The 70,491-nt window shown below is 48.1% G+C and overlaps 1 protein-coding gene, 2 long non-coding RNA genes and 1 pseudogene across 4 annotated transcripts in view; 3 read left to right on the plus strand and 1 right to left on the minus strand.

Moving 5' to 3' along the window:
- Positions 1-22,530: 22,530 nt before the first annotated feature.
- LOC115286707 lies at positions 22,531-22,907 on the plus strand (annotated as a pseudogene).
- Positions 22,908-28,374: 5,467 nt separating this feature from the next.
- Positions 28,375-39,970, plus strand: NEK2 (NIMA related kinase 2). The gene is made up of 8 exons (XM_029933110.1): positions 28,375-28,576; positions 29,472-29,689; positions 29,984-30,224; positions 31,973-32,055; positions 32,774-32,900; positions 33,743-33,959; positions 35,319-35,444; positions 39,140-39,970. Exons 1-8 carry the CDS (start codon positions 28,481-28,483, stop codon positions 39,361-39,363), a joined length of 1,332 nt encoding a protein of 443 aa, XP_029788970.1. The 5' UTR covers positions 28,375-28,480; the 3' UTR covers positions 39,364-39,970.
- A 2,773-nt stretch (positions 39,971-42,743) lies between these two features.
- LOC115286710 lies at positions 42,744-48,857 on the minus strand. 2 transcript variants are annotated; one of them, XR_003906228.1, is made up of 4 exons: positions 48,812-48,857; positions 45,332-45,564; positions 43,225-43,437; positions 42,744-43,094 (listed from the first exon to the last, which is right to left on the minus strand). It is a non-coding gene; the product is annotated as an uncharacterized LOC115286710 (long non-coding RNA). The 2 variants fall into 2 exon arrangements; XR_003906227.1 differs by lacking the exon at positions 48,812-48,857 and adding an exon at positions 46,383-46,440 and having other exon boundaries at positions 45,332-45,568.
- Positions 48,858-69,106: 20,249 nt separating this feature from the next.
- The window catches only part of LOC115288217, a 6,092-nt gene continuing 4,707 nt past the window's right edge, over positions 69,107-70,491 (plus strand). The window contains exon 1 of the long non-coding RNA XR_003906881.1: positions 69,107-69,186. This is a non-coding gene — a long non-coding RNA (uncharacterized LOC115288217). The remainder of the gene's footprint in view (positions 69,187-70,491) is intronic.

A 70,491-nucleotide genomic window follows, 5' to 3' on the forward strand; every position in this document is an offset into this window, starting at 1 on the left:
AGGACAGGCTCCGTCTGAGAAGCTTTCCAGAGAAGGTGAGTTCTGCACAGAGAAAGGGGCCAAAGAGGGCGCCTGGGTGGCTCTGACTTTGGCTCAGGTCATGATCTCACAGTTGGTAAGTTCAAGCCCCACATCCAGTGACCCTGAGCCCTGTTTCAGGTGGACACCAGCCCAATTTGGGTGAACACAAGCCCTGCTTCTCTCTCTCTTTCTCTCTCTCTCTCAAAAAAAAAAAAAAAGCCAAAGAGCCCTTGGGGGGACTAGGAAGGGCTGCTGTGTGTGCTTCCTGGACACTGGTGTGTGCTGGCTTGTGGGCCCTTAGCTGGCAGGGGGGGGGGGTGGACACCGAGCAGCCCTTCCTTATCGTTCAACCCTCAATAAAGAGATCCCAGGGGTAAACTCAGACTCTTCACATGACCAAATGTGAAATGTGTTGCAAGAAGTGATACGTATCACAAAGTACCAAAGTATAGATTTTATTTACTTAAAAAAAAATTAAAGCAGGTAACAAAAAGCATTTTATGCACATGTGCACACACACATACACACACACACACACACACACAGAGTGCAGATTTCAGTCCCATATCATGGATGGCTGGACAAGGTAAGGACCTAGATTTGGAGAGGGAAACTGAAGAGAGAGATTGCAAGGATAGAGGAAGATGCCCTTGTTTCAGAGGGCTTCACCAAGACATTAGAACTTCTTTTTCAAGTTGTCGGTGTGTGTATAGTTGCCTGTGTTAATGGCAGGAGGTGAGCTCCATTTATTCCTTTGTGTTTTCATTAATCAACAACATTTACCCAGTATCTAAGTGTATTAGACCCTCTTGTGCAGCCAGGGTTAGAATTGAAACACAGGACTCCTGTTTTGAGGCATCTGCAGAGCATGTGTGCATGGCAGGGGGTCGGAGCCAGATGGCACACAGGTACAGTGCAGTGGGATGATGGTGAGGAGAGGGGCGAGTGCCATGGAAAGAGAGAGAACCATGTCTAGCAGAGCCTGCGTGGGGGCATAGAAGCCTCCCTCCTTGGTCTACATTAGCAGGACCCCCTCCCCCATAGCGTTCCTAGCTAGAACAGACCCAGGACTGAATTAAGGCAGAGTCACAGAAAGGAAAAAATTGGCCAATGGGGAGAGGGTCCAGAAAGCACTTGGCTGAGGGAGATGACCCCAAGTTGCCCCAGATTTCTAGCTCATGAAATGGAGGTGTCATTGACTGATATAAGGAAAAGGGGAAAGAACAGGTCTATGGACAAAAGGGTTTTTTCTTTTCAAACACAAAAATCTAGTCATACAAATATCTGACATAACATTTTCCAAAGATTCTGCCTAGCTTTTAGGATAATATTTAAACTCTGTTGTTTAACACATATGGCCCTCCCAATTCTTCTTCTCTAGGCTTCTTTCTTGTCACTCCCCTAAGTCCTTCCTTGGAAACAGCTATATAAAACTCCTAATTATTCCAAGACACATTCCATGGCTGTTGTATAGTTTTGTACATGTGATTCTCTCTGGCTAGAAAATACTCTGTGATGAACATCTGTTGTTTGTGTTCTCAGTACTCTCTCCTTTGGGTTACCTCTCCTGACTCATTCCATATGGCCCTGACGGAGCTGCCAATCACAGCGTCCCGCCCCCTGGTCCCAAGTGTGGGTAGGGGAGCCAGGCTTGGTCAAGCAGAGTATCTCACACCTCTGTGATTGGCCCAGGATTGGCACATGACCCAAGCTAGGCCAATTAGAGCCCTCCTCTGGGATATATATGTGTGCTGGGGCTAACCAATGGAGGTGATATAAGCCAGAAACTTGTTGTGACCAACTGACCTCTGAAACATGAAAGATGCCGAACAGATTAGGAGAGAATGAGTTCAGCGCAGAGGAAGAAATAACAGACCCGATGTGGGGATAGCAGGAAGTCTGAATGCCATGTGAGTTCTGAGGCCAGCTTCACCCTGCTGTCCCTGGTTTGCTTAAATCCATCCTGTCACTTAAAAGTGAAAGACTCCTATAGCCCAAATCCCAATTTCTGCTAATCACTTCCCACACATCCTTCAAAACTCAGTTGCATCCCAATTCCTCCAGAAAGTCTCCCCTGACCAGTTGCTCCTCTCCTCCTGGTTTGATGCACTTCCCCTGGGTTCCCATAACATTCGGGGCATATTTCAGTTGTATCCCTTAGCAATTAGATCTGTTATGCTTGGTTCATATTTCTGCTTACTGTCAAATCATAAACTCCTTGGCCCTTATTGTATTCACATCATTCCTCAGTTGTTGGCGCAGAGAAGTATTTTTAAAACTTTTGATGAACAAATAACAAGTTCAGAACTTGCATGTGGAACATTTGGGTGCCGGGGAGTGTTTGTGGGTATATTAGTCATGGCTGGGGCGGAGGGGGTAACACTTCAGTGGAACAGGTATTGGAGGCCAGTGGGCTGTGGGCAGTGAACAGCGAGGAAAGCCCTCGGTCTATCTCCAGTGGCTTGTCCAAGGAGGGAAGGAGGGAAGTAGGGTGACTGGAGGGGACAAGGGGGGATTTATTTGAAGGTTCCAAAGTTCTAAGTGTGTTTATATGTTGAGGGAGTGGGGCCAGGGAAGGTGGAGGGGTGAGGATGCAGGGGAGCCAGGACACGGAACAGGGGGAAGATGGGTATGAGCCCAGGTAGAAGGACAAGGAAAAAGAATGCCCAGCAGACACTTGGTTTACATTCAGGAGCCCCACAGGCTAGTGAGACTCCCAGAGCATTCGGCTGCCTTTTTCTCCATGACCCTCCACCTCCCAGCTAGTAGAAGGCCACTGCTGAGCCTGAGGGGCCCTATCAGGTCACCGGCCTCCAGCTGGGTCCAGATCTCCCAGGTGCTGCCCGGAGTTCAGAGTAATCCTCGTCATTGTTCCCTTTGTTGTTGTTACTGGACCCAGGAGATCAGATTCCCGGGATAGTGTTCACTGACTTGGTCTGGGTTCATGTGATCCCGTCAAGGGAGGAGCATGGATATAAATTATTGAGGAAACCTCAGGTTCTCAACAACTCCCTAGTGAGTCAAATATGCCAAGAAACCCAAGAGGACTCTGCCCTTGGGAGTTCACAGCTGGGATTACTCAGGTGATCACTTTCCTGGCCTGTGGCCTCTGAACCTGCCAGAGATTGAAACTCGAAGTCTGGAGGCTGATTAGGGCCCCATATTAAAAACCCTCTGCAGCAAGGATTTCTCAAATGATCTGGAAGGAAGAGGGTGCAACAGCCCACTGATAGAAACCCAACTGAGAGACCACATTCATCTGGGGCCTTCGGGGGATATGCAGGTGAGGAGAAAGCAGTGTCTGTTGCCCCTGGAGGAGCCCAGGGAGCCATGGTCTCCGCTCAAGAGAGAGAAGCCCAGCCTCACTGTGGAAGGAAGGATCCCTGCCCTGGGGAGCTCCTGACCAGATAAAAGTCACCCAGGGGTGTGCGCTCTCTCTCTCTCGCTCTCTCTCGCTCTCTCACACACACACACTCACACACACACACACACACACACACACACACACACACTGTGACTGTAATGACAGCAACTGGAACAAGATACAGTCAGGCTGTAAGCCTGGTGCTGGAGGCTGGAACTAGCCAGATCCTTGCAGGGGGTGGCCCAGAGGAGAGGACTAGCTGGTGTTGCCCCCTTCCCAGAGGCCCCCCTGCCATCTGGTGCAGAACTGCACAGGGCAGGGTCCAAGCTAGTTGGACGCTTGATGGTTCCGGCTGCTGAGTATCAGATGTTGTGTTGTTCACAGGGGGGCAATGCTGGAAGGATCTTGCTGGCTTGTTGCTTTAAGGCCCAGACTCCTCTCTGGAGAAGAGGAAGGGAAGGTGGGGAGGAGACCAATGTTCAGTCTTTCCAAGGTTCCCTTGGCTTTGGTTATCAACAGACAGCCCATCTGTTTGCTCAGGGCTCTCGCTTCCCCACCCTTGACTACCTGTTATCACACTTGCTGTGTTTCTGGGCTCTCAGAGATTGCTGAGCCTGTGTGTGTGTGTGTGTGTGTGTGTGTGTGTGTGTGTGTGTGTGTGTATGTATGAGTTCTTGTACACCTCATGCAACTCTTTGCCCGACCATGCGTGTCTCCATGTAGATGTGACCACATGTGATAATTCCTGTATTTGCCTGTGTACACATGAGTATGTCCAGTTGTGTGTGCTAGGGCGGTCCTCAATGAGGACACCGAATGTTCATCTACTAGGTTTTAATGTCCAGCAACATGATGATATCAGCACAGCAGGCTAGATGTTGAGCTGAGTCTCACCACTTCCCTGGCTTTGTCCAGAACCGATACATGTGACTTAATGTCTCAGACTTCTCTCCTTCCTTCTCAGCTTGCCCCGAGTCCCTTCCTTCTCAGCTTGCCCCTTGCCACACCCAAGACTTACCCACACCGGCTGAAGATGGCTGATCTTTAGAGCTTCCCATAACTCTCTGCTTATTTATTCACTTGCCCCTCGAACAATCCAGGAACTTCTGCCAGGCCAGGCCTTGGATACAGGGATACAGAAATGAATAAGACAGAGTCACTGTTTTCACGAAATGCACACTCTTGTCAGCAAGGAAAGCCCGGACACAACTAATCATATTCAAAGGCAGACTCTGATAAGACTATGAGAGTACAGAGAAAGAAGACACTAATATCCCCTGAGGAACCTGGGATGCTTTCAGTGAGGTGGCATTTAGCTAGGACTAGAGGAGAATTTCGACAAGAGAATGTACAGAAGAGCATTACACACTAAGCAACAGTATGATCAGAGATCTGGAAGTGAGAAAGCCCACAGAATGTCTACTTTCAATCCCTTCTGTAGGGCTAGCCTAGGGAATGCCCACCACATAGAATTCAGTGTGAAGGGTGCCCCCTAAAGTTTGGTCCTGCCCTTCTCTGCGTTCTTATAAGTCTGTGCCCCCAGACTTTGCTCATGTTACATTAAACCAATTCCAAATAGAAGCAAATGACTAAAGTGAGGTTCAAAGAACACAGGATGGGGGGTGGGGCACTGACCATGCTGTGAGCTAGTCCCATGGAAAGCCAGCCTGATCTGTAAAGATAAAGTGAGAATGAGCTGTTGAGAGTGATTGTAAAGTCTTTCTTTGAATCATTTGCTCAACAAACATTCATCTGATGTGGTCTCTAGGAGGAGATGGGCCCAGAAGAGAAGACTCTCTCATTTGTTCATGAGTTAGGTTAGTGTTTCTTTAAGGATGTTCCTAAGAACAGTAAATAATCCAGAGAGATTCTGAGATCAAATGAGAATTACTGGAATCAAACACATTTAGAAAATATGTGTAAACCAAGCAAACAAGTCTCTCTAATATTTATCAGGGCCTTTAAAATCTTAATATGCTCTGTAAATCTCCATGAGTGGGATGGGGCCAGCAATATTTCCCAACATTGTTAAAACTATAAACTCCATATGTTCTCACAGAATTAGTAAGGTTGATTCAAACCTTCCTGGAGAAACCCTAGATTGGCAAAAGTTGTTCTAGGAGTCCGTGGGATAATGCAAACCAGAGGGGAAAGGAGTCATAAACTCATGGGCAAATAGTGTGGCAAGTATACACATCTCATTCCACCCAGGATGACTTCCTAGAGGATGTGTGGTCTCAGGAACCATTGAAAGAAGAAATGGCAACCCCAAGGGACTGCAGCTTAATCTCTGTCATATAGAAGCAAGCGTACTCAGGGGTGAGTCCTGATAATAATCATGCAGTGAAATGCCATGGACTTAAGTATCTGTTATAACATGCTTTGAGGAAGGGATAAGGAAGATAGTGGAGACTCAGGTCTTACCTGCTCACAAGTCATGCCCAGCCTGATGGAGTGAGCATAGTACCTGCCTTCTGGGAGCTGTAGCCTAATGGAGGGATGTAGGAAATGGTTTCCAAGACACTGGACATCAGGCAGCACTGGTCACTGACACCTGAGAGGTGGGAAACAAACAAAGCAAGCCCTACAGCTGTCTCCCTTTACTGCCTTAAGGGAATTTCTAAGCCATGATGCAGGGACAAACCCAAGGCAGAGCTCAGCAGATTTTGTGAGTGAGGAGAAGGAGCTGCAGGTCTGGGGAGATGCAGGCGGCTACAGTACACACAAGAGAGTACACAGGAGGAGAGAGCTGCATGGAGAGAGGACCCTGGGAATCGCTAAGTGTTAAGCAGAGCTCTGACCCACCAACTTTCCTGTTGGGAGAAAGAACCGCCCAACAGACTTAGGGAAGAGTACCCAGAGCTCACACAAAGTGGGGAATACTCCCTATTTCCCCCAGTAAGACTGGAAAAATTCACAATTTATGGATAGAGTACTCAGGAGGATCTTACTTCAGTAGTGGAAAATAATTAGCCTTACACAAAATACCACTCTCATCTCACCTAACAAACCTTAGAGCCATGAAAGGATAAAATTGCTGCATCCCAAAACAAATCCAACAATATTTATCAGAATACAAAAATATTTAGTACCCAGCAAAGTAAAATTCACAATGTCTAGCATCCAATAAAAAATTACCAGGCATGCAAAGAAGCAGGAAAACACAGCCTATCACAAGGAGAAAAAATAATCACTGAAACTGGCGCAGAACCTACAATTAAGGTGGCAAGTATCCTGGTTTTCCTGGGACTATTTTACTTTTAGGAATGAAAGTGGTTCAGCCCAGGAGACCCTTCAGTCCCAGGAAAACTGGGACGATTGGTCACTCTATGTACAATTAACATCATATTTAATGGTGAAAGACTGAATGTCTTCTCCCTAAGGTCAGGTGCGCATCCAAATGTCCACTCTCAACATGTTTATTGTGCTGGAGATTTCAGCCAATGCATAAAGCAAGGTAAAGTAATCCCTGTTGGAAAGAAAAAAGTAAAATTGTCTTTATTCCCAGATAATATGAAGAAAATCTAATTACTCTACAAAAAAAAGCCATGAAACTAATGACCAAATTTAGTAAGATTGCAAAATACAGGTAAATATCCTCAAATCAATTGTTTTTCTATATTCTAGCAACTTACAATCAGAATTGAAATTAAAATAACAGTATCCACTTCAACAGCATCAAAAAATATGAAAAAAGGATAAACATGACAATAGATGTGAAAGATATGTATGTTGAATACTACAAAACACTGATGAGAAACACTAAAGAAGGTCTAAATAAATGGAGAAACAGAACTTGTTTACAGGTTGGAAGACACAATATTTGTTAAGATGTTAATTCTCCTCAGATACATTCAATACAATCCAAAAAAATCCCAGTAGTCATTTTGGTAGAAATTGACATGCTGATTCTAAAATTCATGTGGAAATACAAAGGAACTAGAATAGCCAAAACAATTTTGATAAAGAACAAAGTTGGAAGACTAACGCTATTTGATTTCACCACTTATTGCAAAGCTGTAGTAACCAAATAGACCCACACACAGATGCATGTAGTAGGTTGACTTGTGTCCCCACAACTCCCCCAAAGTAGATGCCCAACAGGAACCTATGAATGATTTTATTTGTAAAAATAGTCTGGGCGAATGTAATTAAGTTAAAAATCTTCAGATGAGAACATTCTGGATTTAGGATAGGCCCTAAATCCAATGACATGTATCCTTATAAGAAGTGGGGAAGACCCTGAGGTGCCTGGGTGCCTCAGCTAATGAAGCATCTAACTTGATCTCAGCTGAGGTCTTGATCTCATGGTCGTGAGTTTGAGCCCTGCACGGGGCTCTGCACTGAGTGTGAAACCTACTTTGAAAAAAAAAAAGAGGGTAAGTTGCTAAGAGATCCTCAGGGTGAAGGCCAGATAAAGACAGAGGCAGAGACTGTAGTAATGCTGCCACCAACCAAGGAATGTGTGAGCCACCAGAAGCTGGAAGAGATAAGACAGAATTCTTGACTTACAGCCTCTGGAGGGAATGCTGGCTGTCAACCCTTTGATTTCAGACTTCAGGCCTCCAGAACTGTGAGAGAATAAATTTATGTTGTTTCAGGCCATGAAGTTTATGGTATTTTGTTAGGCAGTCCCAGGAAATAAAGTGTAACTGATTTTCTACAAAGGTGCAAAGGTAATTCAATGAAAAAAAAATACTTTTCAACAAATGGTGCTGGAATAGTTGGATATACGTATGCAAATAAATCAACTTGAATTCGTGCCTTTCAGCATATGTAAAAATTAACTCAAAATGGGTTATAAACCTAAATGTAAGACCTTATCTGTAAACTATCTGGAAGAACTCATAAGACAAAACTGTTGTGACCTTCTGTTGAGTAAAGATTTCTTTTTTTTTTTAATGTTTATTTATCTTTGAGAGAGAGAGGGCTTAAGCAGGGGAGGGACAGAGAGAGGGAGACACAGAATCTGAAACTAGCTCTAGACTCCAAGCTGTCAGAACAGAGTCTGACATGTACCTTGAACCCATGAACCTCAAGATCCTAATCTGAGCTGAAGTCAGACGCTCAACCCACTGGGCCACCTAGGCGCCCCTAAGCAAATGTTTCTTAGACATGATGCCAACACATGACCCATAAAAACTGATAAATTAGACTTCGTAGAAATCTTGTGCTCTTCGTAAGACCCTATTCAGAGAATGAAAAGGCAAGTCACAGTCCGTGGTACGTGTATCTAATTAAGGACTTGTGCACAGTCCTATTTTTTTTAAACTCTTAAAACTCAATAATAAAAACAACCCAATTATAAAAGGGGCAACGATTCCAAGTAGACATGCCACCAGAGAAGGTACACAGAGGGCAAATAAGCACATGAAGAGGTGCTCCACCTGATTAGTTAGGGAAATGCAGATGAAACCCACAGGATACTACTAAACATGTATAAGGATGGATGAAATGAAAGGCCTTCAGTATCAAATACTGGCAAGAATGCAGAGCAACAGAAACGCCCCTGAACAGCCAGTGGGAAGGTCAAATGGAACAACCATTCTGGCAAACAATGAGGCCATTTCTTAAATAAACAGGCATTCATCATGACCCAGCTAGTCCACACCTAGCTATTTATCCAGAAGAAGTGAAAGCATATGTCCACACAAAGACTTGTACACAAATGCCCGTGAATCTCAAAATAATTATGCTGAGTGAAAGAATCTGGAACCCTTCCATCTGTATTAGATTCCATAAAATGAAATGAATGCATAGTGCCAAAAAGCAGAAGAGTGATTGGCTGGGAGGGGTATAGGGGTGCGGAAGGGTGGGAGGATGGGTATTTCCTGGTAATGGTTTCATGGGGATTTACGTAAGGCAAAACGTCTCAGAGTGCACACTTGAAATATGCGCGGCGTGTTATATGTCAGTTAAGCCTCGGTAAAACTAGAGGACAGAAACGAAGACAAACCAGTATCTCCAGCATTCCCAGCATTAGTGCTGCAGCCAGTGATGGAGGGCGGAGGGAAGGGGAGAGAGAGGCTGAGGCCTCACTCCCAGGGGCCATGCTGGCCCACCCCCATCCACACACCCCCTGAGGACAGGATGCAATGCCCTGGAGGCCTCTTGTTCTGACGCAGCAGCCCCCCCATCAGGGGACTGCCCACGCAGGCCTGGAGTCTCGCCTGAGGGCAAAGTTAGGGGGAGAATGAGGTCATTAGAGTCCTTGGAGCGAGATCCCAAGGGAGTGAGTACAAACGTCAGAAAACATTTGGTCCGACAGATTCTGTCAAGCGCCTTGGAGTAATCTTTTTTTGCTTCGTTAGTCTTTGCTTCCCATCTGCAGCTGGGTCTTTCCACAGGACTGGGGGTCTCTGCTCAACTGCTGTCTGTAGTCGTGGAGGGCTTCCATGAGGAAGAGAGAGTCCAGAACCCAGGCTTTCCTGTGGGGACACCCCAGTAACAGAGGACGCTTCTTCCCAGTGGGGTTCTTTTCCTTTAAAAACAGTTGCTTATTACATGTGACTACACTTACAGTTTCATAAGCCTTTTTTCTTCATGAATACATTTTTAAAAATTGCTCAGAGGGTCTCCTCAACTGGACGGTAAGACAATTTGCAACCAGATCCCTGGAAATCCTGCTGAAGGACTTGGAGGTGGTTTCTTCTGTGAAGACATTCAGAAATCTCCCCTGCCCTCAACCAACCTGGTTTGTGCCCAAACTGAGTTCCGCTCACCCTTCTGCTAAGTCAAAGACTCAGAAATTCTAGCCTGCTATATATAAATGACCACAAATTCAAAATGATCAGAGTCTACTTAATTGGCAGACTTCGGGAGTTCCGCTGGGACCCAGTGTTCATGTCGGCAAGCCTTAAGGAATTCCTCCATCTCGGAGTGCAGATTCGCAAGGTTCTGGAATAGACGCCCCTACCCCCGCAGTCCCCCACCGTTGTCCTAACGTCCCTGTCCCCTTTCTCTGAAAAATAGGTCTACTAATCTACGCCTCCCCACCCTGCTCAGCATGAAACACTAGTAATAGTAATAGCTGACACAGGGTACCCAGGTGGCCAGTCACTGATGCGAACCTTTTGCACACACCACCCAGCAAATCCTTACACGACCCTCTGAGAGGGGTAGTATGATAATTCCTATTTTACAAATGAGTAAATGGAGGCAAATAGAGGTGAGGGTACAGAGTTTCAGTTTTTTTTTATTTTTAAAAGTTTAAATTGTAAATTACGTATGACACGGAATTTACCTCCTTGGCCATTTTTAAGTGTACAGTTCATTAGTGTCCAATATATTCTCTGCATCCAACTTCCAAAACTCTCTTCATCTTACAAAACTGAAACTCTGCTCACTCCCCCTCTGCCCAGCCCCAGGAACTAGCATTCCACTTTCGGCCTCTATGAATTTGAATACTGTAGGTACTTCACAGAAGTGGAATGAGGGAGCATTTGTCCTTCTGTGACAGACTTCTTTCACTTAGTATAATGTCTTCACATTATACCACATTATACCATGTTGTCAGAATTTTCATTTCCTTTCAGTTTTGCAAGATTAGTCCTGGGGCTGGGTGGTGGTGATTTGCATGACAATATGAATGTATTTAATGCCACTGAACTGTATACTTTAAAATGGTTAAAATGAGAGCCTGGGGGGCTCAGTTGGTTAAGCATCTGACTTCAACTCAGGTCCTGATCCACGGTTCAGGAGTTCAAGGCCTGAGGAGGGAATCTGTGGGGGGGGGGGAGGGGTTGGAGGAAGGGGGGGAATCTGTGCCGACAGCTCAGAGCCTGGAGCCTGCTTCAGATTCCGTCTCTCTCTCTCTCTCTCTCTGCCCCTCCCCCGCTCCTGTTCTGTCTCTCATTTTCTCTCAGAACTAAAAATAAACATTAAAAATTAATATTAAAAAATGATTTGCTTAAAATGATAAATGTGTATTTTACCACAGTGAAAACAACAACAAAAACAGGTGAGATTTGTCAAGCTTGGCACACAGTGAATGGCAATCCAAACCCAGGTGGGCGAGCTCCTGCGCCCAGGATCCTTCACACCTTTCTCTAAGAAGAGAAATCACACGAAGCCTGAGGCCCCAAGTCTTTCCTGGACAACACAAGATGCGCGCAACACTGTGGGTTCAGGTTCAGGGTTTATCAGCAGCAGCAATGGGCAGTCCGCACGTGGCTCTCGGGAGAGACAGAGTTAGATGCTGGAGGCTTAGGGGCCACTGAATGACCTGAGACTGGGACAGGCTGCGGGGAGAGGGTGTCAGAGGGTGCGTGTAGGTGGATGGGCCAAGAAGCCACATTCGGTGAGGGGCCTGGGTGGGACTCACAGGAGGAGGCACTCTGAGGAGCAAAGGAGCAGTGGGGGAGAAATGTCCCTCCTCAAGTGGCCATTGATCCTCTCCCTTGGGAAGGGAACAGGAAGTGTGAATAGGGACAGGGAAGGGAGGGGGTCAAGAGACTGAGTGAGCACAATGGTCAACTCAGTGCAGACCCCTCCATCCCTTTTCATGTGTCTTAGCCATGACTGTGCCCGACTTGGTGGTTAATTTTCCTTCCTACATTTCATCCCTCTTAGAAATAGGCAGTAGATTACCACTAAAAATCTCTTTTTCATAAACAATTTTAGATGGTTTTTGATTATTTTCTTAATTTTTAAGAATCCAGGTAATAAAAGAGACATGCAAATAATAAAAATAAGGATGATTAGAGGATAATTCATATCTGAATGTAAGGTTGCCAGGAATACATAACCTTTTATTTTCTCTCTCCAATTTGTCCCTGGCCCGGTAGGCCTTGTCCTGGAGTGTTGGTGATCTCACCCCACACTGGGAGCCCCAGAGGGGAAGCCAAGAGAGCCAGCCAGGGGAGGATTACTGGTTATCTAGCAGCTCTGGGGGGCGGGGGGGGGGGGGGGGGGGGGGGGGGACGGGGCAGATCATAGAGCCCATCGCAGAGGAAAACCTAAGTCAAGAGCAGTGCAAGAAGTCGGCACTTGTGCAGACATGGCCAAGGCCCTCTGACCTCTGGGGACACCACTGCTTCCCGGCCTCCACAGGGTCTCATCTTAGCAACCACGGGCTTCAAGCTGGGCTATGTATGTTTCCTCTTCTGGGACAGGATGACCCTGATGTGTTGGCCCCACAACTAAATTATCTCCCGGGGAATCTTTGGAAAGAGCTGAGGCCTCTGATAAGGTGTGTGGTCCCCACCTTGGCTCCTGGGCAAGAAGAGGCTGGCCTGTCTCCAGCCTGGTTGTACCATGTGACCAGGCCTGGGGGTCTTAATGCCATGCTCCCCACCTTCCGCTCCCCTACCAGTATCACCCAGTTAAAATCTCCTGGTGGAGGAGTGGGGCAGGGCAGGAAATGCACTTTCTGGGCCTGAGCTCGGGGTATGTGTGTGTATGTGTGTGTACGCGAGTTTCCCTTGGCCTTCCTGAACTGCTTAGGGCAGTGGTCGCTGGCAGTGGCAAAGTTGTTACAAGCACTGAGATTTTTTACAGTTTTGGACAACCTCCTACTCCTTGGGTCTCAAACAGAGGTGCTCAACGGGATGACCTAATCCAGAAGTCAACGAGGTCACAGGAACACTAAGATCTTTCCGGCTCCATCCCCTTCATACACAGACCTATTTATCACTCTGCTCCCCCTCTCAGAACCCTCTCCCACTCAAAATGCCATGGGCCTTCCCTCTTGAGATCTTGCAGAGACACCTGGTGTACCTTGTCTAGTGGTGTAATGACGGTGTGCATGCGTAACCTTATCTTAAGCCATATTTCCTGGAGCAAGTTGAGGCCCAGATTCCAGGCAACTCTTGGCCTATTAACCCTCAGAGCCCTGAGTGAGGCAGCCCCACCAGTTCTGCTGGGCAGCAGAGAGCGCCCGGCCAGCCAGGCTGCCACTTTGAGAGAGAGCTTGGGTCACACTGAGGTTTTCTAACAATCTTGCATTTATCCAAAGCTGGGCGTAGGAAGGCCTGTTTCCATTAGCAGATAGGAGAATAGTACTTATAATAAAAGAGTAACTAGCTAGCATTTACTGTATTTGTACTGAATCCCAGGCACTCATGTGCATTATCTAATATACTATTCACAACTCTAGAAGTCCGTGGAAGCAGTTGGGTGCTTTTTTATGCCCTTATTAAACATAAGAGAACACAGCCTCCGTAAGCGGAAGGCCGGTTCTCAAACTGGATCATGTTTGTCCCCAAAGCCATGCTTGTACCCAATACCCGTGTTTCTCAACTTCCGGAAGCATGAGCACCTGCGGGGGAGCCCCACCCCACAGTTCCTGGTTCAGTATATCTGTTGGGGAGCCTGAATTTGCATCTCTCAAGAGGTCCCACGTGGCCCCTCTTCCGTTGCACCGTCCTGTGCTACCCTTGTGACTGCCTCCTGCCCCCGACTCCTTGCAGGGACCACTTGAGTCTCTCACAACCCTCTGGTGTTGTCACCTGGTGGTATTTATCTAGAGAATCCAGACCCTGTGGATGTCACTTGTCCATGCCCCCTGAGCCAGACAGTCCCCCAGTCCCCAAAAAGGGGGCTGCAGAGGGGTCAGGCACAAACTAAGGTCCTCCTCTGTGCTCAGGATGGCCACGTTTTTGTGTCCAGCCAAACATTTACCAGCATGACATGTCTGTTTGTACATATCTCAGCCATCTCTGTCCCCACATGGCAGCAGGCAGGGTCAGGAGATCAGGACCCCCAGCTAATCACCGTCAGACACCTTGTTTCTGTCACTGCAGCACCTAGCACGTCACATCACCAATACTGTCTTTATGGGTGTGTGATTAATGTCTTAGCTTCACACTGTGACAAAAGTGCCCTGTGGACAGCCCTCTCTCTCTTTTTTTAAATTTTAAGATTTTTGCATGCCTCATTTTTTTCTTTTAATGTTTGTTTTTGAGGGGGGGAAGCAAGAAGGGGGACAGAGAATGAGCAAGGGAAGGGCAGAGAGAGAAGAGGACAGAGGATCCAAAGTGCTGTCAGCACAGAGCCGGTTGCAGGGCTCAAACCCACCAACTGTGAGATCATGATTGACCCAGCCCGCCTGCTTGCTCACTCGCTGGTCAGTCGATCGTCTCGGGTTCCTGAGAGAGGGAGAGAGAATAGGGCAGGGAGCACAGAGAATGCGAGGCAAGACAAGCGTTTCTGATCAAGCCTCTGTTTATTGAGAAAATACTCACACCTTATAAAGAGTTCAAGGCGGGAAACAAGGCAACTGACCTAGGTCGGTTGCTAGGAAACAGGGTCAAGAGATTAAGGCTAGGGTAAAAGGAGGAACCAAACTAAAGTTTTTAGCACAGCACCTGAGGGGCCGACACTACCCTGCCTGCAGGCGGTTGATCTTTGTTCTTCTGGCTTCTCCTGACAGGGAGTGGCACTTCCCTGCCTATAGGCGGCTGATCTCCGTTCTTCTGGCTCCCCACACATGATGTGAGCTGAAGTAGTTTCTCACCCGACTGAGCCACCCAGGCGTCCTGGACAGGCCTCTTGTCTGCCTCATTTCCCACAGTGTGCCCAGTATCTAGAACCACTAGTGGCTGGCTCACAGAACTCAGACCAAAAAATGAATTGAATGGCCAAATAAACAGGCAGCGGATGAGTAAATGCGAAAGTGAACGAACAGATGCAGAGAAGAGTCACGGTCAGGCTGTGGAGTGGGAATGAGCACACTGTGACTTGCACAGAAGCTGGAATGTTAACTGGCCAAATAGATAAATCAGACAAAAAGAAAAATGTTGCAGGACTCTTGGCTTCCTCCTCTCCCTTCTCGAAAGAGGTCACCTTTTCCCAGGTACAAAAGGTGTAGCCCGATGTGTTCCTGCCCCCATGGTACTCCGAACAGAAGTGTATTAATCTGCTGGAGCTGCCGTTACAGATTCTACAAACCGGGTGGCTTCATCAGGAAACTGTCCCACAGCTCTGGGCGCCAGAAGTCCAAGATCCGGGCGTCAGTGGGGTTGGCTGCTCCTTTATGACTATGAGAAAAACAGGCTCAGAGTGAAAGGCCTGTGAGAAGACTTGCTGAGGAGCTCAAAGGTGCCCGGCCCTGGGCGGTGGACGCAACGTCACACCTGGGGATTCTTTTGCAGCTGCACCTGTTCCCTGGGCATGGAAGATAAGGGCTGAGGGCTGAGCGCCTGACGGGACCCGAGGCCACATCCTGAGCCCAACCCCGCCACAGCCTGCCCTGGCAAGAGCCAAAGTGGGCAAGAGCCACAGTGGCCACAGGGTTCATGTAGGATTGCCGACTTCCCTTTCTGGTTCTTCCGTTCCTGGGTGTGAATTACAACATTGTCCCTCCCCCGCCACCTCTTTTGTGTGTCGTAAGAAAAAAGGACCCCATGGGGTCAGCGGAGCAGCAGTTTCTGGGCCTTTCTTCCTGCCTCAGGTGCCCTCATTCCAGCCTCTTCCTGTCTGTGGAGGCCCATCACTGCCCAAGGAGCCGGCACACCTCTAACTCCTCCTGTGTTCTAATTTCCTTTTTCATGCGAGCAGCCTCAGTAAGTGAGACTTTGACCAAGAGCTCCTAATGAAGGCAGCCACCAACAATCGCATAAAACGAACCATTTAGTGGTGACCTCCTTTTGACCCCAGGCACCACTCCTAATTTAGTCACTATAGGCAGAATTGAGCCAGTTTGGGATTCAACAGAATCCAAAACCATGAAAATAGACAGCCCCCTTCCCACTCGCCCTCTGTAGCTGGTGTCTGCCTGGCTGTGACGCTCTGCTCACCTCACCCTGCCCGGGACACCCTCTCCATGCCACCCTCCTGAGCCTCCCGTCTTTTCCCCGCTGCTTTCTCAGATCTCAGTGTCTCTCCTCCCCACATGGTCTGTCCACTGCACAAAGAAATCTCCAGGGAGAGGGCCTGACCTCCTCCTGCACAGCACCCCCTCCCCCCACCCCCTCCCTCCTGCTGACCTCCACCCCAGTGATCATTCTCCAGGCCCAGCACATCCAGGAACCTAAGTGTCTGCCTCAACTCTTCCCTCCCATTTATTTTTTTAAAAAAATTCTTAGTATTTATTTTTGAGAGAGAGAGAGACAGAGCAGGAGCAGGGAAGGGGCAGAGAGAGAGGGAGACACAGAATCGGAAGCAGGCTCCAGGCTCTGAGCTGTCAGCACAGAGCCCAACGCGGGGCTCAAACCCACAAACTGCGAGATCATGACCTGAGCCGAAGTCTGACGCTTAACCACCTGAGCCATCCAGGCGCCCCTCTTCCCTCCCATTTATTGTTCACATTCCAGTCACCGTGTCCCAGTCATTCTACCCTCTAAATGTGACGGGATGGTGCCCTTTCCTCTCTGTTGCTATTGTCTTGGTTTAGAGTCCTTCGAATGCCCTGGGCCCCACAGTAACCTCTTGTCTGGATGTTCTGCCTCCGGGCTTAAAAATCTTTCTCCAACTCTGAGGTGATCTATGTCCATGCACATCTGTAGACGCTCCCCATCCTTCTGCTGAGCACCCTCCAGTGGCTTCCCGTCACCGTCAGGATGCAGCACCACCTCCCAAGATTCAAGAACTTTTAAGGCCTGATTGAGCCTCTTGCTACATTGACATCATTACACTCACCCAGGGCTGCCCCTCTGTTCTCCATGCCTAGAACACTGACGCCCACCCAGGCCTCGGCTCCTTGGCTAACTCCTACTTGACCTTCAAACCCCAACTCAAGGGTAAATCAGGCCCTGAGGCATGTTCAGGGACATGTCTGTCCCCAGAAAGCAAAAGTTTTGCCGTTACTTTTTCAGTCATGGGGTCAAAGTTTCTATATTCTGACACTGGTACCTAAGCATCCCAAGGGTCTCTCACCATCCCCTCCTTCTCTGCTACCTCCACCCCCCAAAATAGAGCATGCTGGCCCATGTACGTGAGGGGCCAGGCGTCCCTGTTAGCCTTCAGTGCCTTCTAGAGGGAAGGATGGTGACAGGATGGCAGCAAAGGCCAGGGCTGAGTGGGGTGCAGACTCTGGTCTTAGTGGTTCTGGTCCCTGAATGTCCCTCAGAAACCCCCGGGGGACTTCCTGGGTCACATACACCTGGTCACAGAACACCAGAGACCCCGATGCAGGATGTCTGAGGTGTGGCCTTGGCATTTTTGTTTTGAAAAATCAAGCCCCATGAGGGTTTCTGATCAACACTCAAGTTGAGAACCAGAGGATATGGCGATCAGATAAGAGGCATCACAAATACCTCCTCGCTATTCACACATAGTGAAGGCGTCAATATTTTGACTCATTTATCTTCTTACATATTTAAGTCAGAGCCCATGTGAGGCCGGTGATCTTAACCATCGCTCTGCCCTGTGTTCTCAGGGAGAAAAGGCTGGTGGTGCTGCCCCGCAGGCCTCCTGGCCCCACTGGAACCTTCCCTGAGAGACTGTCACTGACCGCCGGCTTGCCACTGGGGTGGTTTCAGACTGGCCGAGTGCTTTTCTGGCCTCCCCAAAGCCTGGGCTCAGTTCTAATCGGAGCTCCCACAGAGCTGTGCTTCAAAAGCGGATGTCATCTGTGTTGTGCTTGTGAGCAAAGCGAGGCTGGAAGTCGCTCTTCTCTAGCAGCTATTCTGGACTGTAATCCGGACTGTAATCTGTGGGGTGCAGCCTGGGAGAATGCCCTTCTAACAGGCTCCCGGAGGCTACCGTGGTCGCTGGCCACAGACCGCGCTCCGGGGCTATACCACTTCCCAGCAACACTGCTCTAGCTCTGAACAGGTCGGTACTTGCAAAGAGGAGGCTGCATAGCCACAGTGCCCAACCGTCCCAGTTTTCCTGGGACCCAGGGGTTTCCCAGGACGTGAGACTCTTGTGCTGACACGTGGGACAGACGCAGGCAAGCCAGGATACCCACAGCCCGTGTGCCAGGGCCGTTCGCTTTGGTGAGGCCTTGAGGCTCAAGAATGCTTACAAAGTAGGGCGCCTGGGTGGCTTGGTTAAGTGTCAGACTTTGGCTCACGTTATGACCTTGAAGTCTGTGAGTTCGAGCCCCGAGCCGGCTCTGCACTGACAGCTTAGAGCCTGGGGCCTGCTTCAGATTCTGTGTCTTCCTCTCTCTGCTCCTCCCCTACTTTCTCTCTCAAAAATAAATAAACATTAAAAAGCTAAAAAAAAAAAGTAATGAACAAGATGTTACACATTGATTTCAGTGCAGAAAAAACACTGGTAAGGCACTGAGGGAACATAGATTAAACACATGGTCGCCATGAGCGGGAAAGGCTGAGCTCTGAGTCAGAGAGGGAAGGGACAGGGATGAGAGGGTGGTCTGAGGCCGGGGTGCAGGGAGGGGCTCCTGTCCCTGCACCGGCTTCGGTTGGCACTGATTTCACATGATGTCAATTCATCTCCGTCCATCTCAGACCATCAAAAATCACGTTCAGGTGTGAGCTGGTGTATTTGTATGAAATGCCTGTGTCTAATTCTTACAGGCACTCCCCCTCGCACCAATGTCAGGTGACGTGGCCCTGCACATAAGTTGTCCTGGATTCCCAGCCCAGGGGCTTCTGGAGAATGTCACAGGGGTCTATTGGCTACAGCCATTCCTGGCTGATTTGGTCCTGTCTCCACCTTGCCATGTGCCCTGTGGTATGGGCAGGAAGGGGGGGGTCACTGTCTACCTGTCCATGCTTATCCCCTTCTCCTCACAGGGACAGTTGAGGCGCGAGGGTCCTGAAGGCTCTCTGGAGACCTAGGACCTCGCCAATATTTAACAGAGGCTGGGAAGGCTTTGGGGCTGTTCCACAAAATCCCTTACTACAAAGAGTGCAGACAGAATTTTTGAGAAGGCAGTCATACTCTGGCCTATGAATTTTGATTCCTAGAACTCAGAGTATGTGGGTTTTACCCTTTAGGCTGGAGTACAGAAAGGCGTCTTTATTACCAAATATGTAAAATTAATGCAGCTTTATTTTCTTTTAATGTTTATTTATTTTGAGAGAGAGAGAGAGAGAGAGAGAGAAGGAGAGAGAGTGGGGGAAGGGCAGAGAAAGAGAGAGAGAGAGAGAGAGAGAGAGAGAGAGAGAGAGAGAGAGAGAGAGAGAGAATCCCAAGCAAGCTCCACAATGTCAGCACAGAGCCTGATACGGGGCTTGAACTCACGAACCCTGAGATTGTGACCTGAGCCGAAATTAAGAGTTGGACCTTTAACCAACTGAGCTTTCCAGGTGCCCCAATGTAGCTTTATTTCTTAAGCAGAGCTTAGAACATGAACTTTGGAGTTGGGCAGAACCGAGGGCAAGGCCAGCTCTGGCATTCTCTAGTGGTCTGACGTTGGCAAATTACTTAACCTCGAGAGCCTTGGTTCCCTCTAAGAGCGGAGACGTCTCTCTAAGTGGAGATCATCATAGTGCCTGGTCTTCAGGGTCGTGGGCCTTGTGGGGCGTCTAGAAGAGCAGTTACATTCCGGTCCCTGTGTCATGGGCACATTTGCACCGGCTGCTGGAGAAAGGGGCCTGCAGGACCCCTGCTGGCTCTCAGTTAAGGAGACATTGATATGAGCACATTATTGGTGATTGAAAGCATCAAGACGCTGCCAAATGAGATGAGCTAGAAATCCACGTTTGGTTAAAGAGAACAATTCTCAGTTCACAGACCTTAGCGATCAGATTATTTTTATTTTTATTTTTTATTTACTTTTGAGAGACAGAGAGAGACAGTGCGAGCAGGGGAGGGTCAGAGAGAGAGGGAGACACAGAATCTGAAGACAGGCTCCAGGCTCTGAGCTAGCTGTCAGCACAGAGCCCGACGCAAGGCTCAAACCCACGAACTGTGAGATCATGACCTGAGCCGAAGCCGGATGCTTAACCGACTGAGCCAGCCAGGCACCCCAACTTTTTATTTTTAAATAAATGTTTTATTTTTGAAGAATTTTTAATTTATAGAAATTGAATTCCCGTGTACCCTACACCTGGTTTCCCCCACTGTTAACCTCTTACACTAGGGCGGTTTGTCTGTCACAACGAATGGATGAATTTTGTTACATTATTAACTGCAGTCCATACTTAATACTGATTCCTGTAGGGTTTTTCCCCCACATTAATGTTCTTTTTCTGTTTCAGGATCTTATCTGGTATGACACATGACATTTAGTTGTCATTGTCATGGCTTCATAGGGTCCTCTAACCTGGCAGTTTCTTAGATATGCCTTGTTTTTGATGACCTTGACCAGACACTTTTTTTCACAAAAGAAGAAACAGGCCTAGGAGGTTGCAGAGCCACCGAGGGGGATTCTAGAACCCTCTTTTCCATAATCTTCTTGCTCCGATGATGTGCAGCAACCCCGTCCCTTGCCGTTAGCACAGAGGTAAATTCCGCTAAGCGCTGAAACGGTCCAGGTTCTTCAGTAACGTGTCGCTGTGGCGGGTCACTGGGTCTCACTCCACCCCTGGGATTCTGCAGACGTCCTAGGTTCCCTGGCGTATTCTGGAAGCTGCCCTTTCCCCACTGGCTACATGCCCCTGTCAACCTCCAGCGCAGGACAGGGCCCCCCAGGCACACGGCCAGACCCCACATATCATGGATGGCTGGGGGCTGGGAGCAGAGAGGACATTGCAGAAGAGGGGGGCTGCCTTCAGCTGGGGGCCCTGGGCGATCAGGCGATGCTGAATTGTCTGGTCCCTGCCCCGGCCTCACGGGCCTGGGGCGGCCTTTCTCATCTCTCACAGAGAGTCCCGTGCTGGCTCCCTGCTGGGACAGGGTTTGCTGCGGTCCAGTTGTTCAGGTTTCATCTGGCTTCCCTTTTTCTGCGGTGAGGCTGTGAGGAGGCCACAGCTTCTGCATCTGTAGAACGGCCCTCGTGCCCAGCTGCACCCTGGCCTCTGTGTGCACAAACACACGCACACAAATGCGTGCGGGTGTTGTGTGGCCATCCAGCGTGGCAGCACACCCCCTGAGCTCGGCTCATGCTGACCCTGACCTGGTCCCTCTGGAGGCCCTTGTTCAGACCAGACTCCACCCAGGAATCATACTGAGTGGTTGGGGGAGGCCTGTGGGGCTCGATTAGTGAGCCAGTCCTCCAAGAATCTGTAGGGTGAGTGGATGCATTTCTGCTTTCTCTTCTGTGGATGAGAACTGGCGTGGTGGTCTGGGGTCTGAGGCTTAATCACTCTGAGCCTCGGTTTCCTTTCCTAAAAAATGGGAATAAACCAACATTTCAGTTATGAGGTGAAGAATGAAGAGTGAGTAGCCCAGTGCGTGGGTTGGATGAGTGGCCTTTATCATCCCTGGCTCCACAGGCCACATCATCGGTCATGCCAGGTGTAACTGTGGCCTCAGTTTACCAGATACTCCAGGACCACCCTTCATGGCTGCCCAGGGTGGAGGGTAGTATGATGGTGGCAACGTGATGATGCGCCAACCTGGCACAGGCCGAAGAGTCATACGCTGATGGGCACCAAAACGTCCCCAGATGAGGCCTTCTCTCTGTGGCCACAATACTGCTCCAGAAAAACAAAGTGTAAGGATTACCTTTCAAATTAAACCATGTCTTAAGAACACTCTAGAAGCCTGGCACTTAAAATAATCAGTAGCAAGTACTTTTACCCAGTGGTGAGTGCTTTGTGTCACAAATAATCCTCTTCCGTAAATTACTTGTGTGGTAAATTCGGACTTCATGTGTTGGGTTCTCTAAAAGCAGGGATTTAATGAAGAACATCGTGCTTTGGGTTCAGAGCGTGATTTGGGAGAAAGATGTGTATGTCATTTCTCATAATGTCCAACAAAGGAAGAACTCTGGAAGAATATACAGGAGTCTGAAGTTCACTAGAGGCCAGGCAACAGATCTCCCTGGAGGATGGGGAGGCTCCAGATGTTTCCTGAAAAGTAAGTGAGGAAGAGTGAGGTCTCTGCAACATGTCTCAGACTGAAGGGAGGCCAGTTCTGGAAACGTGAGGCCTGTCAGGGAGGGAATTAGCTCTGAAGGGCCATGGACTAGGGCCTCTCCTCTCCTCAGCTCCCCTCAGCTGCCTCTCTGCACTAGACTGTAAGGGGGAAAGAAAAGAAACAAGAAAGAGAGAAGGTAAGCACAGTGAAAGAAGGGGGGCAGGCACCTGGGAGCCGTTTGCATCTGCTCATCATTGGGGAAGTGGGTTTAAAACCACCTTGGAAAGGCACAGAGCCGTTTAGGATCACAACTCTCATGAAGAGAGGACATTGGAGTTCAGTTAAGTTCTTTATGTCCTCCCCTGAAATTGCTTCCCTACCATGGGGGCAAATGAAAGTACAAGGCTCTACTAAAACCTATAAGGACTGCAAATTGTGGCCGGGGGAAGTCGGGCTTGGGATCGGAAAGAAACAGGAACTGAGCCTTGGCGTGCAGCCTGCAGATGTGGAGGAAGTTGTCAAGAAGGGTGTGCGGACTCTTGTGATTGGCCAAGGGATGAGTGAGGCCTTGAAGGTGCCCGCATCAACTGTGGAGTACCTCGTGAAATAGGAATTGATGTGCGGGTCCTCCAGACAGAGCAGGCAATGAAGGAGTATATGGGTGGGAGGAATCAGGGTGGGAGGGGTCTTCCATTCCACCTGCTGATGGAGCCTTAAGGAGGATAAATCACTAAGCCACAAAAACAAAAACAAAAACAAAACCCACCCCAGCTGCACCTCGCCCTTGCTTCCCTTCTCTTGAATGCCCTTGAATGCTACCTTGAGAACCCTCCCAGGACAGGATGCTACCCGGGGTGGGCAAAGCAGAAGCCAGGGGAAGGAGCCAGGCCATCTGGGGCAGCGTTTGCTGTCTGAAATGCTGTCCAAGGCAGGAGGTTGTATTAATGTCTGTCATGGAGCCTTGGCAGTCGGCAGAAAGGCTGATGCTGTGTTTCCCTCCAAGGCTTCACGCAGCAAGAGAATTATACTATAAACCTAACAGCTATCATGGTGGGCAGCTACAGCAGGTCAGACACTACAACCATGATTTCATCCAACCTTCAGTGAAAGCCCGCAAGGGAAGCATTAATGTCCCCCTTTCTGCAGGGGAGATATTTGGGGCTTGGGAGCCATGGGTAACTGTCCATGGTCTTGTCCAACGTGTGTGCGTGGGGCCATGCGCCAGCCTCAGGTCCTGGTGATTCAGGAGCAGACCGGCAAGGGCCCTGCTTTTCCCTCACAGACTCTCGCCATGCCACACTGTTGTGGTGCGTGAGCTCTCTGCGGCCCAGCGCTCCCGCTGGGCCTATCATCCAGTAGGTGTTGCTGGTAAAAGTAAAGAATGAAGAGGAGGGATGCTGAGGAAACTAATGCAGATACAGCTACTTAATAAACACTGTCACCTGGGGTCAAACCAAGAGTTGAACAGGCCAGTGTTCTGGCTCTGACAGCAGTACCAGTGAGTTTTCCGGAAACAGAGATAGAAGCTGGAAAGGTTATTTAAGGTCATTAAGGTCACTCTCCATTTATAGGGCTCAGAGAGATGGAGCAGATCCCTAGGTCACACAGCTCAGCAAAACAGAATAGGGCTGCTAGACATCAAAACCTACTGCGTTTGTACTTTCACTCTGCTGCCCCCTAAGGGGAAACTTGGGAATGTTCTCCAGAAGCTACGCTGGTCCCTTAGAAACACAATACGACTTCAGCATCTGTGGTAAGTTTTAACATTCTTCTTTTTTTATTTAAAAAAAATTTTTTAATGTTTTTAATTTATTTTTGAGAGACAGAGACAGTGCGAGCAGGGGAGGGTCAGAGAGAGAGGGAGACACAGAAGCCGAAACAGGCTTCAGGATCTGAGCTAGCTGTCAGCACAGAGACTGATGCGGGGCTCGAACCCACGAACCGTGAGATCATGACCTGAGTCGAAGCTAGATGCCCAACCGACTGAGTCACTCAGGTGCCCCTTAACATTCTTCTTTACCAATTTATATTCTCAGTATTCTTAGAGACAACAAATATCCTGGGTTGACAGCTATCATGAAAAATCATGTAAAATTTGTGAATGTCCCTCTGTCTGAAAGTGTATCCTTATATTGAACACAAGTCAGCCTTGGATATACTGTCTCTCTTTAGAATGTGGTAGAGGGGATGCCTGGGGGGCTCAGTCGGTTAAGTGTCCGGCTTCGGCTCAGGTCACGGTTCGTGGGTTCGAGCCCCACATTGGGCTCTGTGCTGAGCGCTAGCTCAGAGCCTGGAACCTGCTTCAGATTCTGTGTCTCCCTCTGTCTATGGCTCTCCCCTGCTCACACTCTCTCTCTCTGGCTCTCAAAAAATAAATAATAAACAAACAAAATAAAATAAAATGTGGTAGAGATCAGAATTCAACACTATTTGGTTTCAAAGATAAATTTCTTTCATCATAGTCTTCCATCAGCCGCCTCACATCAAATCCAAGGCTCTTAGGACCAGTCTCCGTAGCATCTCACTCTCTCTTAGAACATGGTCATCTACTCAGCACATACTGTGCACATTTGTTAAGAAACATATTTTAGCTTCTATTATAAACAAAGAATCTCTCCCTTCTTTTTCTTTCTAGAAATCATTATTGAGCACTTTAAAGAACCTCCATAATCCCTAGCTTTGAATCGCTTCTAGGAATTGTGGAAATGAAACACACAAAACATTTTGTCTGAGATTTGAAATGTTCAATATGTAAATCTCAGAGTTTCCTGTAAGGACAGGCCTCTGCAGGTGGACTGGCGTGGAGGTATTAACTACTCAATTTATTATGCAGTGATTTATAGCCCTCTAGTGGGTCTATAATATAAAAATTAAAGGGAAGCTGAGGGCTTTGAGGTATGGCTTTGTTCTTTTGTTTGTTCCTCAGTTCATTCATTCATTCAGGCACTCATTCATTCATTCGTTCAGGGTACAAATGCCAACTGAGTGTCTACTTATGTTCTGGGCACGTTTTAGAGATACCACAGTGAACCAAATAAACAACAACAAAATCATATGCCTTCGTCACTTAAGACAAAGAAGACAGTGAGTAGAACAAATTTGGGGCAAAGATCAGGAGCTTGATTTTGAACACGTTAAGTTGGAGATACCCATTATTCTTCCAACTAGATTCTTTTCGACATTTGTTGGTGCCTTTAGGAACATTGTAGAGCACTGGTGAGGAGAAAACACAGACATAAGGCAGATAATCTCTTTATTTGGGATTCACCATGTTTGAATTAAAACAATATAAAAAAGTCTGTGAGGACAGTGAATTAAACCCTGGGTATGAGAGAGAAGTTCAAGCCTTGGCCCCATTCTCATGGAACTGCTCAGCTCTTAGTTCTCTGTTTAACTGTAATCTCAGTTTCTGTCTCAATTCTTTGTTTTCTTCATTCTGACCACAGATTCTAATGGTTGAATTTCTCAGTATATGATGTCCACAGTGTATCTCCCTCCTTCACCTCCAGGACTTCAGTCCTACCCACTGGGCTATCTTCAGCACCTAGCAGCCTCTCAATTAATATTTGCTGAAGGATGCGTTTTGTTGTAATAGGTCAGATTAGATAGATATACGTGAGAAGCTAGTGATATAGGCTAGTATATGGCATATTCTAAATGAGTAAAAAGCATAGTTAATTCCTCTTTTAGGAGACCATAGTGGGTTGGAGGCAGTCAGGGCAATTTTCAGGGAAGAAACTGGAAGTGGGCTCTTTATAAATTGGTGGAAAATGAAGGAAGGAGAGAGGAAGTGATGGGGGAAGGGATGTGTCTTGTGAAGGCTCCTGAATGACCTCCATATGCTCCTCTGCCTCCACTGTCTCTGCTCTAGTGTCTAGCAGGCACTGCCGGAGTGTCCTGCCCCTAACTCGATTACCTGGGTGATATCCAGGGGAGGAGTAGTGCTGCAGAGACGTGTCCACACCCGAGTTCCACCTGTTCACCCTCCCCTGTCTCTTCTTTAATGAACACTTAGCATATCGATGCCCATCATTATGCCTGGTACACATTAAGTGCTCAACAAATATAAATATTTGTTGAATGAACATATGTGTCTAGAAGTCCCTCTCCATAGTCCTGGAATGGACTTTCCCCAATATTCTCTGCCATAGGCCTGGAGCATTTGAAACATGAGTGTTTCAGGGCTCACTCCAAATCCTTGCATGACTATTAATAAGCTATTTTCTCATACTTTCACTTAACAAAGATTTATTGCATGTCTCCAGGATTTATGTTGGCTACAAGGAGCTTAGAGCTGAGCTACCCTGAGACCCATGTAAACAAATAATGAGGTAAATGTTGATTTATGTACAAAGTGGTCTGTGAACATGGTAGATGGAGAAATTGCTTGTTTTAGCACGCTGGGAGAGGCTTCCTAGAAAATAGGGAAGAAAGTTGGCATTGAATATTGAGAGACAAGTTGTGGCTTCTGGACAGACAAAGGGGGTGGCAGAGTGGTTAAGGGAGTAGGTTGGACGGTATTCTAGGCAAATGGCATAACAGGTACAAAGGTGATGGTGGTGGTGGTGGTTGAGAAAGTATGTCAGGTTTAGGGAATTGGGGAAAAGCATGAGAGCAGAATTGTGGCCAGAGAGAAGGTGCAGGACGGATTTGGGGCAGGCCAGCCAAAGAGCCCCACAGATGTCGATCTTTAAGAGGTACTAATTTAAAAATTCAATGCCAATTAACCCAGACACTTGTAACTCCTTACGTAACCTCTGAAACTTAAATTGGCCTTATTCCCTTGAGGTAAGACAGTGTTCTTGAATGTTACTTTAAAAATTCTTCTGGCTGGCAATTCCAATTGTGCTATATTCAGTGCATGTAATAAATTCCTTATTTTTAACAAAGAGGTTTGTAATTCTTATTAATAGAAAAGCAAGTTCCTTTCAGTTCCATGCTGAACAGATATTTAAAGAACGCTGACCTATTTAGGCACCGCCAAATTATTAGCCTTCTGGTAATGGGCCCCATCCAGGGCTAGTCCCCTCTCCCAGGTAAAAATGGGACTATTCCATCAGACTGGGTGAGCTGAGTGTCCAGAAGAGGCTGTGTCTAACGAAGTATTGTCAATTAATTATGTCTTTGGTACCCCAGCATGTCTAATAAAAAAAACTTTTTTTCATAGGAGTCTTTTTAAAAATTACTTTTTATTTTTGAAAGAGTGTGTGCGCATGAGGGAGGGGAATCATAGAATCCAAAGCAGGCTCCAGGCTGTCAGAAGAAAGCCTGACGCTGGGGTTTTAACCCACAAACCCTGAGATCAAGACCTGAGCCAAAGTCAGATGCTTAACCCACTGAGCCACCCATGGGCCCCTTTAGTAGGAGTCTTAAAGGTAACTCAACTAGCTCTGCCTTAGAGCCACCATATTCTCCTGGGTATAGCCTATGATGGTTACACCCTAAAGTCACGTGTAAGCTTTAAAGCATTTCTGTAAGTATCCACTATTTTAAAATGGATTCTTCTCTTCCCGACTGTTAGACCTAAAAGAGATAAACCTTTCTGTACTTCCCTTTCCTCCTGGGACAGAACACGAATTCCTGCATTATAGGTTTGTGTTGAGGAATAAACGAGACGACACACGTAAAGTGGCTGGCACAGTGCCCAGCCATAGTCGGCCCTCGTTCGCGCGCATAAAAGTGCTTCTGTACTTTTCATCTCCGGTCTTAGCTCCCACGAAGTCTTCAGTGTGACCCCGACTAGGCTCAGGGTTCAGAAAACTAAGAGAAGGGCAGGTGCACAGAAGAGTGGGTAGTATGAGGGGTCGGAGTGCAACGATCAGAAGGCAGCTGGTGGCAGCAGAGTGCAAGGAAGTCCAAGAAGAGGTCTCTGGACTTCGATTACTTGGGCGAGCTCCGCCGGAAAGACGGAGCTGGGGAGACCTCCCCACCCCCGCCCCCCCCCCCCCCCCCCCCCCCCCCCCCCCCCCCCCCCCCCCCGCACCCTCTTTCCACACCCTGCCTCCGGTTTAGCTTCGCCTCTTTCTCCCTAAAATGGGGATAGCGGACGCCGACAGCCGTTGCCTTGCGAAAAGCTTTTCCCAAGATGCCTAGGTTGTTGTGTTCTTTTAGCCAATCAGGCGAAGCGAGCTCGCCGTGGGCCAATCGGCTGCCTGGTCAGGGCCCGCGTCGGTTAAACCAGGCTGGAGGCTGGAGTGGCTAGATAGGTTGTGTGGCTTGGTCGGGTCTCCGAGTCGGCGGAGAGACCTGCGGGAGAGGTCCCGCCGGGCCGGCCAGGCCATGCCGACGCGGGCGGAAGACTACGAGGTGCTGAGCACCATTGGCACGGGCTCCTACGGCCGCTGCCAGAAGATCCGGAGGAAGAGCGATGGCAAGGTGAGCGCGGGCAGCCTCCCTGTCTCCGCCCCTGCTGCGGTTGCACCCGCCTGCGGCGAGAGCCGTTGGCCCCGGGGTGGCGGATGAGTCAGAGGCCTGGGGCTGTGGGTCTCCAAGGCGGAATGCCTGGGAGAGCCCTTCTCTTCCAGGTCTGTTGTCTGTCCTGGGTCGCTCAAGGGCTGGGAGACTGCGTGTTTTGAGATGTATCAATGTATCTATCTCTGTTTTTTTCTTCCTCCTCTCTTTCCTCCCTTTTCCTGCTTTGACTTGCTAACCCCCCCTCCCCCGCGCCTTTAGTGACAGGTGGCTGGCTGAGTCTCGAGCTCTGTTCGGAGAAGAGTAGCCCTCTCTGACATGGTAAAAAGGCAGGACCCCCAGAACCTGGAGATTTTGTCTTGCAGTCAGAACTCACTTAAAATACCCATTATTTGGATTATTTGATTTTTATTTTCCAGTGTGTGTAAGTAGATCTTATACAGGAAGAAACAGTGGAGAGCCAACTGCCCGGCTGCTGATGGAGGGATCTTTACTAAGGTCTCTCACCCTGGAAAAGTTTGACTGTTGGACAGTTGGAATGATCAGGGACTTTGACTGCCTCTGCCCCAGCTTTGACCCAATACCTTTTGCCACCGTGGCACAAAACAACTGAGGGTAGGGCGTTGGAGGAGGCTTAATGTGACTCTTCCTCTTTCCCATTGCATCATTTACCCCTTGAAAACTAGGGAAAGATTATGGAAATAAACTCAGGGGTTCTTAAGTTCATTGAACTAAATAAGATGGTAATGACCACTGTGATCTATTTAGCAGAGAATAACTTTTAAAAGTTTTGTTTTGGAACTTTTATTCTTTGTCTTTGATATGTAATGAGTTTGTACCTTGGAAATTCTTAATTCAGATATTAGTTTGGAAAGAACTTGACTATGGCTCCATGACAGAAGCCGAGAAACAGATGCTTGTTTCCGAAGTGAATTTACTCCGTGAACTGAAACATCCAAACATCGTCCGTTACTATGATCGAATTATTGACCGAACCAACACAACACTGTACATTGTAATGGAATATTGCGAAGGAGGGGACCTGGCTAGTGTAATTACAAAGGGAACCAAGGAAAGGTAAATTCATCTTTTAAACGTAAGCTGAAAATGGCCAACTTTCACTTCTGTGAGGCATCCTAGTTTAGGATTGGGGAAGTCGTCGTCAGTAACGTGGAAGACTGTTCTTGTATTTGTCCCATGAGTCCACAGCCCCTTAGAAAAATCCCTGCTGAGTCAACACCCATACCTCATCTTGAAAATAACAATTTATTCCCCTATTTTTACACTTTGAAAACTAGATACTTCACATTGTCCCATCTTTTTAATGTTGTTATCCCGAAGTTATATGCTGAATAACTGCTTTGGTTTCAGGCAATACTTAGATGAAGAATTTGTTCTTCGAGTGATGGCTCAGTTGACTCTGGCCCTAAAGGAATGTCACAGACGGAGCGATGGTGGCCATACCGTGCTGCATCGGGATCTGAAACCAGCCAATGTTTTCCTGGATGGCAAGCGAAACGTTAAGCTTGGCGACTTTGGGCTAGCTAGAATATTAAACCACGATACGAGTTTTGCAAAAACATTTGTTGGTACACCCTATTACATGTCTCCTGTAAGTATTTCAGAACCTAGAAACTTTTTAAACATCCTAATGCTAAGCATTCAGTGGAGGGAAATTGACGTTTCTGTTTATTTGTTTGCTTAGTAATATACAAAAGTCAAGAATTACTACAGTGCATTTAAAATTTGTATTTTTTCCAAATGGACCACCAGACAAACTCCTCTGTATCAGCAATTAAAGTGAAGCTTTTATTGAATGGCTACCATGTGCCAAGTTCTGGGATTACAAAGATAAAATAGGTTTTGTCTCTGTTCTTAAGAGCAACGTTCTCCAAAGTGCCATGGGCCCTATATTACCACCTGGGACTCATTTAGAGTGTTTGTTCAAGATGCAGAGCCCTGGGCCCCACACCCAGATCCCAAGGACTCTGAATCTCTGGGTCTCTGGACCAGTTCTTGAACTTTGAACTTTGTGCTTTTTTTTTTTTTCCCTTCCACTTTTTATTTTGAATACTACCTTTCAATAGACTGTCTAGATGATTCTTGTGCGTGGAGATTCAGGGCTTCCTTCAGATAATGCGTTTTTGCAATGGTAGCCCCTCCTACTTGTTCTTTTTCCTACCCTGGGGCTGCAGTGGCCCCACTTTACTTCTCCCGTTCTCTCTGTTGCTGGATATTTTGTTTCCAGAATTTGTTACGTTCTTAGGAGCACTGCTCTGCACACCTTTGAATGCATTATTCTTTCTTCCTTTTTGGAAGGAAGCTCTCAGAAGGGTATGAACTAGGTCAAAAGGTATGAACTGTTTATGACTCTAGATATTCCCTGATGTCCGTTAAAAGCTTGAGGCAGTAAGTGCTGTCACTAACGGGTTGTTTTTGACTAAGATTAGACATTACTAGAAGAGCGTCATTTTCACCCTGGATCAGATTCCCAAGAGAAAGCCGTTAACATAAAGGAAAATTACCCAGAAGTGGTTCTTGAAAAATTTGAAACCTGTGTAATTCTTTTGTTCCTTTCCCCTCCTGCCCTTGTAATTAGATTGGTCAGCCTTCCCTAAGGCATTGATTGTCAGGAAGTGGTATCAGGCCCACCTGTTGGAGTTTAGAACACCAAAGAAGTTTCCTGAAGGTTTTGGTACTACCTCTGTGCCCAATGTTGAGAATAAGAACTGTGGTAGACTACTACTGTAAGTGTGAAAGAAAGGAAAATAATTAAAATAGGAAATGAGAATATCAGTTAATACAGTGATTTATATTGTGGACTAAGAGAAAAACCTATAAGTGGATAATTAGCCAATATGTCTATATCCATTTAAATGTGCTCCAGATATAGGTGTCGGTTATTTTGAAAATTTCTCTGGTTCTTGGTTTTGTTTTGTTTTGCTCTGGTTTGTTCAAAATGGAGTTTCTACATCATGAATGCCTTGAGGGTAGAGGTCTCATATTCACCTTTGAATTATCGGCACCTGATCTTTTGTAACACGGTAACATTTGTGAATGAAAAATAAGTGAATGAATTATTTGTGACAAAGTATGTCAGGATAAGATCATTGCCTTTTTTCCATTATAAATTTGAAGATAACATATAAAGTCCCACCTTTGTCACTGTGATATGAGAACTGACATATGCTATATGTTACGGATCTAACATTTGTAACACAAAATGTTTTCCTTTTTTCTTCTCCGGATCAATATTACCGAATGCTAAGATTCCATTTTTGTTTCAGGTTATTTCGTAAGTTTTAAGACAAAACAAACTCTTAACCCCTCCTATGCTTTTACCTTTTTCTCGCCCTTTAGGAGCAGGTGAATTGCACGTCCTACAACGAGAAATCAGATATCTGGTCGCTGGGTTGTTTGCTGTATGAATTGTGTGCGTTAATGTAAGTCTGAGGAAAACAGCCTTCTGGGGTGACGTGTGCCCTCCCAGAGGTTCATCCCCTTTCACGGGGTCCAGCTTTTTGAGCATCCATGCATATTCGAGCCTGAAAGAATCATACGTTGGGTTAAAAGGAAGATAGACGGACAGGTTGAAAAATTATTTGCAAATTAATAATATAAGCCCTGAGGCCGGGTCACAGTTTTAACCTGGTAAGATGCCTCCCTTGCCAGACTGATGCTTAGTTCACGGGGAGAGCACACAGGCCAGGCTTGTGGAAGAAATGAAGCAAACATCCGGGGGAGAGGTCTGGGGATCTGGAGAACTAGAAAGAGCTCCCATTCTTTGCCTTTTTTTTTTTTTTTTTTTTTTTTGCTTCTAAACTATTCTGTAGAGCAGTGGGTCTCAGCCAGGGAGTGGGGAACAATTTTGCCTCCCAGGGGACATGTGACAACGTCTGAAGACATTTTGGGGTGTCACAGCTTGGGAGAGCTCCGGCATCTTGTGAACAGAGGCCAGCGATGCCACAAAACATACCACATGCACAGGACAACCTCCCTGACAAACATGACCCTGAGTGTCAGCAATGCCAAGGTTGGGCACCTTAGCTGGGGAAGACGATCCCAGGAGAAACATGAACACAAACTGGAGCTGAAACTGTGCTTTTGATTTGGCTCCTATTATATATTTTCATTTCTACACTAAAAAATTTTTTTCTCCAGGCCTCCCTTTACAGCTTTCAACCAGAAAGAACTAGCTGGGAAGATTAGAGAAGGCAAATTCAGGCGAATTCCATATCGTTACTCTGATGAATTGAATGACATTATTACAAAGATGTTAAATTTAAAGGTAAAGAGTGTAAGATTACATACATTGTCTCCTTCTGTCTCTCAGTTTCTCTCTTGAAGGAGTGTGACTGAAGAAGTGTTAGCTGCCGTTCCTCAGCTAAATCTACTCTGTTAATGGAAGCGAAAACATGGAAATTTGGCAAATTGTGCATCCTTGTTGGCCTGCCTTCTGTGCGTTCTTCGTGCCCCCTCCCTCTGTCTGCCACGCTAACAGATGGTTGCTAGCAAAGCAGGATTGCAGAAAAGCTCCAAATCCTCAGTTCCCTTGCCTACTCAGAGCGGCAGGTGGTAAAGGACAGGGCCACAAATAAGACTTCATTACCCAGCCTCTCCAGCCGAGAGATGAGAGACCAGATTAGAGTGGGGGAGGGGCAATAAATAAAGAGATTATGTGGAAAAAACCTGGTCCTGGGATGGGGATGAAGATGTCCTAGGGTCAGGTTGATGTAAGGGCAGGAGTTAAATGCTGTGGAATTACAGAGAAGGGTAATGGTGAAATAATAGGGCTGAAGGTTGGTAAGAGAGGGTCTTGCTTAAAGCTAGTTTTGAAATCCAAGGGCAGTGCTTGTCCTAAAGCAGACCTGGCAGTGCCACCAAGCACCAGCTCAGGGATGGACCGGTTAAGGGGAAACAAAGGTTGGTTAACACCTGCATTACCTTGTGGACCCAGAACTTCATGGGTTAAAGCCATGTGTGAACTTAACCTTTCTAGGCATTTAAGATCCATCCATAAAGTCCTTTCTTCTATCTTGGAAATGTGTGCTGTCTTTAAGGCACCTGCTTTTTTCGGGTGAGTATTCTGTTCTGAAATCTGACTGCAACACCGAACGTTGTTCCTCCCAGGATTACCATCGGCCTTCTGTTGAGGAAATTCTTGAGAATCCTTTGATAGCAGACCTAGTTGCAGAAGAGCAAAGAAGAAATCTTGAGAAAAGAGGGCGGCGAGTGGAACCGGAGAAGTTACAGGATTCCAGCCCCGTCTTGGGAGAGCTGAAACTGAAGGAAATGCAGTTACAGGAGCGAGAGCGAGCCCTCAAGGCACGAGAAGAACGGCTGGAGCGTAAGTCTGAATGGGGGCAGAGCAAGAGAGCGCCACAGAGGGCTCTTCTGTTGTGTGTGGAGTCTCTCTGAGCAGAGTATTTGATACGTGGGTGTCCTATTAGAACATTCTCCTAAGTACTTGAGGCCTCAAAATATGTATCGTAAAATAGTAAATGAAGTTCACTGGCAATTCCGAGTTGAGCCTCTCTCTCTTAGAGGCTGTGGAGCTACGTTTTCTTTCTCTTCCTTATGTATTTATTCCACTGGAAAAGAGGGTTTTAGTGTTTGCTGCCCTCTGTGATGAAAACCATCCCTTCTCCCGGGATACGGCTGGCCACGCCCAGCGTAAAACCCTACTGCGTGGGGGACTGGACGAGGTCGGGCAGTGCAGTGAAGCGTGTGGGAGAAGACGTTCTAGGTTGTAAGTAGTCTGAGTATTAACCGACTAGGTACTCCTCAGTTTTTGATGTTGAAAATCTGTCTGTTCCGCTAAAAAGTAAGAGCTGCTACTCAGGATGTGGATTAAGCAAGGCGGCAACAGCGGTGAGGCTCTTCATGTTCACGTTCAGGGACAAGAGATGGAGTCCTGACCAGCTCCTGCCACCCTCGTGGCTCGCTTGGTTTTGCTTCTGCGGCTTTATGCACAATGCAGGCGATAGATGCCTTTCTATTTAAATGAACGTACAAAGCATCCCGTGCGCGCACTCATGGTTTTACTTCCTGATGACAATCGTGTAGTGCTGTGAGATGTGCTTTCTGTAGGAGTGTAACCGACACTTACCCAGAAACCTTCTTTTGATGCTTCTTCAAAAGAATTTATAAAACAAACAAAAACTTTTACTAAAACCTTTCCCAATGGTTTGTAGTTTCATATAGCCACTGAAATTTGAACTTTCTGAATTCTGGGCCCTGGATTAAAAAAAATAGCCTTTGTTACTGATCTAAAGAAGTAGCTCCTGAGTTGTGGTATTTTTCTGCTTCCATTTGGGTGCTGTCATTGACCCAGAAAAAGGAGGGTTTGTTCTGTGAGGCTAGGTAATGCCGGAAAGCAGACTATTGCCTGTTTTCAGTGCAGAACAGAGATGGCTTTCGTTGTGTATTTTCCCAAATGAGCTCCTCCCAGACAACATGACCAAAGGGGGATGCTGACCTTGTATTTGTGCCTAAACCAGTCCTTAGGAGAAAGCCTAAGATGACACACAACACACTAAGATGCTGAACCAAAACCTAGCGCACTAGGTTGGCCGGGACCCCTTCGCAGGGCCAGGCCGGCGTGCTAGTCTTTGTGATGGGGAGAAGCGGTAGGATTACCGAATGTGAATGCTCCTAAACCCATGGCCACTCGTTGATATCTTCCTATTCCCTTGCCTTTCTAAAGAGAAGGAGCGTGAGCTCTGTGTCCGGGAGAGACTGGCAGAGGACAAGCTGGCGAGGGCAGAAAATCTGTTGAAGAATTACAGCGTGATGAAGGAGCGGAAGTTCCTGTGTCTGGCGGTGGATCCAGGTATGAGAATTCGCCCCGCAAACAGAAGCTGCCACCACAGATGAAGCAATGGCACCTGTCTCGCTGCCATGGGGCTTTGGTGGCCCTTTCAATTTATGCAGTCTCATATTTTAAGATGGAGTTTATTGAATATATGCATTGCAATAGAAATAATTCTGTTACAGCAATGATTTACTTAATGGGTTCATAGACTTGAGGCAATGAATCATCATGATTTCATCTTCAATTTTATTTACCTCATGAAACTACATGTTTCGTTTTTGGTACTTGTTTTTTAAAGCTAGGACACTTAAAAAACTGTTGTGCATTTCAGATTGTTCTCTGGGTATATTATCAAAATTACTATACAGTTCTCTTCCCTTACCAGCAAAAATCCCGGCATTTTACTCTAGCCACACGGGCAGGTAATGTGTGCCGCATCCTTTACAGAAAGTATGGCTTAGGGGCGCCTGGGTGGCTCAGTTGGTTAAGTGTTGACTCTCATGGTTCAGGGGTTCAAGCCCCATGTTGGCCTCTGTGCTGACAACGTGGAACCTGCTTGGGAGCTTGGGATTCTCTCTCTCTCTGTCCCCCGTTCATGCTATCCTTTTCCGCTCTCTCAAAATAAGTAAACTTTAAAAAAAGGAATAGCTTATAAGGTGTGATAAACCAACTGTAGAATAGGCCATCACTTTTGGGTCCTTGCTAAGATTCCCTGCAAATTGAAACATGTATTTGGGGGCGCCTGGGTGGCTCAGTTGGTTAAGTGTCCAGTTCTTGATTTTGGCTCAGGTCATGGTCTCACAGCTTATGAGACCGAGCCCTGTGTTGGGCTCTGCACTGACAATGCGGAGCCTTCTTGGGATTCTCTCCCTCTGCCCCTCCCCCGCTTGCTCTCTCTCTCAAAATATAAATACGTGAACATTAAAAGTAATTGAAACACGTACTTGTCAAAATTCAGTTGGTGGATCTCTACGTGCGCTCTTTGCGTTTCCCTGGTTATTTAGAGCAGACAGTTTGTAGGCAGGCAGCCTTCCCAGGGCTCTGCCATCGCGGGCCTGTCCCGTCGCTGTGCTCCAGTGAGAAGTGCTGGTGGGTGGACCAGTGAGCTCCCTCTCATGGGCCTTCTCCATTTCACAGAAACCCTACATCTAATTTCACCTGCTCTTGAAGATTATGGAAAATGCAAAGCGTTTTCTCTAAATTTCTGTGTGACATAAATTATTTTTTAAAGTGTTTTTGTTGGGTTTATAAACTGAGTATCCAAATTTTCCAGTGAAACTCAGGCAGAGTTCTTATGGCTCCCCCCTGCCATGTCGGACAGACAGTGTTTGTGAAGGCTGTCATTTCCTTCTGGAATAAATTGAGAGAGAATCTGGTCACTTCAGTGAGCATGACAGCATTTTGTAAATGACACAGACAAAAACACCCTGCTCAAGTTAGTTTGATGGTTATAATAACATTATAGTGGTAAGTGAGGGAAGTAAATGAAACAAGAATTACATAGGGGCGCCTGAGTGGCTCAGTCGGTTAAGTGTCTGACTTTGGCTCAGGTTATGATCTCACAGTTTGTGGGTTTGAGCCCCGCGTCGGGCTCTGACAGCTAGCCCAGAGCCTGGAGCCTGCTTTCGATTCTGTGTCTCCTTCTCTTTCTGACCTTCCCCGCTCATGCTCTGTCTCACTGTCTCTTAAAAAGTAAATGTTAAAAAAAAAAAAAGAAACAAGAATTACATAAAATTATGTAAAACTTGGACTTTATCTCTTTTGAAATAACTTCTTTTACTCAATATTGCTACCAACCATTTCAATATTTTTATATTTATTCCAGTTTTTTTGTTTATACTCCTCCAAAAGACAAATTAGGCCGAAATTATAATCAGTGTGGTAGAGTGAGGAGAGATTTTTAACCGGCTGAGTTCCGTGCGTCAGACCTGTTGTCCAGGGTTAACGAAGGCCCCGCTGGCCGTGCTCCCCCAGGGAAGGACTTGATTTACATCTTGCCCCGAGACCCTGTGGACGAAGGCTGCCAAGAGCTGGAGCAGGATGACGTGGTTCAGTGCGGGGTGTCTAAACATCCGGGGGTCCCCTCGGTGCTCACTGGGGCAGATGCTTCGGTTACGGGGAGCTTTAGAAGTCAAGACCCCCCAGGACCAGGAGATCAGATCCTTTGTGGGCCTGAGCACTGAAAGCACCGAGCATGCCAGAGTCGTAAACTGCACAGCAGGTGGAGCCCGTGCCTGAGGCGGGAAGTATCCTGTCCCCCACCTTGGGCTGGAAACTTCACAGAGGAAAGTGTGATGTGCAGCATCTCTTTAAAAGCCCTTAGTCTATTTAATGAAATGCTAACTCATTTTCTTCTACTTCGTGAAATACTAATTCTTTCCCTAAACACTTCCTTCTTATAGAGCTATCCCACCAGTAGGATTCACAGCTTACGTGGTTGGCTTATGAACACATAGGTATTGGTGACAATACGGTGGATATCTTTGCAACGGTGGAGTTAAGTCTAAAAGCATTAGGTTTGTTTTGCAGCAGGAACACTGTATGAAAGGCAGCATTCCTCTGTGCACCCGGCTCCTCTTCCGGGGCCTTCCGTTTGTTTGGCCCAGCGTGTCCCCCTCCTGAGAGCCACATGGCTTCTTCCTCAGGTCTCCACGCAAAAGTCCCCTTATGATGCAGCTTTGATTCCTACAAGTGAACGCCCAGCACTTCGGTCTCCCTTCTGCAGTGCTGCTCTTCCCCACGTGTCACCGCAGACACTCTCCACACGCGCTTGTTGACTTGTGTGCGGTCCACCTCCCCCTCCTTGCGTGGGGCCTTTGTCCCGTCCACAGTGTCCTGTGCAGTGAGCTCAGTAAATGTTTGAACATATTTCCTTCAAATGAACACAAAGGAAAAAATAAAAAGTTTCTGGAGTTCAAAACTGCAAGACACCAACCCCCACATAGTTCAGTCAGTAGCCCATAGTGTAGCCACTTCCAGCAAAGTTTTCGTCATGTAAAAACTACAATTCACATATTTCATTACACCATCAACTTGAATGACCTCTTCCATGCTGACTTTGCTTGGGTCCTTTTTGAAACCAGTCTCTGACCAGTTAAGCTGGTTTGAAGCGAGTGTTCTTAAATATTTAACCCAAACTACTGGTGCTGTCTGCAAGAAAGAGCTGCTGCTTCTTACTCTTCTGGCAGTTATGTGTTCTAGGTAGAATGGAAATAAATTGTTTTTCAAGAATAGAAATAAATCACATTGATTTCCAAAAGTTTTATATTGTGGCCCATAATCCTCAATGCATTTTAACCTTGAGAGAAGAGTTGAAGTCTCTCATCTCCCACCCAGAGAAAATAACACAGGTCCCCAGATTTCAGATGTGAGCTGAAATAATAAATGTCTTTTGGGGCACTTGGGTGGCTCAGTTGGTTAAGCAGCCAACTCTTGATTTTGGCTCAGGTCACAATCGCACAGTTCCTGAGTTCGAGCCCCATGTCAAGCTGTGTGCTGACCATGTGGAGCCTGCTTGGGATTCTCTCTCTCTCTCTCTCGCTCTCTCTCTCTCTCTCTCTTTGCCCTTACCCCCTCATGCTGGTGCGTTTCCTCTCTCTCTCTCTCTCTCAAAAATAAAACATCTAAAAAGGAAAAAAAAAGAATAAATGTGTTTGAGAAGTCTGCCAAGTGGGAGGAGCTGAACTTACTCTTTTTCTGTTTTCTTTCTAAAGAACTTTTTGATCTTCCATCGATTGTTAAGAAGAAAGTTCATTTCAGTGAGGAAAGTAAAGAGAATGTCACGACGAGTGAGAATTCTGAGAGTCTGCTCACCTCGAAGTCCAAGTGCAAAGACCTGAAGAAAAGGCTCCAAGCTGCCCAGCTCCGCCTTCAAGCCTTGTCAGATATTGAAAAAAACTACCAGCTGAAAAGCAGGCAGATTCTGGGCATGCGCTAGCCCGGCAGAGAGCCCCAGAGCTGGCGCCAGTGTTGAGCGCCGCCGCCCCGTGGGAGCCTGGTGCTCACCGCCGTGGCTCACGCCCTTGGTCCCGCGAGCCGCGCCATTTTGTACAGTGAGCCAGACGTTTTGGAATCACTTCGGTGATTCTACAACAATTGTACAAAATGCCCACACCTTTCATTTTTCTTTCTTTCTTTCAAAGAACATTTAAAGAAAGAATGACATTTTTGTTGGTTGGGGTTTTGTTGCTGTGTGAGATTACTACTGGAAGGTGAAGACTAGGGGAAAATAATGTTAGGGGAAAAGTGCTTAGTCAGGAGTGGTGTTGGACGACTGGGTGATGTGCTAACGATGGTTGTGCCAAAATTCCAGGTTCTGTGTGTTCCTCAGCTTAGAAAACGTAAGTGGACAGATTGGGCGCCAGTGGTTAGCCCTCTCCCTTGTAAGTGTCCCATTGGTCTGCAGTGCGAATCTGTCCCCTTTCGTGAAATTCATCACCATGATGTTCGTCGTCTTCCTTTTTATCCTGTTTAAGGGTCTATGGACTGGATATCGCTTATGCATCTGCTTCTCGCTAAATAAAATAATTTTTAGTTTTCCTATATTTGTGTTTCTTGCATTTGTTGATCTCTTAGCTGAGGGAGTCTGTTTACGATCCTTGGGCACTGGCAGAAGTCCAGCGAGCCGGTCTCACGCTCCCTGGATTTTACTCTGTGAGGTCCTTCACTCCCCATCTCTTTAGTCGGTCTAAGCCGGCAGTCCTTAAGGAGGGGTGATTTCCCCCCCCACCCCCCCGCCGGGGGACCCTTGGCAATGTGTGGACACATGAGCTGTAATGAGCGTGGGAAGGGCACTGCCTGCATCGAGTGGGCGTCCTGCGGGGCGCAGATGGCGCCGCCACAAGAGGTCAGTAGTGCTCGCCCCAGAACTCTGATCCAGGCCAAAACTTGGCGAAACACCCCCCACCCTGGAAGGAAACTTACTTGAGTTCGGATGGATCTTTTTGTTTGTTTATTTACGCGTCTGATGTTTAATATGAATTAGCAGTGTTTGCTGTGCCCGCCACATTTTGCATGTGATGTTTTCCTAGCGATGCCAATCTTCTTTGGCTTGAAGAAATAGGACCGAATTATGAAGGGTTAATAATAAACAGGAAGAAACCATTCCTGTATGATATTAGCTATTTTATTGCAGGTTTATCACACAGTTGATAATGCAATTCCAGCAAAGACAAATGATATTATCGAAACAATCAGAAGCTGATCTCCATGACTTTAGGGTGTCCCCACAGATGAACCCCAACAGGGCCACTTTGATAAAAATGTTGAATGTAATTTGCAGGGCCCAGTGCAAAATAAAAATGTAGGGCTCTTTGTTCAAAAAACAGGAAACAGATACCATTAGAAGTACAGAAAAAGACTTGTCCTCTCTCCCAAGCCTTCTCTCTCTCTATTGTGTTATTTGCCACTTAATGTTCTAAGACAAACTTTTAAATCATTATGAGCATTCCTACTCCTCTTTTATATGGCACCATGGCAGTTTTAAATGCAAATAGCACATTCCGCAGCAGTGTGGAATCACTGGCCTATGACTTGCATTTTGTGAGTCCTCCACGAGGGCGTCCCAGGCTGACCATAAGAGACCCACACAGATCCCTGTCACTGGCATCGGGGGACCCCTGGCTGGTGCCTGCCAAGTTCCTTGTTCCTCCAGCCTCTGGACCTGGATCAGGGGTCTGTGCCCAGCCAGGCGTCTCCCCCTCAGGCCACTGCCCCAGTATACGGCAGACAGGTCACTCCTGAGGATCTTTGTACCTCCAAGCTGGGATTTTCTTTGTACCTGGGTATGGGTTCCTGGATGGCCCCTGTCAAGGCCACCAGCTGGTTGCCCACCAGGCATGCCATGGGGCTGCCAGCCTGAGAAGGGCATTGCGGGGAGATGCCTCTGGCACAGGCCCCTGATCCTGACCTCTCCCTTGCACACGTGCGGGCCCTTTCTGGGAGCAGAGTGTGGCAGCGGTTGTGGGGCACAGGCAGGGAGGGGAAGCCGGCTGGGGCCTGGTGTTCCCAGGGGCCGGGGAGCTGGTAGTGGGAGGCGGAGCCTGCATGAACGGAGGCTCTGAGCCCCCACATATGTGCTTATTGTCCCATCAGACTCACAAAACGTCCATTCAAAGATGCGATTATTAGCTCTGCAAGCACAGAGCATCAAACCCTAGGTGCTGGGCGTTTCTGCAAACCAGGCTATGCCACCTGTGGGGCCTGTGTGTGTGTGTGTGTGTGTGTGTGCGCACTGCACTGGTCACACTCATGAAAACAGCCCTTTCTTCAGGAAACTCCTCTCCTACCTTAGGAGGGAAAAAAATCTTTCCATTTTGAAATCAGTAACTGGTCTTCCCCTTCTCAGACTCTACCTCCATCTTCATTTCTTCATTCAATCAACAAACAATCATTGGGCACCTACCATGGGGCAGACACTGTTTAAGGTGCTGAAGATACAACAATGAAGAAATACTGAAATCCTTGCCTTCGTGGAGATTCCCTTCAAGGAAAGGGGGAGGCTGTGGTAGGTTAGGGTTTGGGAGGAGTTGGAGGAGAAAAGGAAAGGCGAGGTTTGAGGGAGGTAGGGGGAAAAGGGAAGGACACATAGGGCAGGGGAAGGGGAGCACAATGGGGAATGGCAATAGGACAGAACTTGTAAATAGGTGGACACTCAGAAATTAAGCACAGATGTTTTAACCTGCTATGTGTCCCCTCTCCCACTCTAAAGCTAATAAAACCATGCTTCCTGGGGCGCCTGAGTGGCTCAGTCAGTTAAGTGTCCGACTTGGACTCAGGTCATGATCTCACGGTTTGTGGGTTCGAGCCCCACATCAGGCTCTGTGCTGACAGCACTGAGCCTGGGGCCTGCTTCGGACTCTGTGTCTCCCTCTCTCTCTGCCCCTCCTCCACTCATGGTCTGTGTGTGTGTCTCTCTCAAAAATAAATAAAACATTTTTTAAAAACACACAAAAAACCTTGCTTCCTGTTCATCTCTAAAGTTCGGAACATTCTGATGGCAGGAAGTGGGGAGTCCTCCCAAGTCATGTTTCTCCAGCATCTCCTTCTAAGACCCTTCTAAGTTGTTTTGGTGGACACCAATCCCATACTCACGATTACAGACTTTACATAACTAAACTATGAATTTTACGGAGCCCAGCCTGCTCAACAGGCTTTGGAAAAAGGAGTCATTGGATTCGAGGGAGATTAAGTGGCTGTTTCGAGAGAGCAACCACAAGGTGGCGCCATTGTCCTGTTAGACCAGACGTCCCACTTTGCCATTCAGCCTTTGCAATCGGTTGTTACTGAGAGACTAGGAGACAGATGCTGGCTAAATGCTTTATTCCTTTTATTGCATTCAATCCTCCCAACACCACATGAGAAATTGGCATCATGAGCGTCACACTTTACATGGGGAAACCTATGCTCAGAGATCACAGCGGGGAAGAGCCATAGCTAGTTTCTGAACTGATGTTTTTGACTCCAAAGTTTGCGCTCTTGACTATAGTCTTCCACTGCCTGTCTGCACAAGACAGCGAAGAGTTGATTTTGTTCCCAAACCATCTCATTTCCCATGACGATGGGTGGATGGTCATAGTCCTTGGCTTTCCCCAAGACATTTGCACGACCGAGGAGGGGTGGGAGTGGAGCTGGCACGGTCAGGGTCCAGTGGTCTTCCAGATCTGTGTGCTAGGACACATGGGCTAATGTTAGGGAGGGAGGCTGAGATGCGGTTTGCAAGTGACCCCAGTAGGACCCCAGGCCAAATGGCTTTAGACTAGTTGACTGATCCCCTTCCCCCAGCATCTTCCATCCTCACCTTGTGGCTCTCCGTTGCCTCAAAGTCGCAGCCTAGATGCCCCAGTACACATGCAGTGCCCAGCTTCCTCTGCAGGACCACTGCACTCAGGACCGTCCTCCCCTGAGGGGTTTTATGTTTCCAGGTGACCTTCCTCCTTCCGGCACCAAGCCCATTCCTCTAGACAAGCTGGTTCCCTCAAAGACTGGAGGTACGTCTGCCCCCTGCAATGACCTGAGGGTGAATGTAAAAGGTGACACAAGGCAGCTGTTTAAAAAAGAATGAGGAGACTTTATATGTCCCAGGAAGACAGGATTATTGCTCGTTGGGACTTGATGGCTGGGAAATAGGGATCCACATTGGATGGATGGTTTTCACAGCAAGGAGGGTGAAGACAGGAGCGCTCCCAAAGGGATCTGCGTGCTGATGGTGGTCAGCTTACGGGGTCTGGGTGTGTGAGAACCCTCGCTCACTTTGCCCCTCCCGCACCCCCACGAGGAGCCCAGGGCAGCTGCTCGAGCCGCCTACATCTAAAAGGTTGGGCTCCACGCCATAATCAGAGGGACCGGTAGGGGCGCCCTTGCTTATTTCACCGAGGCTCCTCTCCTGCATGTCTCCTGCCACAACCACAGCAGCTCCGCTGAGCGGCTGACACCCCAGACATCCCAGGCTGCCCGGCTCTGGACTCCTATGACCCCCCAGCCAGGAAGCAAATTACCCCCCGTCCCCCGACCCCGCTCCAACTTTCTCTGAAGCAACACACTGGCCCTTTTGATGCAATGAGGTGTTCTGTAATCTTAGTCACACATTCCTAGGAAATGTTCACAGTGACCGACTTTATTCTTTATATTGGGAAAAAATCAGTCTTTCCTTAAATTATGAAGTGATAACATCAGTGAAAAAATTCTCGCAGTATAAAAGTATATGTAGTAAAATTTAAGCAGTAAAAGTTCCATCATCCGTAACCTTACTTTCTCTCTCTCTTTCCAGAGAGAGAGAATTAACAATGTGCAGGCGTGTGTGTGTGTGTGTGTGTGTGTGTGTGTGTGTGTGTGTGTGGTAGGGGGCATTGAGGTGGGACGCCTGTGTATGAGGGTCTGTGCTGTGTGTGTATCTCTGCAGGTATGTATCTGAATATGTGTATATTTTTAATTGATCATTTTAGTTACTTTTTGAAGTTTATCCATTTACTTTGAGAGAGAACATGCGCATATGTGAGCAGGGGAAGGGCAGAGAGAGAGGGAGAGAGAGAGAGAAAGAGAGAGAGAGTGAGAGTCCCAAGCAGGCTCCACACTGTCAATGCAGAACCCAATAACGGGCTCAAACTCACGAACGGTGAGATCATGACATCTGAGCCGAAATCAAGAGTCAGATGCGCAGCTGACTGAGCCACCCAGGCACCCCTGAATATGTGTTTTTAAAACACACAAGTTGGACCTTATACACATTTTGCTTTTCAATTTGCTTTTTTCAATTAAAAATTATTTTGTCTTGTTAGGACATATACATTCTCTTCATTTTTAAAACTTTTTTTAATGTTTATTTATTATTGAGACAGAGCGTAAGCAGGGGAGGGACAGAGAGAGAGGGATACACAGAATCCAAAGCAGGTTCCAGGCTCTGAGCTGTCAGCACAGAGCCCAACACGGGGCTCAAACTCACAACCGTGAGATCATGACCTGAGCCGAAGTCAGATGCTTAACCCACTGAGCCACCCAGGCACCCCTAAAGTCTCTTCATTCTTAAAGAGCTGCCTCATCATCGTCTGCATTCCTCTGAAATCTGCTGTAGGAGGACAGACTTACTTTGGTCTTTGACGGCACCAGCCTGCCGGAGCGCCTGCCATGTGGAGGATGCAGCCCCTGACTTCCGCACCACCGAAACACACACACACACTCCACAAAGCAGTTCGCCTGCTCCACGCGAGGAATCACGGGCTGTGGCTCTGCCCTCAGGAACCTTCATGGCCAATTAACTGGGGAAACGGTGGGCGTAGCATGAGCACACCTCCCGACCTGCCTCGGGCTGCTGGGCAAATCCCCACAATGCCTGGTGGAGGGTTCTAGGGCCCAGAACAAATCTAATAGGAATCTCTCCTCTGCTTCCTCTCTGCACCGTGTTGGCTCACCTGCCACGTCCGTCAGCGGGGAGCTGTGTCCGGTGCTTCCTGCTGGGGCCGCGCGGAACGCAGAGACACCTGCCGTGGGCACTCAGTGGCTGCCCTGTCCTTGCTTGTGTCTTGAACCTCCCTGAGCTTCCGTTTTCTCATCTGGAGAAAAGAGTCCGGGATCCTGGTGATGATTGGGCGGGACAAGTTGTGGTCAGGGATGTAGAGCTGTAGCTGCCTGTGAATTCTTCCACCTGGCTTCAGAAAAGATTTGAAGTGGCTTATAAGGAAAGATGGGTTTTAGTGAAATGCAGGTATTAAAAGTAAGGGGGAAGGTGGGAGGCAGGAATGAGTCACCCGTGAGGATCGTATGTAACTCCACACTGTTCTTGGGCCGCAAATTTGACTTCAAGCTTCCCAGCAGACAAAGCAAAAAGGGGGAAATGCTTATTTATCTGCTCTAGGCCCCTAAGATACCTAAGCAGGTGTCTGCTTGCGCAGGAGGTGGGGAACTGCCTGGGGGCGACCGGGAGAGCAGCCCTCCTTTCCACCCTTACAAAGGGGGCACTATGGTGCGAGGGACACCCTCCTAAGTGACATCTCTGCAGCACGTGCAACACTGAGACCTGGAGGGCTTTCTCCCCTCCCTCCGCGCAGACTGCTGGCATTTCCCACACACAAGTCAGCAAAAGCTATTGTAACGGGGAGAGTTGTTTTTGAAATACATTGGTGTGTTTTTCTCTTTCACAGTTCTGTATCTTTGCTTCTTCCTTTCCCCACCCCTAGTTCTGAGGAATATACATTGGGGAAGATGAGGGTCCTTACAGTAAGTGCACTGAGAGAAAAGAAACAGTCACGATTCAGCTTGTGATGTTCAACGCACCCAGGCAAGATTTCTGAGCCCGCAGCATCTGGAAATTGGGCTTTGGCCACTGAGAAAAGGATTTCCTAAACTCTCTGAGGTCCCAGGAATATCGAGACCCAGGGTGAGAGGACCAGATGCTAGAGCCCAACAGCAGGCAAGGACAGAAAAGCACCCGGAATGTGACGTGAGCAGTTCTGCTCCTCACACCTTGATGTGCACATGAATCACCTGCGCATCTTGTTAAAATGCAGGTTCCTGTTCGGTAGGTCCAGGGCGGGGCTTGAAGATCTACCGTTCTAGCATGTTCCCTGGTGATACTGACACTGGGGTCCAAGGGCCACTCTGGTGGTGCAGGGGAGAGGGACAACAGGGCCTCAGTGGGCCAGGGAATTATGGGAGGAAGACGGGCCAACATCTGGGACATGAGTGGTCAGACTCATGTGTGCTGGCCTTCCTGCTCCAGGATGAAGTCCTTTTTTTTTAAAATGTTTTTTTAAAATTTATTTTTGAGACAGAGACAGAGCATGAGAGGGGAGGGGTAGAGAGAGGGAGACATAGAATCCAAAGCAGGCTCCAGGCTCTGAGCTGTCAGCACAGAGCCCGACGCGGGGTTCAAACCCACGAATGTGAGATCATGACCTGAGTCGAAGTCAGAGGCTTAACTGACTGAGCCCCCCAGGCGCCCCCAGGTTGAAGTCTCTGAGTGAAGAGGAGTGCTGAATAGACCGAGGGGAAAGGCAAACGCAGAGGATCCTTTGTGCCCCTTCCCCATGTAGAACTCTGGTAGTGGGACTAGTTGGAGGCTAGGGGGAGCCATGCTCGCTCATGGGCAAGGCAGAGGGCCACCCAGAATGGAGAGCCACGCAAGAGTCCCCTGAGGAGCTGTCCCCACCCCTGCCCTGAACAATGGCATGAGGACTAGTTGCCACATCACCAAGGGAACTGGGAAGGGTGAAATTTTGAACTTGGAATTCACTATTTACCCAAACCAGTCAATCAGTTAGCCTATTGAATGTTTCTCTCACTACCCTACCACTATTGCAGCCTACCTACTAATACTGCAACAATATTAGATTCATTACTGGACTCATTACAGTTCTGCTCATCTGGGCAGAGTGTGTGCATGTGTTCTTATTGTAGCAGGCGAAACAAAGATAATCTAACGCTGTGCGCTAAATAACCCGTATGGCCGTTTATGAGCACAGACACAGCTTCCTGGGGGGACCAGCAGAGACACAGAGACACAGCGTTGAGTCTGCAAAACTGGAGAGGGGTGAGGGTTCAACTGGAGGCATCTTGGGAAGGTGAATTTTGAGCAGAAGTCAGAAGGAGAGGAGAGGGGGCAGGGAAGGGTGTAAAGATTTAAGCAAACCATGGGAGAAGGCCTTGTTCATTTGTCCAAGAGTCTTTTTTATTAAGCTCCTGTTGTATGCCAGCCACTGAGCCAGGAACTGGGAAGTCAGAAAGGCATTGCATGCCTCTATGTCTCATTCTCCAAGGAGAGGGTGCGAGCAGGACAAGGCTTTCCTTCTGTCCTCCAAATGGGAGCCCTTGGCAGAAGGTGGTTTTGAGAGCGGAGTGTTCAAAATGTTTCTGCTACTTCCCTTGCTGCCCTATCCTCTGCCCTCTGCCCCGGAGTCTGGGATATGGATGTGGGCGGATGCAAGACTGGTGCAGCATATCCCTCCCCCCATTCAGATTTATCCTGGGAAGAAGGGAGCAGCCATTCATTTATCTTTAGAAACACATTCCCCAGGTGACATGCCCCCACCCCTAACACACACACACACACACACACACACACATGGAGGCTGATACGTCTACAGCCTGAAGTTCAAGCTGGGGCATGAAGTCAGGTGGCATCAGCTGCTGGGAACCGGAAGACAACTCGGGAGACCTTTAAAATCTCTAGTAAGCGATTTGGATTTATTATTACATCTTGCAGAATGTTTTCAGTGGCAAATTCACTTTCATGGGAGTATAGCCCCTCCTTCTATAGTGGGGGCCCCTGGAGGTCAGAGAGGAGGGCCAGCCCGTGGTCATGCAGCCAGGACTCGCTGGGCCCTTGTCAGCCTGTCCTGTTCTCAATAACTCTGCGCAAGGCTTCACTAAGGCTCCTGGCTGTTCCCCTCCAGCATGCAGGAAAGGATTAATTATTAATTTTTATAACAACCCAGAAACTGGTATCTGTGAACCACGAGCTCCAACGCTCTTTTCCAACATCCAGCCACTTAATCATGGTTTTAGCTGGGTCAGCATAACAGTCTGGTAACCTCAGAAGAGGAAAGCCGTGAACGCCTTTATCAGCCTTTCCTGAGGGCGAAGGCCAAGTTCACGGGGGCCAGTGGAGGCAAAGGAGCCGATAATGCTCTCGAAGAAACCAAGATGGCTCCACCAAGTGTCAGAGCTGGGACTCATAATATTCCCTTTTCTGGAATTAATGGTCTCTTACCTTTGTGTTACTGAGCCGCAGATTTCAAAGTACTTTCACAAACACCACCTCTGTTGATCTGTGAATGATCCTATCACTGGATTGGGCGGATATTTTTGTTCCAGAGAAAATAAAGATTCAGACAGAGAACTGACTCACCTAGGGTCACACAGACTCAAAGACTTCTGTTCTCGGCCCCACCCACCTGGAGGAGTCTGTCGCTGGCCATCCTTTTAATGCAGTCACGATCCTTAGGGGTGTTTGGAGCTGCCCATGAATTCTCTGGAAGTGCTGGCAGCGTTGAGAGCATTTTTCTGTAAGTCCGCAGGTGCTTTCCCCCCAGACACTGACAGCAAACAGTGAGAATCACTGCTTTCAAACAAGTGGCCAAAGCCCCTCTGTGCCCTAGCCTGTAGCTGTCCCCGCCTGATAGGGCCCATTCTTGCCAAGTTCTGGGGTTTGCTGGACACCGTCCGGGCCAGGGGCTGAGCCAGCCTGGGGACTTAGCTGCCCTCAGGTGTTTGCTGCCCTTGAATGCGAGACTGTCCAGGCAGCAGACACCAGGCCAGGGGACCTGTGTGCAAAATGTCCTGCTTTCAACAGCAATGCTAAGAAGTAAGGTGAACAGGAAACTCACAGTGCTCACAAAAATTTTACCAAACTACTCCGAGGGGCATTAAATAAATGGTAAAACATCACATTGAGAACTCTTAACACTGCAAAGAGCTATTTGCCCAAATGTATACGTTTGACGCAATTCTAATAAAACTATTTGAGGTTTGTTTTGGTAAAATCTGACACATTTATGTGGAACAATTAATAAAATCTCTGGGAAGAAAAGAACAGCGAGGGTCTGCACTCCCAGATATTAAAGTACATTATGGTAGACCTGAAACTAAGGTAACACTGCATGTGATGTATACTGAAATTAAAATAAAAAACTTAATCAAAAATAAATTAAATGCACTGAAGGCTTCAGTGGTAAAAACAGGGAGGAATGTGGGCACCTGGGTGGCTCAGTCGGTCGAACATCTAACTCTTGGTTTCAGCTCAGGTCATGATCTTGCGGTTTCGTGGATTTGGGCCCTGTGCTAACAGCGTGAAGCCTGCTTGGGATTCTCTCCCTGCCCCTCCCCAACTCGCACTGTCTCTGTCTTTCTCAAAAATAAATAAACTTAAAAAAAAAACAGGGAGGAATGGAGCAAGGAAGGCAGCTCAATGGAAAAGAAGAGAAAGCCCAGGAACAGACCCCATATCTAAAGGAAGATCAGTAGCCAATGATCAATGTGATGATCTCGTCAGCGTGGGAAGGATGAAATTGTTTAGTAAATGATAAAACTAGATCCCTAACTCATCCCCATGTGCCAAGGTAAATCCAAAATCTGCTCCTTTATAATAAGAAGGAAATAAAGTTCTTACCTTGTAGCACAATGAGGGGTTACATGAGGTAATGAGTGTAAAGTTCTAAGCCTTGTGTCTGACTCATAGTGCCTACCTGGCAACTGTTAGCTTGTGTTACCGTTGCTGCTATGATGAATCCAGATGGGTGGTAATCCCAACGTATGATGACAAAATCATAACACTGCTGAAGTCCAAGCGAATACCTGATCTTGAGCTGGGAATGTTTTTTGTGGAAGCAGATGGAGAAGTCAACAGAGGTGGGATATGCCAAGAGCCTCAGAATGTTCTTACACTGTGACCCAGAAGCTTCACTTATGGGAGGTTTATCCTAAGTATCTTCTCAGATTTATGTGCAAAAGATGGTTATGAAACACTTTTTTTATAAGAACAAAAAGTACGAACAACCTAAATGTCAAAAAGGAAATGGCTAACAAAAAAACAAAACACCTTTCTTTTGAACCATACTGTGATCTGCTATGCAGCCATGGAAAATTAAAAATTGGGGCCCCTGGATGGCTTGGTTGGTTAAGCATCGGTCTCTTGATTTGGGCTCAGGTCATGATCTCATGGTTTGTGAGATGGAGCCCTACACTGGGTTCTGTACTGACAGCATGGAGCCTGTTTAGGATTCTTTCTCTCTCCCTCTCTTTCTGCCCCTCCCCTGCTCATTCTCTACCCTCCTCTCAAAAATAAATAGACATTATAAAAATTTTAAATCAACTCAATAAACATTAATGTATTGATTTGGGGAAATGCTTATATTAGAATGTTAGCCATGACCCAAAGTAGTATATAGTATAGTATCTCCAACACCAAAATATGCACTAAAACGGTGATCTCTGTGTGGTGGGAATAACTTGCAGGGTTTTTTCTTTATTTTTTGTAAATTCACTATATCAAACCTGCTTCTTTTATGATTCTACCATATTTCATAGGGCTTCTTAACATCTATTTTACAGTTTAAAAAAAGTAGGCATTGCCAGATAATTTGTGCTTCTAAAAGTTACTGAGCAGAGATTTTACAAAAAATAGTTTTCTATCCTGGTCTCTCAAACTGAGGTGTGTTTGGGGTTTCTGCTAATTGGTCATGACAAGAACATGTTCACAACTTGAAAAACCTTTCTCTAGTTGTTACTTTTTAAAAAAATTTTATTTTTAAGTAATCTCTACACCCAACGTGGGACTCAAACTCACAACCCCGAGATCAAGAGTTGCACACTCCAACTACTGAGGCATCCTAGTGCCTGTAGTCATTACTTTTAGAGTAAAACAAATGCAAGCAAATATGAGAGAAATACACAATGCTTATAATTTCTCTTTTGAGCTAGAGCAGGAGACCACATAGCACTGACCCCCAGGTGGCGGCCATTTAGATCAGGTCCTGCCCATGACCTCTGCTTGGGAGAGTTCGTCTTCTTTCAGAGACGGCTGCTGTGGGGAGGCATGAGGGGAGCCCACCGCCAGGCCATGTGCTGAGGTAGTTTGACCCCTCGCCCACCCCCCCAGCCTGAGGTGGCCAGCTGTGTGCTGGGCTTCCTTGAGAGTTCAAAGTCTCAGGTGTCACCAGTCCCCAGAGCCAAAGATTTCCCCCAGGTGGAGACCCTCTTCCCAGAAGCCTCCAAAACAAACAGCGATAAGCAAATGAGACGCCAGAGGCAGGCGGGCGGCCAGCTTGGGGCTGGATGCCAGGCTTGGGGTGGTATGAGCCTGGGAGAGACCAAGGGCTCTCACCACATTGGCCTGTCAGGGCAGCTTCTTCCCAAGCAACCCATGCTCCCTGCAGCAGCTGTGCCCTCTGGGTGTGAGGAGGCACAGAAGTTGGGAACACAGCCTGTCCAGGTGGAAGGTGGCTGAGTCTGGGGGCAGGCAGGGCAGGTAGGAATCCTGGGAGGCTGGCACATTCTGGCAGGGGAAAAGCTGGGCTCACATCATGTGCCCACACAATGCCAAGGCCTTGGGCAATGACTGTGGGGGCATCTCCCAGGATCGCCTCTCAGGCTGCCTGAGGGTGCTGAGGAACGGACACCCAGGTGCCAAGCCTTGGCGTAATCCATGCTTTCTGGGTCACTGAGTCCATGGACTTCAGCCTCTGTCCAGGAGAGCAGGCTCACAGATCAGGTGCACGTGCAGCCGTGATCTTCTCAGAAGCACATCTCTGCTTGCACTGTGGGCTGCAGACCTTACCTTGGTTTGGTTTAAGGGGGGCCTGGACTGAGAGAGTGAGGACAGCCTTGCAGCCCAGGGGACAGAGATTGGGGGGGCCATAGGACAACTAGCATTTATGGGGCCTGTACTCTCCATCAGACCCCGGCGGTGGCTGTCTGGATCAGGTAGCTCATTACAATTACTGGATGATCCCATTTTACGGATGAGGAAACTGAGACTCAAACATGCTCGGTGGAGACAGAAGCAAGTCACACCGCTAGTGAATCGCTAGCTGGAGGTGGAGGGATTCACACAGAGAAATCTGTGAATTTCCTGAGCCAGCCATCTCCACTGTCCTGGGCTCTGGAGTCATTATGGGCCCCCAGCCTCCTGCCCTGAGCTCCCACTGCGGCACGCCAGCCTCTTCTGGGGGCGCAAGCCCCCTGGTGCCCCCTGCCCACCTTCCCCAATCAAGTCCCACTCTATGGGGAAAGCCGTCACTCCCCTCTTTGGCTGAGGAGTGGAGCACCGATTCTCACCTTCGCCTCCAACACAGGTTCACAGCCCCCCTTCCTTAGGGTGCTTTCCTCTGGGAGAGAAGACGCACAATCACCAAAATAGCAAGCATGAACTTACAAAAATTCTAGAACTCAGCTGAGCTCTCCTACCCTCTGCCCTGCTTGGAGGTCCCTGACTCCCTCTGCGAAGATCAATAGAAACCCAGGTGAACCTCAACTCTGCTTTTACTTCTGACAGTTGTGTTAATTAAGACCCCATCCAGTTCTGCCCCAGGGCAGTCCTGGCTCTCCAGTCACCAGAGAGGGTGAAGGCAGAAGGACGCCTCTCCCTGTGTCAGGTGGACTGTTTGCATCTCTGTGATTTCCAATTCCATCCTCACCCTCTACCTCCCACCCCCTAGCCCACAGAGGCCAAACTTGGGGCATTTTTCTTTTAAGGCTAACTTCTGACTTGCAGAAAAAGGAGGACAATTTTGGTGTTCTTAGCATTCCTGTCTCCCCGCAGTCACAGCACAAGGCCTTACCTGGGCGTCTGGGAGGGGCTGCAGCCCGTTGACTTCCGGTGTATGGACATTGCATGTGCTGCAAAGCTTATAGGCCTAAGCTTCTGCCTCTCAGAAGGGAGGTGAGTGAAGCCCCACAAGTCCAGCCTGTAGGGCCCCTAAGTGGGGAGGTTGTCCCCCAAAGGGGACTTCATGAGGTCTCCCATCATCTGGCTCTACGGGTTCCCCATGGAGACCGGCTCCATGTATCTGGTCTTCCTAAGGCAGGAAGGTCACCTAGGTTGCTCTGCTCCATAGTCTTTTGCCACAGTGTGAACAATTCCCTGATTTTACTTGACCCTGGAGGTGGGGGCTGTCCTAAGAACTCCCTTCGCAACCGCACCAGGAAAACATAGAAGATTGGAGTCGGCTGTTTTAGTTTTCTAAGCCAGTAAAGCAAAGACTTGAAATCATTTGTACGTCTTCACCCAGCGAGGGGCAGTGTGGTTAGTGTAGAGCTGATTAGCAGTGAGTGATTAGCAGTGGGTGGCTAGTGAATGGTGCTGACCCACCCAGATCTCAGCCATGAGCTGTGTGAAGTCAGGCAACGTGAGAACTGGGAGCTTCCATTTCCTCGCCTGGAGAAGCGGGATAGGAATCTCTATTTCACACAGTTGTTAAATAAATAGACAGCATTACGTCATTCCTGGACACAGCAGTGAATTCCTGTTCACTGTGATTATACTTTCGAATCGCAAAGCTTTGCGGGCCTCAGTCATTCACTGAACAACAGTCATGCGTGCTCAGCAGGCCCAGTGGCCAGGCCAGGTGCAGGCACCAGGGAGCTGGTGGTGGTAAGGCCTTGCCCTCACGCAGGGAGTCCAGTGGGCAGGCACTCAATAAATATTTGTCGAACAAGTTGCAAAAATAGATGTGTGATGAGTTTATAATGGGAGCATGGAGGGCAACATGTGGGCAGGCTCAGGGGTCTCTCCCAGACCTCCCTCCCTACAGAGGCGATGCTGAAATAGAGCCTCAAGGATAAGATTTGGCCAAGTCCTTCTGAGCAACTTCTCGAATTCTTCAAGAGCTTAGTTGGGCTAGATCAGTACTCTTGGTTAGGAGGGTAAACCATTTCAAGTGTTCAAGGTTCAAGTGCAGATCAGGCCCAAAGATTACTTTTCTAGGTCTGGCGAACTTCCATTCTCTTGCCAGTAACTTTTGGTGGAAAGAAGCCACAGGGCAGTGTTCTCCCTCCCTTCTCGCTCCTTCCCTCTGCCCTGCTCTGCCGCTTATTGGGGAATGAATAGTAACAATCCTGATACAGTCAGGAACAGACACGCACTTCCTTCTAGCAAGCTTGCTTTACACAGAGCTCCCTGGCGCTCACATTTAAATTATTTCATGCAGTCTTTAAAGCTAGCAGTGATCAGAGGTATATAACTCTGGAGCCAAGAGCTACATTTGTAGAGCAAGATGTCATGTAAAGTTTATAACAACCTTATGAAGGAGGTACGACCAGCCCAATGTGAAACAGAGAAAAGTTCAGGGATTTGCCTAAATTCGCAAGGTTAGCAAATGCTAAGGCTGAGGTTCGAATCACACATCTGACTCCACGGCTCTTGGGCTTCACGCTTGAGCTGTTGGCTGGTGTTGGCCTCACCTCTCTCACCTCTGAGTTCCTACCTGACCTTGACCCTTCAGGTCTTCATCACTATGGGGACAATTCCCTTCAGGGACGATGTACTAATGGGTCAGGATTGTTCCCGAAGGAGACTGTGCAGGTTTCTCTTGTGAGAAACCCTGAAGACCAGCAGCTGTCTCTGCTCTGGGGCTCCAGACCCCTGGTAAGTCACAGCCAGGGCCGCAGCAGCAGAAACGAGCTTGGAAGAAGCATCCAAAGCAGTGTCCAGAAGCATGTGAAGGGCTGGGTGAGATGGGCCACTTTCTGGGTGCTGATCTATCAGGGGCTCAAAACAGCACTGAAGTAAGTATGGGACCAGTTAACCCAGATTTCTACACATACCTTTTCTCATCACCATGATGTGAAAGTCGGTCCAGTTTCTGCCAAAGAAGTCAAAGCTACCTCGAAGGATAAAATATGTATTTTAGGCCTCCCAGGCCTACTGATGTGTATTGAGATTTTCTCACTGCTGCCTGGTGCAGCTTCGCTTAGATCACCACCCTGAGACTGACAGTCACCCAACGCGGGTGGTACCATAAGGAGGTGCTCCTCACTGGTAATCATTTATCATCTGAATTCAAGATGCTCTCATGGATCCCCGGTAGTGAGCAGTGTTGGCCGTGTCCTGGACTGGCTAAGGGAAGGCTACCCTGCTGTAGCAAAGACATCCAAAAATGATGCAGGACAGGGGCCAGCAAACTTTTTCTCTAAAGGGTCAAAGAGTGGGGTGCCTGGGTGGCTGAGTCAGTGGGCATCTGACTCTTGGTTTAGGCTCAGGTCATGATCTCACGGCTCATGGGATCGAGCCCCAAGTTGAGCTCTGCACTGACAGCAGAGCCTGCTTGAGATTCTCACTCTCCCTCCCTCCCTCTCTCTCTCTTTCTCTCTCTCTCTCTGCCCTTCTCCTGTGTGCACTTTCTCTCTTTCTCTCAAGGTAAATAAATATTAAAATCTCAAACAGTAAATAGTTTAGGTGTTGTGGATCATACAATCTCTGTTGCAACTACTCAACTCTGCCATTGCAGGATGAAAGCAGCCACTAGACAATATGTAATTAAATGAGCATGGATGTGTCTCAATAAAACTTTATTTATAAAAACAGGACGTGGGGCACCTGGGTGGCTCAGTCGGTTAAGCATCCGGCTTCGGCTCAGGTCAGATCTCACAGTTCGTGGGTTCGAGCCCCGCGTCGGGCTCTGTGCTGACAGCTAGCTCAGAGCCTGGAGCCTGTTTCGGATTCTGTGTCTCCCTCTCTCTCTGACCCTCCCCTGCTCCAGCTGTCTCTCTCTGTCTCTCAAAAATAAAATAAAAAGCAATAAAAAAAATTAAAAACAGGACGTGAACTACAATTTGTCCACCTGTACTGCACCTTAAAAACGATGGAGAATTTTTTTCTGCTGCATGAAACAATGGTGATGTGAGTGGTCCTCGTTTCTAGGGCAGTTATGTAGAGACCCAGATTCCTTCCTTTGAGTTTTTTGCCATCCCCCAGAAACTGTCCTCCTCTGTGTGGTGGAAGCTGTGGGACAAAGTAAAAAGAACATGGAAGAGGGAGGCCTACTGCCTTGAGGCTTTGGTCTAGATATAAAACAGGACTTTCTGTTCACATTCCACTGGCCAGTACTTAGTCCTGAGCCACACAAAGCAGCAAAGGATGCTGGGAAATGTAGTCTGGTCATGTGTCCAGGAAAAAGGGAGAATGAATGCCAAAGCATCTCTGTCACACCCACCAGCTTCCATTTTCCCTTCCCTTCTTGTGTCCACCCTTTCAGATGACCCCACTCTCTTCCTCCCTCCCCCACAGCCCCTCCCTCATGTGGTTCAGGGGAAGTGGACTCTGCCCTTACTGTGGAGGCTGGCCCCACTGATCTAAAGATAATCCCAAGCCTTTTGTCACAGTGCTTGGATCAGAAACTAGGCATTTTTCCTGGCCACAGTTTTAGGACTCAGAGAATGTGACCCCCATGAGAGAGTTGATTTGTTAGAGGCACCTAAAAAAGAGGCATCCTTTCCATTAAAAGAGCGCTCCTCTCTTTAGAGTGGTGGGACTCCTGAGGCCCCTGTAGCTATTTTTTTAAGTGTTAAAATACACCTAACATAAAATTTAACATCTGAACCATTTTTAGGTGTACAGCTAAGTGGCATTAAGCACATTCACACTGTAGTGTAATCACTGCCGTCCGTCCCCAGAGCTCTTTCCATGTTCCCAAACTGAAACTTTATACCCATTAAACCACCACTCCCCCACCCCCACCCCCAGCCTCAGCCCTTAACAACCACCACTCTATTTTTTGTCTCTGAATTTTCCTACTGTAGGTACCTCATGTGAGTGGAATCATGCAGTATTTATCCTTTTGTGACTGGGTTACTTCACTTATAACATCTGTGTTACAGCGTGTGTCAGAATTTCCTTCTTTGATAAGGCTGAAGAATATTCCACTGTTGTGTATGTATCCCATTTTGTTTCTCCATTTATCTGTCGGTGGACACTTGGTCTGGTTCCACCTTCTGGCGACTCACTGCAGCCATTTTACTCGTATGAGATGAAGCTTCAGCTTGAGCATGAAGTCAAGGCTTGGAGGAAAACACAGCAAATGGAATTTCAGGAAATGGAGCTGAGCATCTGGACCCAGCTGATCCTGAAGCCTGCCGACATCTGGATGAACAGATCTGTGGAATGATGACTTCTTCATTGTGGAAATGAGTTTGGAGTTTCTTACAACCACAAGCCACCTAATTAACGCATCTCCCAAGGAGTCATCTGCTTTCGCAATTGCAGAAGAAAATGAAAATGAGCAGAACCACAGAAAAGTGGGAAATATTTTGCTGACATGAATGCCGGGAAAAAATTTTAAAGCACGTTTTGAAGATTTTGTAACTATATCTGTGCTCATTACTTCTGTCCTGGTGTGTGTGAGTCACCCATGCTACAAATGATGGAAAGTTTGAAAAGAAAGACAAATTCAATTAGGTTGAAATGTTTGGTTACAGCTAGTGTATGTCACAAATCCCTTCTTTTGACCTTAAAAGAAAGACTTTTATTGAAAGGCAAAATGAGGCTTTCTTAAACTTGACTGAGTAAATGCTGGGTGGATATTTAGAGAAGGGGAACCAAATCTGAGCCTGTCCAGGCCTCTCACATGTGCCTATCTGTCTAGACTATCCATGAAGCTGGTTGGGGCCCAGAGGCCCCCTCTGGGTGGTGGCACCATTTGGTGGAAATGTCCTGAACTCACTGGCAGTCCAGGGGTCTTTCCTAGTTTAGTGACCTTGGGAAAATCTAACTTCTCCGGGCCTCTGTTTCCTCATCTATAAAATGGGTTTAAAACTTTTTCTTTCCACCCCATGGGCTGGTAGTAAAACTGAGAAGCGCTGTGCAGATTTAAGATTCCTGGGAAAAATATTAACCCATCTTCTGTGCGAAGTTCAACAGCCTTAGGGCGAAGGTGGTAATCCCTCTAACAAACAGCCAGGTCTGCCCTTTAGACTAGTTTGGGAGCCCAGCCGTCTGAATGCCTGTGGTGGCAGCTGATTGTGTACATCTGTCAGGGAGGAGATGGGCTCCCTTCCCCAGATTTCCCTCCTGTGCGGGTGCCCTGACCCTGAGGCTGGTCACACTCACATACACTGTCCAGCTGAAACATCTACATCTATCCTGGGAGGGCATTGTCCCCATCTGGGAAGCCAAGTTACCGAGGCTCAGAGGGTCTACACATGCAGTGTCACACTACTCTTGAGCGACATTGAACAGATCTGAGTTGAGAGCCTGCCTTGGTGTCTGGAGCTCTCCCTGCCATTCCATTGGTCAATTCTGCCCTGTCTGCAATCCCCAGACTCATTCTCCTGCCACGTCCCTGGGTCTCGGGGGCTCCCTCCCTCTGCTTGCCAGTCTGTGGACCTAAGCATTTGGGAGTGGGGGGAGTGGGGACCTCCAGGAGAAGAGCAGATCCCCAGGAGGGGAGACAGAAATTCGAGGGACACGAGTCAGCTCACAAGGCCATGGCTCTGTGCTCGGGGCTCCTCTCTTTTGCCCTGCCTTTGAAGCTGCCTGTAGGAATAGACATCGGCCTGATGAACTTGGGTGGAGACAGTTTTTCTGTAAAACAATTCTGCATTTATTGGTCCCAAAGAAAGAGGACTCTCCTGGAGGCCAGAACATGTGTGTTGGTGGGAAAATGAGAGCCAGAAGTGCAAGCTGCCCACCTTCCGGGGGTGCAGGGGATTTAATGGAGTCCTGGTTCTAAGGGCAGGGATGCCACCTCGATCACCTTGCTGTCCAGAGCCTGCCCGCTGTCTGCCACATAGCATGTGTTTGTTATAGGGGTGAATGAATGAATGATGAGGCTGCAAACGGCCCCACCCTGCCTGTCCTCCCGCGTCCTCCACAGGCCGCCTCCCACCCTCCACTCCCTCCTCCTCAGACACCCCCCCCTTTCTAATGTCCTCCCACTGCCCACCCCCAACCTGCCTGAGTTCATCTCCCTCCTCCTGCCGCGCCTGTGTGTCCTTCCCTCTCCATGGTGGCCGCCCCATGAATAGCATTCTTTAGCTGCTTATTCCCAGATAATTCTTCCTCCTGGTCCCAGCCTCTGCTGTCCCCTACCCTGTCGCTTGACCAGGCGGGCCAGTTGGATTCAACCTTTGTCTTTCTTGCCAAAAATATTAACTCTTTGAATTCAAGCCCTTGATTCAAGGTATGGCTCCTGGAGAGAGTCTCTGGTTGTAAGCTGTCCAGAGGGAACGGGAATGAAAGGCACTGTCCACGCAGCGAGGCTTGGCCAAGCAGAGATGCCACGTGTTTCCTCTGGTGGTCTGCAGGAGGCGGCCTGTCAGGCGCTCTGCTCTCTTTGGTGGGAAATCCAAATGAGAGGGGGTCCGAAGAGCTGCTTGGTGTGTAGGGCACTGCGCTGTAAGTCTTCTGTCACCTAGCCGCTCCCCTGGCCCTCTGTAAAGTTCCCATGACCATCCCTAAAAGTGCCAGAGGTGCCTCATATATGTCCCCAATAAGTCCCCTCCATGCACTTGGCCACCAGCCCCTCCTCCCACTGTCCCCTCCAGGGCTCTCCCCCGAGCTCCCGGCCCCAGCACCTCCTGCACCCACTCTGCTGGGTCTCACATTGCTGGAGGCCTTGTAAGCGTTCCATGCTTGGATCTGCTGGACAGACCTTGAGCTTGACCCGGGTCTCCCTCCCCTCTTCATTCCTGAAGTTCTTCACCTCCATCAGATGAGTTTCCTCACTGAGGTTTCACCAAATCCTCAAAACCACCTTGTGATGTTCCTGGTGTCTCACAGAAGATGGGAGCTCACACAGACCAGTTCCAGCAGGTGGAGAGGTTTGCAGGAAGACTCATCTCGGAGGCCTAGGGGAAAATGGGGCGCAGCTGGGTGGCTTATGAACATTTTAGAGAGAACTACGAGCAGAGCCACAGAGACTGATCTCCACCGTGGGGTCATGGGCACTGCCTCTCCCACCTGCTTGCTCCCCATTCCTGCGGTAATTAAGCTTCTGACCCACGTAAATGAGTTCACAGGCTGGCTTCTGTTACCAGTCTTCCGAGATTTTGAACCAAGAGTGTGGGAGACAGAACAATGCCCCCCACAGATGTCCACGCCCCATCCAGCAATTCTACTGGTAGGGTGTAGATCCAAGAGAAATGAAAACAGATGTCCACACAGAACCTTGCAAATAAATGTTTATAGCAGCATTCTTCATAATAGCCAAAGGTAGAAATAACCCAAACGCCCATCAGTGGATAAATGTGGTATATGCATGCAATGGAATAGTATTCAGCAAGTAAAAAGGAATGATGTACTGACATCTGCTACTACATGGATAAACCTTGAAACCATTATGGTAAGTAAAGGACACAAAAGACCACATATTGCATGAATCCCACTGATATGAGAGGTCCAGAATAAGGAAACCTATAGAGACAGAAAGTAGATTAATGGTTGCTTAGGGCAGAGGGCAGGGGTGGAGGAAGATGGAGGGGTGAGAGCTAAAGGGTACGAAGATTCTTCTCGAGGTAATGAAGTGTCCCAAAATTCACAGTGGCGATGGTTGTACAAGCATGTGAATATACTAAAAACTGGGATTGTGCACTTTATTTTTTTAAGTTTATTTATTTTGAGAGAGAGAGAGCAAGACTGAGTAAGGGAGGGGCAGAGAAAGAGAGAAACAGACAGACAGAGGGAGGGAGGGGGAGAGAGAATCCCAAGCAGGCTGTGCACTGTCAGCACTGAGCCCACTGAGCACAGGGCTCAGTCCCACCAGCTGTGAGATCAAGAGTTGGGCGCTGACTTGACTGAGCCACCCAGGTGCTCCTGGATTGTGCACTTTAAACAGGTGAACTGCATGCTCTGTATGTCACTCAAGTTATTAAACAAACAGAAAAAAGAAGGTCCATCCATGTCCTAATCTCTAGAACTCGTAAATGTGTTACTTTACATGGTAAAAAGGATTCTGCTGGGGACATTAAATTAAGGATCCTGAGGTGGTAGATTAGCCTAGGTTATCCAGGTGGGCTTAATGTAATGCCGAGGCTCTTCATAAGAGAGAAGCAGGAGAGACTGTGAGAGACGGTGACAGGCAGAGATAAACAGAGAGAAGAGATTTGAAGATGCTATGGCTTTGAGCTTGAAAGAACTGCCATGAGCGCAGGAATGAAGGTGGCCTCTGAGAAGCTGAAAAGGTAAAAAACCAGATTTTCCCTACAGCCTCCAGAAGGATGCAGCCCTGTTGACTCCTTGATGTTAGCCCAATGAAAGCCATTTCAGACTTCTGATCTTCAGAACTGCCAGATAATACTGTGTTGTTTTAAGCCACTAAGTTTGTGGTAAATTGTTACAGCAGGAAATGAAACTAAAACAAAAAGTTACAGAGACAAGGTCAAGTGATAGCGGGTTTTGGAGCTATGAGATCAAGTTGGGCCAGTAAATGGAGAGAAAGCAACACTGCCTACTCCAAGAAGCCTTCCTGACCTCCTTCTCCCAACTTAGACGATTTTGGAGGTCTGCTCCGGGGCCCTACCCCACCAGAGCTACCGCTGCTCCTGCACGGCAGCCCTTGATCACCTGTCCATTTCCTGAAGACGCAGCATCTTTAAGAGTCGGTTTTGCATCTCCAGGGCCTAGAAGTGTGCCTGGCACATTGTAAGTGCTTAAATATTCGATGGCCGAATGACTAAGGCCTCTGAAGCTTAGAGATTGTAAAGAGTGATGGTAATAGCTGGCCTTCACTGAGTGCTTACTGTGCTGAGTGCTTTATATTCATTTACTCACTTAATCCCCAAATCTCTTCTCTGAGCCAGACGCCATCATGATCTCCATCACACAGAAGAGAGAAAAGAAGTTCAAGAAAGGTAAATATTATGCTCCACCTGCCACAAGTCTGCCCAGCTCAGTCTGTGCTCTACACTGCCATAGCCACTGGCTCCTCATGGTTACTTATATTTATGGCCCCTCATGGTTACTTATATTTAAATGAATTACCATGGAGGCGCCCGGTTGGCTCCGTCGCCTGAGCATCCAACTTTGGCTCAGGTCCCGATCTCGCGTTTCTTGGGTTCGAGCCCCACGTCAGGCTCCGTACTGACAGCAGCTCAGAGTCCTGAGCCTGCTTCAGATTCTCTATCTCCCTCTCGCTCTGCCCCTTCCCATCTAGTAGTGCTCTCTCTCTCTCAAAAATAAACATTCAAAAATTTTTAATTAATTACAATTAAGTAAAATTTAAAATTCATTTCCTTGGTCAAATGGTCACAACTCAGCTGCTCAACACACACCCATGGCTAGTGGTTTCCATCCTGGGCTGTGCACCTAAAACATTTCATCATCACAGAAAGTTCTGGGGCATAGCGTTGCTCTAAACCACTGAGCTACAGCCCGTCACTGTCTCAAATAAAATATGCCATTTCAGATTTTGTGTGATGATCGCCCTGAAAAACAATGACTGCAGACCCAGTTCTTGATCTTTCCGAGGCAGGAATGTGGGTTTCCAGTGCTCCCGCATCTCCGGGGTCTCAGGAGCGGAGGTGTGGCTTACTGGAAGGTGCGGGACAGACACCGGCTAACGCTCACCCTCTCCTGATCAGATCTGATGAATACGGTGACGCCTACGAGGAGGGTTGTGCTGCTGGGTAACAGCGAGGCCCCTTCCAGCGATGGCTCTGACCTCATGAGGCCCTGCGAGGGCGGCCCGGGGCCTCATTCTTCTCTCCTCTGCTAAAGCAGGCCTCAGACATTCCCCGTGTCTGCACGGGTCCCATACTCGTGTTGTAGCCAGTTCACCAGAAGCGTCCAGAAGCACAGCAGAAAGGGAGAGCAACAACGACAATAATAAAATCACACTGCGGGAGTGTCTGCTGTGTACAAGGCACAGCGAAAGGCTGGCTGATAGGCATCGTCTTAGTTAATCATTGCAAGTAGATATTGTTAGCCCCAATTTGCAGATGACAGTTGAGACTGGCAAAGCCAAGGTCACACACAGGAAGTGGCAGAGCTGAAACATGAGCTCTAAAATGGCTGAGGGGTGCCTGGGCGGCTCAGTCAGTTAAACATCTGACTTCTGGCTCAGGTCACAACCTCACAGTTTGTGGGTTCGAGCCCACCCTCCGGCTCTGTGCTGACAGCTCCCTACTTCAGATTCTGTGTCTCCCTCTCTCTCTGCCCCTCCTCCTCTCATACTCTTTCTCTCAAAAATAAACACTTAAAAAAAATTTTTTTTTAATGGTTGAGAAAATAAGCCATTTTTGTGTGATCTCACACAGTCTGGGGAGATACAGTTTCCCCTGGAAACTTCACAAGAGGGACGTGAGGGGAGCAGCCAGAGCTTAGCAAGCATGCTGCCAGTCCTGGGTGTTCTCCAGCGAGGCGCAGGCCTGTGGCCTTGGCCGCTTGCCCCTGTGGGGAGAGGAGAGCTGTCAGGGCTGAGTGAGCCGTCAGCAGCCAGCAGAGACTGTCCTGCCTGCCCAGCTGCAGGGATGGGCCTGCCCCTAGGTCTCAGCCCCGTGATGGCTGCCGGCCCTCACTGTCTTTCTCAGAGGCCAGGCGTGTGGTTCCACCTGCCTGGCGTAGACGGATAGAGGACTTTCTGGAGACACCCCTCCGGACCAGAGACCAGGCAGCAGGAGGGGAAAACTCTCAAGATGGCAACACAGCCTGTGGTTTCTTGGGGGAAAACCACAGAAGATTCAGCTAAGGATGGCAAAACCCACAATCCCCACCTCACTGAGCGTGGCCTGGGGGCACCTTGGCGGCTAACACCTATACTGGCACAAGACTCCCCTGGCAGCATCTTTCTGTGGCCATCAGTTCTTCTGTCTGTCTGTACCCCCTGGGAGGGGTGCCTGCGCTGTTGGCCCTGTGGAGGAAACCACAGTGGGGCGGGGGTGGGAGCGGGGGGTGGGAGGGAGAGGTGAATACCGAGAAAGAAGGTTTCTAGTTCTGTCCTTAGCACACTCCCAGCATGATGCCAAGACATGGCTTTTTACCCCAGAGGAGCTCCCAGTCTGATCAGAGAGACATGCCCCTTCCCTCGTGATCTTTGAGAAAACTCTGAGAGCAAGTTCTGCTCTAATGAGGGAGACAGAGTACCTCTAGATGGAAGCAGAATTTTTTTATGTTTTATTATTTGTTTTTGAGAGAGAATGAGCACAAGTTGAGGAGGGGCAGAGAGAAAGGGGGACAGATGATCCTAAGTGACTCTGTGCTTGACAGCAGAGAGCCTGATGTGGGGCTTGAACTCATGAACCATGAGATCACAGCCTAAGCTGAAGTCAGACGCTGAACTGACTGAGACCCCTGGGCACCCCTAAGTGGAAGCAGAACTGAGAGCCAATCCAGGCGTATTTTCTTAGACTCCCCGCCCCCCAATCTCCTTTGCTGTTTTTGTCAGTGGGTCCCACCTCCCAAAGCAAACACATATCCATGAGCAAGTCCCCGCCCCGAGGAGAGAAACAAGCCCAGGTTGCATATGCATTATTAGAATACAAAACAGGTGGTGCTCTTTAATGCACGGCCTTGATTTTACTCGAATTGATTTTAAAAGGTAAATAACTCATGAATTTTGATACTATAGTTTTGGTAACACGTTCATGTACCAGTTTTTGTAGGCATGTATGTTTTCATTTCTTCTGGGTAGGTGCCTAGGAGTAGGATTGCTGGGTCAGGTGGTAACTCTATTTTGAGGAATGGCCACACTGTTTTCCATGGCAGCTGCACCATTTTATATACCCACCCGCAAGGGATGAGGGGTCTGATTTCTTCACCCCTTGAACATGTCAGTTGGCAATGCCCATTAGATGCACTGTTGGGGTTGCCAAGCTGGTGTGGAGTTCAGGGCAATTCTAAGGTCATCAGTGTAGAGATGGTATTTTAAAGTTCTTGGGGCACCTTGATGGTTCCATTGGTTAAGCTTCCGACTTTGGCTCAGGTCATAATCTTTCGGTTTGTGAGTTTGAGCCCCATGTCGGGCTCTGTGCTGACAGCTCGGAGCTTGGAGCCTGCTTCGGTTCTGTGTCTCCTTGTCTCTCCGCCCCTCCCTGGCTCACCTCTGTCTCTCTCCCTCTCTCAAAAATAAGTAAACAATAAAAAATTAAAGTTCTGACACTGTGTTACTGCGCTAAAGAGTGAGTGTGGACCCAACAGCCAGATGCTCGCAGGATGAGGAAGAACCAGCCAAGGAAAGTGAAAAGGGGCCTTCACTGAGGTAAGTGGAGCCCAGGAGACCTGCTTTTCTGGAAGTCGAGGAAGGAAAGTCTTTTTGGGAAGAGGGAGGAAACAAGCCATGTCAAACACTGCTGATGAAGAAGACAACAGTAAGAAGCAACCACTGCGCTGGGCTACCTGGAAGCTTCCAGTGACCCTAACGACAGCAGTTTTATGTCAGTAGTGGGTAAAAGCCTACCTAGATTGGGGTCAAGGGAGAACGGGAGAAATCCTGAAGACCGCGAGTGCAGAAAACAAATGAGGAGCTTTTTTTCTTATTAATAGCTTTGGTTCAATATTCTTCTCAGAGCATAAAATTCACTTATTTAAAGTGTACGGCTCAGTGGTTTTTAATACCTTCACAAAATTATGCAACCATCATTATAATCTAATTTTAAAACATTTCAAGGCCCTCCTCCCTCAAACTTCTTAGCCTCTAGCTGTCAACCCCTAATCCATTCTTCCGCAGGCAACCACTGACCTACTTTTTGTCTCTCTGGGTGTTCTTATTCTGGACAGTTCATGGATATGGAATCACACAGTATGTGACCTTCTTTTGTGCCTGACTTCTTTCACTTTGCATAATGTTTTCAAGGTGCATCCATGTTGTGACACGTGTTGGTACTTCATTCCTTTTTATGGCTGACTAATATTCCACCGCAGGTCTATACACCTGCTCATCTGTGGGTGGACATTGGGGTTGATCCCAGCTTTGAGTTATTATGAATGATGCAGCCTTGGACATTTATGTGCAAGTCTTTATTTAGGCCTTTGTTTTCACTTCCCTTGGGAAGGAGTTCTGCTATAATGGGGAAAAGATATGGTGGTAGCCGGATGGAGAAGTGGGATCAAGAGGGATTTAAACCAAAAAAACCTTTTTAAGACAAGAGTGTGATCCTGCAGAGAGGGGGAAATGGTGATAGAGAGGAGAAGAGAAGAACATCTGGAGCCCCATCCTTGGGGAGGAGGGAGGGGTGGGCTCTGGTGTCTTAGCTGGGAGCCCCAACCCTTCATCTCAGATATGGGAGGAGAGGCAATTTCCTCTGGGAAATGAGGAAATGGGAGCTTTGGAAGCACTCTTTTGTTCCCAAACCTTCCTTTTTTTTTTTTTTTTATCAAGTGTAATAATCAGGGTTTCCTCCTTTATCTTCTCCTTCTCTTGTCCTCTTCCCCCCTCAGTCCACCCAACCATGGGAAATCCCCAAAGTTTCTAGTTTCTTTCTTGCTCATAAACCCTCCTGTCTTTCTGCCTCAGGGATTATACCCATTCTTATGACTCTCTTCTATGCAGAGACTCTCCTCTCTCTCTCTCTCTCTCTCTCTCTCTCTCTCTCTCTCTCTCTCCAGGGATGACCTCTCTTCAAAGTGCCATGAACCACCCCCCTGTTCTCCATTAGGTTTATGAAATCCCCTAAACCTCAGTTAAAACTACTGTCTTATTCTCTGCAGCAACTATGCCATACATTGCTAATCCATTTATTCATTGATTCATTTATTCAGGAAACATGTATGGAGGCCTTTGTAGGTTTGTAGGCACTGAGCAAAGTGCTCAACACCTTGGGATTATTCCCAGTCCCTTCCCAGTCAGTCATACAGTTGGATCTCTGTTTCCCCATATCTCTTGGGCCCTCTCCTCTTCACCTGGATGATCACCTAAGGATGTCTTCCTGCTCACGGCCATAAGCTAATGGAACAGACAGTTAGGGTTCAAATCTTGGCCCTCCCAATTCTTCACTATGTGTCTTTGAACCGAAGTTCTTAACTTCTCTGAATCCTTGGTTCTTCATGTGGAAAATGAAGATGGTAATCTTGATTTCATAAGGCTATTTTGAGGGTTAACTGTGACAATGCATCAGAGGACTTGGCCCAGTGCCCAGCACACAGTGAGCATTCGACACACATTAACTGCTATCATAATGATTGTTTCAATTATTATCATATAATTTCTCTGTTCAGAAACATTCAGTGACCCCTCTCTCTCTTATAAAAAGGGAACTCTGTTTCCTTGGACTGAATTTTGAGGCCCATGACTCAGCTCTGCAGACCCATAGACTTCTAAGCCCAACCCTGGGCTCTCTTCTGAGGTCACTGAATTTTCTCTGTCCTTTCCATACCTCCTTCTCACTACTCTGACTTTGCTCAGGGTGTGGGTCGTTGGCCTCTAGTGGAAATTCAAGGCTCCTCTCTCTTCAGCCTCCCACCCCCCCTCCCCAGCCAAAGCCATTTCCACCCACGTAGGGGTTATTGATGGCCAGGCTGGTGGGAGAGAGCCTGCCAGGCTCAGGGTGGCTGAGAGGTTGGGTGGGCTTCGGGGTTCCTCTTCATTTTCACAAGGCCAGGTGATGAACTGAGTCCAGGCTGAAGCAGAGGGTAGAAGTGGGGGATGAGTGGTTTGGTCAGCACTGACTTAAGGTCACCGGGAGCTTACTCAATAATATAATAAAAGAAATGTGCACGTATGCAAATTCTATGGCTGTATCTACGGTCAGCATTGCTGGAGGAAGAAGAGAACAAGCATGATTCCTGTATGTTTGGACCCTTTTAGGAACATATCACTTCATTTCTATAATAACCCTGTGCAGTGACTATTGTTTTCTGTCTTTACAGTGGAGGAAACTAAGGCCCAGAAAAATTAGGTAACTTTCCCCAGATACACAGCAAAGAAGTCATTAAGTTAATAATTCAAATTCAGGCCTTTGTACACCAAGCACATTTGTATCCTAGCACAGAGGACTTTGAAATGAACATCACGGCTGAGGTGGGGGTGGGCACGGGGGTAGGCATGTTCTTCCTGGTCTGAGGAGGTTTTCTGAAGATCGATGACTGAACTTGAGCAGGCTTGTGAAAGGCAGACGAGACATGAAGACTGTGCACAGAACTCTGCTCACTTCTTTCCTAACATTCCTGCAGACGTGTTGGAACTACAGAGTTCTTAAAAGTCGGTTACCTGTCTTGGATCCCTCTAAGAACCCAGGACAGAGCCCTTGCCAGCCCTTCGCGTCCCCCGTGGAGACCTCTGCTTGCTTCATACCACTCAGTACTCCAGCTTCAGGGCCTTTGGGGAATGAGGAAGAGGCTGGGCCTCACTCTCTGAAATGGGAATCCTGGAAGGCTGCCACATTCCATCTCCCTCCCTGACCAGTACCGGCCATATCGCATACCAGCGTGTGGGTGTACAGCCATGGGAGCCGTGAATAAGGCCAGCACCCCCCGGCCTCATTCTGGCAAGGGCTGCACTAGGCCAGACTGCTGAAGTCACTGGGTTCCCTTTCCCCTGGCTTCCAGACCCTCCTCTTGCCTGGTTACCTCCCATGCAGGGTTGTGCCAAGGACCCTGAGCCGGAAGGTACATGGGGGCATGTGGTTCAACCCTTGCTGAGGAGAATTCCACGGGAGAAGGAGCAGGAGGGCACAGTAAGCAGCCTACCACACTCTCTACTGACCAGCGTGCGGTGGGGGTAGGGTGCTGGAAGGACTATGGCAGCTTTGACCCCGAGGCGGCCTGGAGCAGCTCCTCTCAACTCACCCCTGCCTGCAGCCTTCCCACCCCAGTCTGGTGGGCCCCACCTCATTCTGTGGGCCCTGCAGCCCAGGGCTACCTGGAAGTGGCCGCCATTAATAGTGCTCCCACATCTGTCCCTAAAAGGTATGTGGGGTTGGATGTGTGGCTTGGCAGCAGCCCTGCTGACCAAGACTTGGAGTAGGGCAGAGGGTTTGGGGAGATGTCTGGAATTTGGGAGAGGCTGGGTCTAGCGGCAAACATTTGGGCACCACCGTTTGCTTCTGCGGTAGGTCCACATGGAAACCTCCCATTATGTTTTCTCCCTGAAGCCTAATATGTTCCTAGGGACCATTCCCCAGATATTCACTGGGCAGTCTCCAGTGACTGGGTAAGGCTGCTTCTTCCCATAAAACAAAGCTATAAACTATTTATTGCTCTGCCCACCTGTGGCCGCAGGTCCATGGCCCCAGTGCTCATGCCTCTCAAGGCCACAGTCAAAAATCACCAATGAGCTCAGCCAGGGAATCTCAGGGGTCTTCACACGGCTATCTTCCCCATCTTCTCAGTTTGTGGGGAGGACAGAGGCAAGGGATGAACCTGAAGAGGTGTTGGAAATCATTCTTCTTGTTTTCACACAGGGAAACTGAGGCTGAGCAGTAGAATTCCTTGCTGAAGAGTAAACTGGACAGCCTGTACCTGGCGCTGGATGATACACATTAGCTCCTTACACTCACCTGCACCTCTAAGACACATAACATCATCAGGCTAGTTTGCCAGGTGAGGAGACCAGGTTTAGGTAATTCCCTAGTATCCACAGCACAGAAGGGGAACGTGGACTCCACCTCTGGCTAGCAGCATCCTCCCCTCTCCTGCTGGCCCTGGGGCTGTCTTCCAAGTGCTAGGAGGATGAATCTGCACCCTCGAGGGACCACAGAATCTCTAAGTTGAGGGTCCTCAGAAGGGGACACAAGAGAGACACTCGAAAGGGTGGACTTGAAGCCGGTCAGCTCTGGGTTCCTGCTGCTGTGGGATCTTGGGTGTGCTGTTTACTGCCCAAGCCTCACTCCCTTCATCAGTACAGTGGGTCTAACATTAGTGCTTATGTTATACGTTGTTGCAAAGATGAATAAGCTCACGTAGGGAAGGGCTCAGTGCCAGGCGTATGGTTTGTGCTCTCAATGCTGGAGGTTTATTGCTGCCACCCCAAGACCTGAGGTGCAGGCATCATCTCTGTCCTAGTAATCCATCCTGTCCCTTCCCCAGTGGTGACGTTTCAGTGACCAGGAGGCTTGGCCATGGGAGATGGACCAAAGGTGAAGGGGACACTGATGCCCATTTTACAATTGTGAGTCCCTTGAGCTCATGAGTAGCAGCAAAGCCCAGGCTCTCTGGCTGCCTCCTGCTCTCAGCCCCTGGGGTAAGGCTGGTCACTAACGCGTCAGGGCAAGG

This window comes from Suricata suricatta, chromosome 3 (assembly GCF_006229205.1).
Source record: "Suricata suricatta isolate VVHF042 chromosome 3, meerkat_22Aug2017_6uvM2_HiC, whole genome shotgun sequence".
Taxonomy (NCBI): domain Eukaryota; kingdom Metazoa; phylum Chordata; class Mammalia; order Carnivora; family Herpestidae; genus Suricata; species Suricata suricatta.

Coding starts and splice junctions, on each gene's coding strand:
- NEK2 (XM_029933110.1), top strand. CDS start 28,481: ATGCCGACGCGGGCGGAAGACTACGAGGTGCTGAGCACCATTGGCACG. Junction 28,577..29,471: donor GGAGGAAGAGCGATGGCAAG/GTGAGCGCGGGC, acceptor TTCTTAATTCAG/ATATTAGTTTGGAAAGAACT. Junction 35,445..39,139: donor GTGTCTGGCGGTGGATCCAG/GTATGAGAATTC, acceptor TTCTTTCTAAAG/AACTTTTTGATCTTCCATCG.